Source organism: Aegilops tauschii, chromosome 6, assembly GCF_002575655.3.
Source record: "Aegilops tauschii subsp. strangulata cultivar AL8/78 chromosome 6, Aet v6.0, whole genome shotgun sequence".
NCBI lineage: Eukaryota > Viridiplantae > Streptophyta > Magnoliopsida > Poales > Poaceae > Aegilops > Aegilops tauschii.
In genome coordinates, this window is record NC_053040.3 from 493,703,056 (window position 1) to 493,775,144 (window position 72,089).

Consider the following 72,089-nt stretch of genomic DNA (forward strand, 5'->3'; position numbering starts at 1 on the left):
GTTCCCCTTCTTCCCTTTGCCTTTTTCTTGAAACTAGTGGTCTTGTTAACCATCAACACTTGAGGCTCCTTCTTGATTTCTACCTCCGCAGCCTTTAGCATTGCGAAGAGCTCGGGAATAGTCTTTTCCATCCCTTGCATATTATAGTTCATCATGAAGCCTTTATAGCTTGGTGGCAGTGTTTGAAGAACTCTATCAGTGACACTATCATCAGGAAGATTAACTCCCAGCTGAGTCAAGTGGTTATGGTACCCAGATATTCCGAGTATGTGTTCACTGACAGAACTATTCTCTTCCATCTTGCAGCTATAGAACTTGTTGGAGACTTCATATCTCTCAACTCGGGCATTTGCTTGAAATATTAACTTCAACTCTGGAACATCTCATATGCTCCATGACGTTCAAAATGTCTTTGAATTCCCAATTTTAAGCCGTAAAGCATGGCACACTGAACTATCGAGTAGTCATCAACACGCGACTGCCAGGCATTCACAATGTCTGCAGTTGCTGGAGCAGGTGGTACACCTAACGGTGCTTCAAGGACGTAATTCTTCTGTGCAGCAATGAGGATAATCCTCAAGTTATGGACCTAGTCCGTGTAATTGCTACCATCATCTTTCAACTTAGCTTTCTCTAGGAACGCAAAATTGAAGGGAACGGTAGCACAAGCCATTGATCTACAACAACATAGATATGCAAAAAACTATTAGGAGTAAGTTCATGATAAATTAAAGTTCAATTAATCATATTACTAAAGAACTCCCACTTAGATAGACATCCCTCTAGTCATCTAAATGATCACGTGATCCATATCAACTAAACCATGTCCGATCATCACGTGAGATGGAGTAGTTTTCAATGGTGAACATCTCTATGTTGATCATATCTACTATATGATTCACGTCCGACCTTTCGGTCTCAGTGTTCTGATGCCATATCTGCATATGCTAGGCTCGTCAAGTTTAACCCGAATATTCTGCACGTGCAAAACTGGCTTGCATCCATTGTATGTGAACGTAGAGCTTATCACACCCGATCATCACATGGTGTCTCGGCTTGACGAACTGTAGCAATGGTGCATACTCAGGGAGAACATTTATACCTTGAAATTTAGTGAGGGATCATCTTATAATGCTACCCCCGTACTAAGCAAAATAAGATGCATAAAAGATAAAACATCACATGAAATAAAAATATGTGACATGATATGGCGATTATTATCTTGTGCCTTTGATCTCCATCTCCAAAGCACCGTCATGATCTCCATCGTCACCGGCTTGACACCTTGATATCCATCGCAGCATCGTTGTCGTCTCGCCAACTATTGCTACTACGACTATCGCTACCGCTTAGTGATAAAGTAAACCAATTACATGGTGATTGCATTTCATACAATAAAGAGACAACCATATGGCTCCTGCCAGTTGCCGATAACTCTGTTACAAAACATGATCATCTCATACAACAATTTATATCTCATCATGTCTTGACCATATCACATCGCCACAAGCCCTGCAAAAACAAGTTAGACGTCCTCTACTTTGTTGTTGCAAGTATTACGTGGCTGCTACGGGCTTCTAGCAAGAACTGTTCTTACCTATGCATCAAAACCACAACGATTTTTCGTCAAGTGTGCTGTTTTAACCTTCAACAAGGACTGGCCGTAGTCAAACTCGATTCAACTAAAGTTGGAGAAACAGACACCCGCTAGCCACCTATGTGCAAAGCACGTCGGTAGAACTAGTCTCATGAACGCGGTCATGTAATGTCGGTCCAGGCCGCTTCATCCAACCATACCGCCGAATCAAAGTAAGACGTTGGTGGTAAGCAGTATGACTATTATCGCCCACAACTCTTTGTGTTCTACTCGTGCATATCATCTACGCATAGACCTGGCTTTGATACCACTATTGGGGAACGTAACATGCAACTTCGAAAAAATTCCTACGATCACGCAAGATCTATCTAGGAGATGCATAGCAACGAGAGGGGGAGAGTGTGTCCACGTACCCTCATAGACCGAAAGCGGAAGCGTTAGTTAACGCAGTTGATGTAGTCGAACGTCTTCACGATCCAACCGATCCAAGTACCGAACGTACGGCACCTTCGTGTTCAGCACACGTTCAGCTCGATGATGTCCCTGGAACTCTTGATCCAGTAGAGGGTCGAGGGAGAGTTCCGTCAGCACCACGGCATGGTGACGGTGTTGATGATGTTATGACCGAAGGAGTAAACTGTGGAAGGGGGCACCGCACACGGCTAAGAGAAATCTTGGTGTTACTTTGGGGTGCCCCCTGGCCACGTATATAAAGGAGGGGGAGGAGGAGGCCGGCGGCCAAGGAGGGCGCGCCAAAGGGGGAATCCTACTTGGACTCCCAATCCAAGTAGGATTCGGCCCCCCTCCTTCCAATCAACGGAGAGGGGAAAGGGGAAGGGAGAGAGGGAGAAGCAAAGAGGCGAGCCACGCCCCCTCCCCTCGTCCAATTCGGATTGGGGCAATGGGGGGCGCGCGCCATTTCCCGTGGCCTGCCTCCTCTCCTCCACTATGGCCCAATAGGCCCAATAACTTTCTCGGGGGGTTCCGGTAACCTCCCGGTACTCCGAAAAATCCCCGATCTTCTTCGGAACCATTCCGGTGTCCGTATATAACCTTCTAATATATTAATCTTTACCTCTCGACCATTTCGAGACTCCTCGTCATGTACATGATCTCATCCGAGACTCCGAACAAACTTCAGTCATAAAAAACACATAACTCATAATACAAATCGTCATCGAACGTTAAGCATGCGGACCCTACGGGTTCGAGAACTATGTAGACATGATCGAGACACATCTACGATCAATAACCAATAGCGGAACCTGGATGCTCATATTGGCTCCTACATATTCTACGAAGATCTTTATCGGTGAAACCGCACAACAACATATGTTGTTCCCTTTGTCATCGGTATGTTACTTGCCCGAGATTCGATCGTCAGTATCAACATACCTAGTCCAATCTTGTTACCGGCAAGTCTCTTTACTCATTCCGTAATGCTTCATCCCATAACTAACTCATTAGTCACATTGCTTGCAAGGCTTATAGTGATGAGCATTACCGAGAGGGCCCAGAGATACCTCTCCGATACACGGAGTGACAAATCCTTATCTTGATCTATGCCAACCCAACAAACACCTTCGAAGACACTTGTAGAGCTTCTTTATAATCACCCAGTTACGTTGTGACATTTGATAGCACACAAGGTGTTCCTCCGGTATTCGGGAGTTCCATAATCTCATAGTCAGAGGAACATGTATAAGTCATGAAGAAAGAAGTAGCAATAAAACTGTAAGGATCATAATGCTAAGCTAACAGATGGGTCTTGTCCATCACATCATTCTCTAATGATGTGATCCCGTTTATCAAATGACAACACATGTCTATGGTTAGGAAACATAATGATCTTTGATTAACGAGGTAGTCAAGTAGAGGCATACTACGGACACTATGTATTGTCTATGTATTCACACATGTACTAAGTTTCGGGTTAATACAATTCTAGCTTGAATAATAAACATTTATCATGATATAAGGAAATATAAATAACAACTTTATTATTGCCTCTAGGGCATATTCCTTCAGAACCGCCACCTCCAAAACCAGGTCCGTGAGAGCCAGAACCTGAACCGCCATGCAGGCCATGATTGTTCTGGAAAAAAAATAGAGTTTCTGTACTCCCTCATGATGAAGCAATCTTTCCATAGATGACTGGCCGGCTTATCCTGGGTTCCGTGCTTTGGGCAAGGCTGATTCATCATGGCCTCAAGGTTAAACTTCAACCCTCCAAACTGGGGTGCTGGCGTTTCCCCCTTACGACGCTGGTTATTACTCTGCGTGTTGGTGTTAGCCACGAAGTCTAAACCGTCATCCGCCTTACGTTTACCATTGCCACCTTGACTCGCCGTGTTATGCTGTCCCTTTGCATTGCCACTCTTCTTCCCTTTCCCAGTCTTCTCCTCATCAGACTCAGGGTCTTTAGTGCTATCAGAGTCGGCATACCTGACGAGAGCCGCCGTGAGCTCCCCCATATCATTGCAATTACGCTTAATCCACCCCAATTTCTGCTTAAGGGGAAGAAAACGACAGTTCTTCTTCAACATCAGGAATGCTGAACCGGCATTGATACTGTCCGATGAGTGTATAACAGCTGAGATCCGGTGCACCCAATTTATTGTTGACTCACCTTCACCTTGGACGCAAGAGTCCAAATACAGAATCGACATAGGCTGCTGATGTCTACTACACAACCTTCTTCTTGTAGACGTTGTTGGGCCTCCAAGTGGAGAGGTTTGTAGGACAGTAGCAAATTCCCCTCAAGTGGATGACCTAAGGTTTATCAATCCGTGGGAGGCGTAGGATGAAGATGGTCTCTCTCAAACAACCGTGCAACCAAATAATAAAGAGTCTCTTGTGTCCCCAACACACCCAATACAATGGTAAATTGTATAGGTGCACTAGTTCAGCGAAGAGATGGTGATACAAGTGCAATATGGATAGTAGATATAGGTTTTTATAATCTGAAATTATAAAAATAGCAAGGTAGCAAGTAACAAAAGTGAGAAAAAACGGTATTGCAATGCTTCGAAACAAGGCCTAGGGTTCATACTTTCACTAGTGCAAGTTCTCTCAACAATAATAACATAATTACATCACATAACAATCCCTCAACATGCAACAAAGAGTCACTCCAAAGTCACTAATAGCGGAGAACAAACGAAGAGATTATTGTAGGGTACGAAACCACCTCAAAGTTATTCTTTCTGATCAATCCATTGGGCTATTCCTATAAGTGTCACAAACAGCCCTAGAGTTCATAGTAAAATAACACCTTAAGACACAAATCAACCAAAACCCTAATGTCACCTAGATACTCCAATGTCACCCCAAGTATCCACGGGTATGATTATACGATATGCATCACACAATCTCGGATTCATCTATGCAAACCAACACAAAGAACTTCAAAGAGTGCCCCAATGTTTCTACCGGAGAGTCAAGACGAAAACATGTGCCAACCCCTATGCATAGATTCCCAAGCTCACGGAACCCGCAAGTTGATCACCAAAACATACATCAAGTGAATCAATAGAATACCCCATTGTCACCACGGGTATCCCACGCAAGACATACATCAAGTGTTCTGAAATCCTTAAAGACTCAATCCGATAAGATAACTCCAAAGGGAAAACTCAATCCATTACAAGAGAGTAGAGGGGGAGAAACATCATAAGATCCAACTATAATAGCAAAGCTCGCGGTACATCAAGATCGTGCCAAATCAAGAACACGAGAGAGAGAGAGAGAGATCAAACACATAGCTACTGGTACATACCCTCAGCCCCGAGGGTGAACTACTCCCTCCTCGTCATGGAGAGCGCCGGGATGATGAAGATGGCCATCGGTGATGGATCCACCCTCCGGCAGGGTGCCGGAATAGGGTCCCGATTGGTTTTTGGTGGCTACAGAGGCTTGCGGCGGCGGAACTCCCGATCTAGGTTATTTTCTGGAGGTTTGGGGATTTATAGGAGAGGTTGGCGTCGAGAACAAGTCAGGGGGCCCCACGGGGAGTCCACGAGGCACAGGGGCGCGCCCCAGGGGAGTGGGCGCGCCCTCTACCATCATGGGGCCCACGGGACTCCCCTCCGGTAACTCTTTGTTCCAGTATTTTTTATATTTTCCAGAAAAAATCTCCGTTGATTTTCAGCGCATTCCGAGAACTTTTATTTCTGCACAAAAACAACACCACGGTAGTTCTGCTGAAAACAGCGTCAGACCGGGTTAGTTCTAATAAAATCATACCAAAATCATGTAGAAATATTATAAACATGGCATGAATACATCAAAAATTATAGATACATTGGAGACGTATCAGCTGCTTGCATGTATCTTTAAAATTTTGAATAAATCGCCTTTTCAACTCCGCCCATGACCCAATGGAATTAGCGGGCAGCCCTTTCAACCAAGTACGAGCCGGCCCATCCAACATCATGGTGAAATATTTAGCACAAGCAGCATCACTAACATCCAGCATCTCCGTAGCCATCTCATAGTTCTCAATCCAAGCCTCTGGGGGCTGATCCGCCGTGTAATTAGGCACCTTGCGAGGGCCTTTGAAATCCTTTGGCAAGCGCTCATTGCGTAGAGCCGGCACTAAACATGGCACATCCAAGGTTCTAGAGGTCACTCCTGCCTCGACAGACGCTGACGGATAAACTGGAGATTGCTGTTGAGCCGCTAGCTGAGCTGCCAACTCCACCTCACGCCGTGGTCTGCCCTGGTCCACCAAAGTCTGAGCATCATTACTAGCGCGCGGCGGGTCAGGCCGACGAGGTTGATTGCGGTGCCGCTCACTGCTCGATACGGCCGGCTCATCAATGTGCCTGCTATAGCTCCGGCTTGGACGTGGGGTTGAGTGAATCCGATCATGACTGTATGAATAAGCCGGCTGTTGAGCCACTTCTGCCAGAAGAAGTTCTCCGGCTCTCCGTATTTCCATCACCGCTGGCGACTCATCCTGAACCGGGAGAGCCGCCAATCGAGTAGCCGCAGCTATCATGTTATCCAAAGGATTAGAAAAATGACCCAGGGGCGTCGGAACGTGCTGAGGAGGGATCAAATTCAAACGTGGGGGGTCTGCAGCACGAGGCTGAACCGGTGCTCCAGCCGCCGGCGCCTCAACGGCCCGATCCACACCAGGCGGGCTACTGGTTCCTGCCCCAGGCGTGTTGAAAAGGTTCCTCGCATTGTAAACCAGAGGTAAACGGCTCACATGCCTTTTGTTAAAGATAGCGTTTGATGCGTCCCGGTCCAAGCTCAAGCGAAAATTCTCTACTTGAAGCCGTTCTGCCTCCCCAAGGCGGCTCGCTCTGTCGCCATCCGGGTGTTCTCAGCGTTTAGATCCTCTTTTGCTTGGGCTATCTCATCACGTACCTTTGCAATGTCCGCGTTATGTTGAGTTTGGTTCAACGGGGTCACCTCAGCTGTTAACAATGTTGCCAGAGCATCCAACAGTTCAGATAAAAATTGAGCCGGCAGGCGCACAGGGCCTCCTACCCCAGCTGCCGTTGTTGTCGCTGAACCGGAGATCATTGCTGCCGCAGTTGAAGAATTCTGCCCTGGCTGTGTACCGGCCATGAAGATTGTAACCCAGTTTGGCGGCTCGTAGGGGTCCGGAATACTATCACCATTGGAACAGCCCCCAAGCCCACTATCCTGAACCTGATACATGGAATTGGTCTCGCCGGTTGAGGACTCATCGCCTGAATAGATGGCCGTCTCACCACCGGATCCAGATCCTCCTTCCAGATCCGCTCCTTGAGTAAAGCCAACAAAGACATGCTTTAGGGCGGCTTGAACCTAGGCGGGTTGCGCACGCTGAGCCGTCTCGACGACGTCGGTGCAGGTGTCCGACTCAGCTTCCGACTCACCAATCTTGCCGATGAAGACATGAATTCCGCCGAAGGGGACCCGGTACCCGTACTCGATTGAGCCGGCCTTGGGGCCCCAGTCTGCGTCATCGATGTAGAGCTTGCCGCGACGACTCTTGGTCATCTGGCCCACAGTGTATCCCTTGGGCCTGTAGGGGAACGCAGCAGAAAACAAAAAAATTCCGACCTACGGACCAGCCCAGGACCACTATGGAGACTGCATACAAGGTTTGATCTTTTTCGTTACCGACTCGTAGCGCAGCGGGAAGTAGAGTCGATGACGATCGGTGGTGCAGATCCCCGCAGCTAGGATTTACAACCTCCCAACCGCGAGGATGTATACCCTCATCTGCCCCTCAGACAGCCCTCCAGGAGGCGGTCGAACAGCCCCCCGGACGGTGTCGCGGACAGCCCTTCGGGAGGACCTTCGAAACTCGAACGGTCACTCGGACAGCCCTTGGGGAGGACCTTCGAAACTCGGACGGTCACACGGACAACCCTTCGGGAGGCACTCACGAACTAAGACCGAAACTACGATCTCTCTACAGAGTTGCACACATACGGTGTCATCTATCCGGCAGGGCTTCGCCGTCCAGAACTAGTTCCTGCCGGAACCCAGACAGCCTTACGGCTCTACGAAACTCTTTTCATGGGAGGGAGAGAAGAAGCCAGATAATGCATGGCATGTGTATGAGAGCAAGGGATGAGTGTGGAGGGCTGCCCCTCCACCTCTATTTATAGGAAATCCCAACGGGGTAGGGTAGTTTCACAAAAAACCCAAAATGCACATGAATGAAGTCCTTCCACAAGGACCTAGGAGTGAAACCAAGGAACAAGAGGGTCCCCAAGGGGGGATACCCCATGTGGCCGGCCACACCCCCATGAGGGGCCCAAAAAATGGCTCCTATCCATCCATGTCATCCCCAAGATCTTTTGGAGCAAAGCCCCAAAAGGTGGCTTTCCATAAAGTAACCATAAAGCTGATTTTCACTATTCACGATGACATTTTTCAGCGTCTGATCGAACTGAAAATATTTATGTGGGCTAAGAACATTTCCAGTACCCACTAAAATGATTTTCAACGCGTTCCGAAACAATTCCGGTTTTAGTGATTTTCATCTGCGAAACGCATCTGAAGTGGCTCCGGCAGCTCCGGAACATTTCCGGTTTTTATCTCAGAAAATTCCAAAAAGCTTCCAGAATGATTCTGGCATCCTCCAAGAATTATCAGGCATGTGCCGAAACCAATTTGACTTAATGGTGTATCCCGAAACAACTTTTCGGTATCATCGAAACTTATCCGATGACCTCTCTCTGCGGTACGATTCCGCTGTCCGAAACTTTTCGCTGTCCGAAACTTTTTCGGTGATTTTCTCTCAGACTCCCTGTCTAGTATTCAGCAGATAGATGACCCTTAAGCGTGTGACCCTATAGGTTCGGTGAAGTATAGACATGACCCGGAACCCCTTCCGATCAATGATCAACATCGGAGCCGTGGACACCCATATTGACCCCTATACCCACACGAATAAATATTCGAGTGAACCTCCAGTTGCCGTGTGCTATTCCTGTTGCTTCGCGATATGTTACAAATACCCGAGGTGAGACATGTTGGCATTCCCGTGGATCAACAACTTGTCCACTATGCTAGTTACCTCGTTACCGGTATTGTTCTCTTTTCTCGTTATCGTGTTCCCGCATCCCCGTGATCAAATCACAAAGTGTCTGGCCAGACGATGATGGATACCGTAACACCGAGAGGGCCCAGAGATATCTCTCCATCGTCGGAGGAGCAAATCCCAATCTTGAGCTATCAAGTTACTTGACACACTTTTCCATGAACCCGTAAGCCGCCGTAATAGCCACCCATTTACGGATGACGTTTAACAAACCCCAAAGTTCATGAAGCAAGCATGAAGAAACTCGATACTCTCATGGTCTAAGGAATCATGCAAACGTTAACCATCTCTGTGTTATGTACCAATAAACTTGTGACGAATGAATCTCATAGCATAACATCATGCTGGGTCGATTCAACACAAATGTTCTCTTAACATTATGCCCTCAAGGTTGGTGACATAGACATGCCCATGATCAGGAAAACATAACCATCATGCAACACTTGAGCTAGTCTTAGAGGCCAGACTAGGAATACATTTTACCGTTTATTATTCCACACGTGCATATGAGTCTTCCTCCGAGCCTCGTGGTTATTGCAGACTCGAGAACCATAGCAGTTATAGCATGGAACATAAACATAATTATGAACTCGGAGATAAATAATATCATTTATTATTGCCTCTAGGGCATATCTCCTACAGACTCCCACTTGCACTAGAGTCAATAATCTAGTTAATGCTAATGCACTTTACACCTGTGGCACACCGGTGTAAATATGCTTCGCTTGTGGTATAGCCTGATGTCCAACGGGTCTGACGACTTCAGTTCCGAGTGTATCTTTGCATGTCCTCACGTTTTCGCGTTTTCACAAAATTCATATTTTGTGTGGACTTTGTTTTGTATGTATGTGAATCACAGGTCGAACCTGGATTCCTCAGACTGAGTTATGGAGCAACTACCTGCAGTAGTGTCCCATTGTCAAAAGCCATCTTGGAACTATAGTAAGTTCATGAATGAACTATATGATTCAACATCTTCTTTGTCGCTTCTAAGGCGTCAACATACTTAGCCCTTGTTATAGAATTCGCCACAATAACTAGTTTGAACAAATTCCAACTAACTGTGCCACCACATTGTGTGTTACACAAAAACCTTTAACTTAAATCGAAAATCGCACGGTGAAAAGATGAAGACTATCGATGTAACATTTTACAACGAACTCTTCATGATCTCCGCTTGCAAGAAAACATATCATCAGTACTTACTCTAGTACTCAATGACATCTTTCACTGTTGTCCCACGATCAGTACTTTCATCACTTTAGTATCCATACTCGCAACACCTTGGGAGTATCGGACATATCTGGTTGTTTTACATACCATGGAATACATGATTAATCCAAACATAAAAGTGTGTGGAATCTGCATTATGTATTTTACTCATCAGTGTTTTGGGACACCGAGTCTTGCAAAAACTCTTTCCATGTGACTTTGGCAAGAATCACTCCTTGGCGTTTTAAATGCTAAAAGGTTTTAGCATCTTGTCAATATGTATTCATTGCTTAGCCCCATTAGGTAAATCTATCTCCATAGATCATCATGCCTAATATTGAGGCTATTTAGCCTAAGCACTTCATCGAAAAACTATTTTCAAATGAAGTCCTAATTCGTGTCAAGAAATTTATTTCCAATTACCAATGTGACAAGCACATAAGGTTTTTAGAAATATTATTACGCTCCCACTTACTTTCTTGAATTACAAGCATCTTCGTTACCCATTGATGAAGTCAAAACCCCTTTGACCATTTCATCAAAACACGAAGATTCCAACTCCATTTTGCTCTCTTCTGTCCATTGCTAGAACTCTGAAGTTTGCATACCTACTAGCATCCTCTGGATCGACAAATTACTTTGGACTGTATCATATACAAGTCCTAGCTTTCATTTCCATCAGATGGAAATCCTTTTATCATCCATGTTTCATATCTCATGATTGAAATATGTATTAATTGCTAGTTCAACCCGAACCACCTTTAAGCATCGCTACGATGAAAACAACCTCATCGTAGTCAACTCTTGAACTTGTTATTTCAACAAGTGGAGCTTTATGGATAAAACATTTTTATCCGTATCAGTTTTAAGTTCCATAAATATTCGTTAGACTCTAAGTCTTCCGAAAGGTGTATCAAGGTTTAAATCTTGAATCACTTATATGGAAACTAATTCGGGTTGTATTGGCATTAAGCCAATTCCGGAGTCAGGGCCCATCAACGCTTCCTTGTGTATCGTAGGTATAATCTTGTCTAACAACAATATCTCGTTTGCGCACCTGAGAGGTTTGCACGAGCCTTGCCTACGTGGTTCAGCTGCAAGTTCGACCGAAGTTCATACATTTTATTGTAGAGACTTCCGTATCAGTCGCAGTAGGAAACTCTGGAATTACTTCCAAGGTCTCTTTCCTTTGATCTGATGACGTAGATACTGTTTATCTCGTAGAGTTGCACTATTCTCCCACTCACCTTTTTGAAAGAACCATTCTCTTTAAAAGCACACCATTTCGCGGCAAAACTATTTGCCTCGGTATAGTGAGGGAGGAATACCCAACATTTTGGTATAACCTACAAAGTAGCACTTGTCTGATTTGGAATAGGTTTGTAACCTTTTACACAAGCCCCATATTCCAAATGTTAAGAAAAGATATAACATGGTTGGGCGTACCATACCATGGCTTCATTTCAACAGACCCGATGTAGCTCTTTTCAGTGTAAAAGCCGCAGTCTTTAAAGCATCACTTTAAAAGGGATAATGGCAAATTTATTTATGTCATCTTTGACCTTACCATGTCATAAATGGTTTGATTAAATCTCCACAGACTTTCCACTTGCAGTGGTGTTCCGGGAGGTGCAAGTTATGAAACCCCTTTCACAACTCATCAGACATCCGCAAAACATGTAACTCAAATATTCCTTTGTGCAATCAAATTGCAGAAACATAATTTTCTTGTTACAATAACTTCTACTTCATTTTTGAAAACCTTTTGAATGATTTCAAAAGATCCAGACTTACGTCTCATCAAGTAAATATCCATATATCTACTTGAGTCATTTCTGAAGATAAATAAATCCACTACTAACAACACTTATCGGACTACACACATCAAATGTATGATCACTAATAAGTTTTTTGTTCGTTCCTTATGGCCTGTGAACGGTATTTTAGTCACTTCACTTTTCGGAGGAAAGTTGCAAGTGTCAGATGATTCAAAATCAAAAAGACTTCAAAATCCATCATAATGGAATTTTCCATGCGGGTTTCTCCAATGTGACCAAATGTAGTGCCACACTTGTGTGGTATTCTTTTAGTCTTGCGACATTTAGCGTCAGTGTTATGGATGTATCATATTTCCATCAATATTCATAACATACATGCCATCTTGGATGGAAGCATGGCCCTTCATGTTATTCATAATACTTAACAACAATTGTTGTTTTTATGAACAACTCTTTCGCAACAAACATTGTGCAATGGGCTAGCGTGTATGAAACTCTAAAATGAATTATGAAAGTAAACCCAGAGGTATTGTATTATTATCAATATTCATAACATACATCTCATTCATAATGAAAGTATGGCCCTTGTGTTATTCATAACATCGAACATAAAAAGTTCACTTATGAACAACCTTCTTGCAAGATACCTTATGCAATGGGATAGAGTTTGTAAAACTCTAAACGAATTATGAAAATAAATACAGACGACAATACACCGATGGAAGGTATAGTAACATTTACTATGTTCCCTGTGTATACCTTAACCTCATTTCTAGCTAGTCTTTCAGGCCATAGTAGTTCTTACATCGAGTTGCAACAGAATGCAATCGAGCGGGCAATTTTGTGATGAACTCACAATACCCAAGAATTAGTGATTAACATGTTTAACCATAATTCGCAAGAACTATATCTTTGACCAGCCTTCTATACATCAAAAACTTGTATGACATTCATACATGAGCTGGATATTCCAGTCTTCTTTCCTTTTGCCTTTATACTTCTAACAGTTTAACTTTTAGTATTTCTCCTACTCTCAGAAGAAGCACCCAACTTAAGAGTGGCATTAGCCCCGGACTTCCTAGGCGTGTAAGTCATACTAACACCCTTTGGACACTTCCTTTCTCTTTAAGTTGTTGTTTTATTCACCTTTCATTATATGACAGGCGTTCTTCTGGATCCCTTTCCCAACAGTCAAATGCATAGTAAACACTTTTACTAATACTTGCAAACAAACATTGCTTTGTTTGTATCTGAAAATAATTTTCAGTTCCATGAATATCATATAACTATCCCAACTTTCGAAGTTTGGGTTTCATGGAAGCAAACATATTCCACTTGACCGTAACAGAATCCTAGCTTTTGGATCGAAGGACGAGAGTCACATGATCCATAGCATTAGCGGGAGGATACGGAAAGCATGCGATAGGACAAAGTCCTTCTCGGCACTTTTGAGGACAATCCTCATATTACGTTACCAATCGTAAAGTTTTAACCAGATATTTAACAGCTATTCAATTTTAATAGGGAAGGTGGAAATGCGAGCCATTATTCTACAACTATTATGCAAGAAACACTTAGACAGTGTTCATAATTAATTGCACTGAGAATTAAACATGTTAATTCAATAGTGCGCTCCCACTCAAATCAATATCTCTCACAATTAATTTTGAGTGATACAAGATCCAGACTTCAATTCATCGCCATAGAATCATCATCTCATAACGGGAATTTTAATCGGTAGGCCAACTTGCCGATCACATCTCTATGTGACTCTTGCTCATCTTTCGATGCGTGTGTTCCGAGCTCAGGACGATCCTGCCATGAACGTCAAGACAACCAAGTGATCTTGCTGCGAGGTCTGACCTCACCCGCCTCACACTTCTCTAATCGTTCGTACCCATGCATCCATGGCGCACCCCGAAAAGATAGGTGCCGTGACGGTGCTACACTTGGGAGAACACTAACTACTTGATATTTTAAATGAGAGATCACCCTAATAAAAGCGACTACCGCGCAATCAAGAAGGGTGCATCATAAGGGATAAACATCTCAGGCAATTCATAATAGCATGATATGGTATAGCCCTTTCTGACGGAGAAGTATTTCATTTCTTCGTCTTCGGCATTCGAGTCGGTGGTCACCTTCACGAAGATTGCCACCACCTTGTCGATGCACCAGGTAATATTGCTATCTCTATAGCTAACAAAATAATGCATTACAACAAGGTTGACACGCAGGTCATTAAAATGCAATCATATGGCTCCAGCCATCATGCCGAATCATGACACGCTGGTCATGTTAATCAAATTACATCATATAGTCATCTCATACATAATCGAATTAGTATGAGCACTGCTATACCACATCACATGCACATCCTGCAAAACCAAGTTAGACGCCTCTAATCGGTTTATGCAAAAATTTATTTTACGTGGCTTCTAAGGTTTTGAATTAAACCGCAGCTACCAACGTTTTATCATCAAGTATGATTATTCAAGTTGCTAGATTAGCATCTCGGGGTGTATGAAACATGAGATAATTAAATCTCGAGCCCCATACTAAACTTTGTCATACGCATGACCCCCATGCAGATCATATCTGCAATGCCCTTTCATCTGCGAATTTCATCTTTCTTTTGACTACGGCAGAACCCAAAGAACTGATAGCACTTCCATGATCAATCAGGATCACGGATTGCCAGAACTTTGTCAAATTCCACCATGCTGTCTCGAGATTGAGCAAACGCAAATTCTAGGGAAGCAACAAGAACGTCGGGTAACAGATTTCATCTGTCACCCGCATAAATAATTTTCAGCAATAGATCTCATCTACTACCTAATTATATTATGCAATACCCATACATCTCTATGTATTCTAGATCGAAACCTGCATCTATGCATAGCACGGCTCATGATGCCACTGTAGGGGAACGCAGCAGAAAACAAAAAATTTCCGACCTACGCACCAGCCCAGGACCACTATGGAGACTGCATACAAGGTTTGATCTTTTTCGTTACCGACTCGTAGCGCAGCGGGAAGTAGAGTCGATGGCGATCGGTGGTGCAGATCCCCGCAGCTAGGATTTACAACCTCCCAACCGCGAGGATGTATACCCTCATCTGCCCCTCAGACAGCCCTCCGGGAGGCGGTCGAACAGCCCCCCGGACGGTGTCGCGGACAGCCCTTCGGGAGGACCTTCGAAACTCGAACGGTCACTCGGACAGCCCTTCGGGAGGACCTTCGAAACTCGGACGGTCACACGGACAGCCCTTCGGGAGGCACTCACGAACTAAGACCGAAACTACGATCTCTCTACAGAGTTGCACACATACGGTGTCATCTATCCGGCAGGGCTTCGCCGTCCAGAACTAGTTCCTGCCGGAACCCAGATAGCCTTACGGCTCTACGAAACTCTTTTCGTGGGAGGGAGAGAAGAAGCCAGATAATGCATGGCATGTGTATGAGAGCAAGGGATGAGTGTGGAGGGCTGCCCCTCCACCTCTATTTATAGGAAATCCCAAGGGGGTAGGGTAGTTTCACAAAAAACCCAAAATGCACATGAATGAAGTCCTTCCACAAGGACCTAGGAGTGAAACCAAGGAACAAGAGGGTCCCCAAGGGGGGATACCCCATGTGGCCGGCCACACCCCCATGAGGGGCCCAAAAAATGGCTCCTATCCATCCATGTCATCCCGAACATCTTTTGGAGCAAAGCCCCAAAAGGTGGCTTTCCATAAAGTAACCATAAAGCTGATTTTCACTATTCACGACGACATTTTTCAGCGTCTGATCGAACTGAAAATATTTATGTGGGCTAAGAACATTTCCAGTACCCACTAAAATGATTTTCAACGCGTTCCGAAACAATTCCGGTTTTAGTGATTTTCATCTGCGAAACGCATCTGAAGTGGCTCCGGCAGCTCCGGAACATTTCCGGTTTTTATCTCAGAAAATTCCAAAAAGCTTCCAGAATGATTCTGGCATCCTCCAAGAATTATCAGGCATGTGCCAAAACCAATTTGACTTAATGGTGTATCCCGAAACAACTTTTCGGTATCATCGAAACTTATCCGATGACCTCTCTCTGCGGTACGATTCCGCTGTCCGAAACTTTTCGGTGTCCGAAACTTTTTCGGTGATTTTCTCTCAGACTCCCTGTCTAGTATTCAGCAGATAGATGACCCTTAAGCGTGTGACCCTATAGGTTCGGTGAAGTATAGACATGACCCGGAACCCCTTCCGATCAATGATCAACATCGGAGCCGTGGACACCCATATTGACCCCTATACCCACACGAATAAATATTCGAGTGAACCTCCAGTTGCCGTGTGCTATTCCTGTTGCTTCGCGATATGTTACAAATACCCGAGGTGAGACATGTTGGCATTCCCGTGGATCAACAACTTGTCCACTATGCTAGTTACCTCGTTACCGGTATTGTTCTCTTTTCTCGTTATCGTGTTCCGGCATCCCCGTGATCAAATCACAAAGTGTCTGGCCAGACGATGATGGATACCGTAACACCGAGAGGGCCCAGAGATATCTCTCCATCGTCGGAGGAGCAAATCCCAATCTTGAGCTATCAAGTTACTTGACACACTTTTCCATGAACCCGTAAGCCGCCGTAATAGCCACCCATTTACGGATGACGTTTAACAAACCCCAAAGTTCATGAAGCAATCATGAAGAAACTCGATACTCTCATGGTCTAAGGAATCATGCAAACGTTAACCATCTCTGTGTTATGTACCAATAAACTTGTGACGAATGAATCTCATAGCATAACATCATGCCGGGTCGATTCAACACAAATGTTCTCTTAACATTATGCCCTCAAGGTTGGTGACATAGACATGCCCATGATCAGGAAAACATAACCATCATGCAACACTTGAGCTAGTCTTAGAGGCCAGACTAGGAATACATTTTACCGTTTATTATTACACACGTGCATATGAGTCTTCCTCCGAGCCTCGTGGTTATTGCAGACTCGAGAACCATAGCAGTTATAGCATGGAACATAAACATAATTATGAACTCGGAGATAAATAATATCATTTATTATTGCCTCTAGGGCATATCTCCTACAGGGCCCTGCGAAGCTGCCCTTCAAGAACTCAAAACCACCGTGCGCTGGCCCCACGGTGGGCGCCAACTGTCGTGGAATTCTCACGGCAGATGCCCTAGCATGAGGACTTAGGTGTGGAGCCATCACGACGTGATTAGCTTGAAAGGGTTAAAACAGGACAAGGGACACAAAGAGTTTTACCCAGGTTCGGTCCCTCGCAACGAGGTAAAGGCCTACTCCTGCTTTAGGTTGTATTGATTGGGTTTTGATTACCAGGGAGCGAATATGCTTGACCTAGCTCTCGACTTGTTGTTTCTTGCCTTAACCCGCCGCCGGGCCACCCCTTTATATACACAGGCTGATGCCCGGCGGCTTACAGAGTCCCGGCCGGCTCATACACAACGTGTCCAGCTCAGTGACAAAACTAAACTTTCCTTAACATACAAGTTAAACATATGGCGGTTTATACCCGTGGGCCTCAAGTCTCCTCCGGGTCTTGGGCCTTCAGTAAGCTTGCTTCATGAACCGCCATCTTTAACATCTTCTTGTGCCTTCTCATTATGAACCGCCAGTGGTATGACCCGGCCCCTCTTGGGCGGGTCATATCTAATAGCTATATTCCCAACAGTTTCCACATAAAAATCCGTGTCTCACGTGTCTCGTTTATTCCCGTTTTATCTAACACCACTGAGGTTCAAATGCCTAGCTAAATTGCCAACAATGCACCACTGAAATAGTAGTAACAATATCATCCCAAGTTGTACAGGGAAGCTTTGTGCCAGTGTTATGATCTCCTCAATAGAGGAACTGCGTGTACTGGAGTTGTTGATGCCAATAAGAGAACTGCAGCAGCATTTTGAGCCCATTCAACAAGAGATACTGCAAATAATTGGGAAAACTATAATTTAATTAATAGTTGGGACAACAAGCATATGTTACAGTGCAAAGTAAAACTATCATCATAACAAGTAGTAGAACCCAAAACTGTTGAGCAACAAAAATGAGAAAAGTATGAACTGTTCAGCTTAGAAAACAGCAATAATAATAGCGCGAGCGATCACTAAAAAGTACTACACCACAATGAAGAGAAGAGAGGTAACGTACGTATGTTTAGGCATGTTCTTAGTTCACCAAGAAGAGCCTCCAGGGAATCGATGGTTGTAAATTAGAGTAAGGTGGTTGTTGGGATGTGTGCGGACTGCTCTCTCCAGGGAAGCCTTTACGATGTCAACAGTGTTCACCTTGATATGCGAGCAACGCAAAACACATCTGAAAGTAACGAGGTTGGAGAGGTTTTCAACCCCGAAACGAAAATCATCCGGACTGCAGAGAGATTCATCATCTTCAAAAGCGCCATGGAAAATAATCTCAAGGTTTTCTAGCTTCGACATACATCCCGCTGTAAACATAAGATCCATCTTATCTCCCTGTGCCACATAAGTAAAAGTCTTCAGGCATCGGAACCCAGTTTCACTACCGACTGCCAACATTGTATCTTCAAAAGAAAATTGACCTTCCCTTCCTCGAAGAAAACTCAGGGTGACCAGAGCAGGCAAGGCTCCTAGGATGCAGAGATCTTCAGGCGAGATACTCTCCACTTCTAATCTTAGCTTCTGCAAGTTCACGAGTGGCCGTACCCAATCCGGAACTTTTGGAAGGATACAATCAGCGATCACAAGTTTTTGGAGGTTAAGCGGTGGAGAAGTACACCATCTGTTCAGTAAGATTTTGTGATCAATATTGCAAGCAGTTAGAGAACAAAGGTTATGTGCGCATAGCTTAACAAGAGAAGAAGCAACAATTTCATTGTGCTCATGCGCAAAATCCATATGACTAAGATGCAATTTCCTCATATTTTTTAGCTGCCCAAGCTCTTGGAGAAAGTTACGCGACTGCTTGTCGGCATACACCATTTTCAAACTCTCCAGTGCTCGCATCTTTGCAATTCCATCTAGAAACTTAATACCCGGGTTAACAAGTAAATGTGCCAATTTTCCGAGATCGACAATACCCACTGGTAAATCATATACCTCGGTGTGCCTTATGTTCAGTATCTCTAAGCACCTTAGATGTCTGATTTGTTCCGGGAGCTCACTTATCTTTGTCATACTAATGTTGAGGTACCTTAGTTGAAACAGATTCCCTACATTATCAAGATGGTGGTTTTCCAATTGACTACATCCTCCAAAGTCCACAACGCGCAAATGCTTGAACTCCACCAGTGAAGGGATTTTCACTATTTGTCCAAACACACTAAGTGATCGTGCATGTGACAATATCAAGCTCGTTGGCATAACAAAATTTCCTTTACCCTCTACCTGCATGGAGAGCCGGCGAACTCTCCTTTGTGTTTGGATAGTTAAATTGGGGATACCGATGAATGTAACAAAGTTCTCTTCAATGGACTTGGATAATATGAAGTCAAGAATTATGTCATGAACTCGACAATTAAGCACCTTATCATATCTATGAAGCTTCCCAGGTTGGACCAAACTCCTATTGACGAGCTCATTAAAATATCTCTCTCCTAACTCATATGCCGTATACATGCCTTCTTTGCAGACAAATCCTTCGGCAATCCACCTCCTGATTAGACCCTTCTTCTCAATAATAGAATCTTCTGGAAAGACACTTAGGTATAGGAGACAACCTTTTAAATGAGGAGGCAGATCAAAGTAGCTAAGTGACAATATTTGTATCATTCTATCGACACTAGGATCCCTTTTGAGTACACGGCCAATTGAATCTTTGACTTTGTTCCATATATCATTTGTTCTTCCTTTGTTAGCCAACAAACTAAATATAGCAATGATTGCCAAAGGCATGCCATCACATTTTTCCAATATTTGGTTAGAAACATTTTCAAGCGATGAAGGACAATCTTCTTCGGAGTTGAATAATCGTTGGTGAAATAGTTGTCTTGAGTGCACAATATTTAGAGGTCTAATAATGTAAACATGGCCACCAATTGATGCACGACACGAATATGCGACATCACTCATGCGAGTAGTGGTGATTATTATACTACCACATCTGGTCATGGGAAATGCGTACTTAATAACATCCCATGTTTCAATGTCCCATATATCGTCAATCACAATAAAATACCTGCACATGTTTTTATAAGTGATACTAGTTAATATGACGTGTTAAAATTAAGTGTAGAACAAAAGAAGGAATAGATACATGTACACACTAACAATATGAAAAGGTTAAATGGAAGAGCTTGGTGCAACTTAAACAAGGAGACCATGCAACTGAGCTCTACACATTTCAATGGATGTTTATGGAAGATTTCTATTTGGTAGGTCATATATGACCAACAGAGATCTAAGCATTTTGTAGTAGTACATATATGACCAACATGCTTCATAGAAGATCAATGCTAATTTTGTATTGCCGAAAAATTTGTCTTTCATATGCTTCAAAGAAGATCGATGCTGATTTTGAATTACCGAAAAGGTTGTCTTTCGGATGCATTGAGTTGCACACATAATGAAGACCTATGCTAATTATGCACTTATCTTTTACAGATGTCTTCATTTCCTCCAAACGCACCAACTTGGTTAACTAGTTAAGTACATGCAAAGATGCGCTGGTATATATTTGACCATTACTTTTTCTCGTAAAAACACATAAAAAGTATGGAACTATTTTGATGATAAATGGTAGTGCAAAAATCTTAATTTAACCTTTATGGGTGACAAGTGAATTAAAATGAATACAATATATAGTACCTTTTCTCCTCTATATGATTGTTAATCTTGTGTATGAGTTGTTGTATGCTCCCTGCTTCAGTGTGAGAATAATCTTGACAACTAACTTCACTAAGAATGGTTCTCAAGATATTCGTCATGTCTGGATTTCGTGACACTGATACGAAAGCCTTACACCGGAATTTCTCTTTGAGCTCTTGATACACTTGGTTTGCAAGGGTTGTCTTGCCCATACCCCCAGACCCAATGATGGAGACTATCTTCACTTTTTGACTTGAGATACATCCATTCTCTTTTGTTAACAATTTGATTATCTCAGCCTTCGGTGTATCAATTCCGACAAGCTTCGATGCATGCTCAAAAATAGTAAGAGCTCGAGAGTGAAGAACTGAATTACTTGTGTTGGAGAAGGGCTCACGGGTCTTGGAGAAGGCCTTAGGAGTCTTGTACCTTGCATTTCTCTCACCCACCTCAATAATATGTTTCTTCAAATCTTGGATCTCTTTAGCAATGCGGCGTTGAGCTTTCATCTTCCCTAGCCAGCTCTTGATCTTCTCAATGAAGCAATCTGGCTTAGTATCCTTGTCGTCAACCAACATGAAGTCGTCGATGGCATCCTCCATGTCGTATGACAACTCCCGCACCTCATTCATCCAAACCTTATCCTGCAAATCGGGATCCTGATCCCCCGCCATTTTTGCTAGAAAAGCATCCATGGCAGTGAGTTCATTAGTGAGGGATTTGATCTCCTTGCGCACGCCCTTGAAACGCTTATACTCATCGCCCAACAGAGTAGCCATCTTCTCCAAGACGGGTTTCAGGGCCCCCGTCACTGCGCTCAATAGAACCCTCTCCATGGTCTCGTATGGTGGTAATAGCTAGCTTAGTGCTCACAAAGCTAATTTTGTGTGGATGATTGGTAACAGTAGCAAGTATGTCGAATGGGTGCTCACAACCTCAACCTTATAGTTGCACACGCCAATCAGTTTTTCATCGTCGTTCCAGTTATATTACTAATCCCCGCCTGCTTAATACCGCCAAGACTGGCTTTTTAAATATCACCAGTTGTGCTTTTCTGTTGGCTAGTAGAATAAGATATAGGGCGTTAGAACTTAGCACTACAGATTAAAACTCTTGTTATTGACAAGAGGAAGAAACCAAAACTAGTTGCTTGGTTATTCTCAGCTCTAAATATGCATGCCAAAGGACGCTACACACATATATTTAAATTAGAGGAGGGTGCATCGTTAACATCGAAACATATATTTGAAGTAGGGCTCTTTTGGCTTCATTTGTTTACACGCCTGCAATCCGCTCACCGTGTGTGTTGTCGTACCTTTGTAAATCTTAGACTGATCCGCATGCTGTCATTAGCTATATATTCTGTTGCTATCATACAATGTAGTTTCCTGTGTTGTTCATGCAGAAGTACAAAATGATATCCTCGCACGTTACATCAGGCATCCTAGATGTGTTAAAGTTCTCCTCTTGTTTTCTACGCAAGAAGGCGAATGTTTCATGGACAAACTCCGTGTGCATCTCCGCCGAACGAGTCATGCATGCAGAATTGGTTTCTTGAGTCAATAAAAGTTTTGTGTTTAACCAGCTGCCACACAACTATATACGTAAACCAACTTCAGTTTTGCCCATATAACACGTTATCACGGTGACTCGAACACAAGACCATTTTAAATTAGGTACTGCATAAGTACTATATATTCATACCTTAATTCGTAGGTATGCTTTAGTTTTTATTTGACCCGAATTTCCTTCTTATATTGAATAAAATGTTCTGGCTGATATGAGACTATATTTTACCTAGATATGCGTCTATATGTTATGTACACATCAGAATTACTATGCATGCCATTTCGAGAAGAAAACTTCATCCGCTTAGGGCATCCCAACGCGGACCCCTAAAACAAATAATGTATTTGTCCGCGGAGAGTGATATGGGAGCCGGTTATCAAACCTTCCCAAATACATTTCAAACGGCATTTGAACAAACAAGACGAATTTCATGCAAACATGATGAAATTCACTTAAGTTCGCACATAATTTATATAAAACGAACAATATTTCGTTTGTTCAACAAAAACCTAAACTAGTTTATAGCGGACAGTGACCTCGTGCGTGTGGCCGGCTTGCCCAATGGTACCACCATCTTCATTGTCGTAGAGTAGTCCTTCCAGCGGTGGGAGGGCGGGCAAGCCGCCGCCTGGCGCTCGCGAAGGAGTCACTCCACTTCCTCGAGCACCGTGTGGAGGACCTACATGGCCGACTCCAACCCTGGTCGGGAAGCCTTGCCCTTGCCCCTCTCGGCAATGACGGCAACGTTGGTCTCGCTTTTGAGAGACCACTCCTTCTCAATCTTGTCAACCTCCCTGTCGAGATGGCGTAGCCGCCGCGGGCCCTCTCCATGGTGGTCACGACCGGTTGTAGGCCCAAGCCTCCGTGATGTCGAAGTCCATGCTGACCGAGGCTGGCACCTCGTCGAACTTGGCGAACCCCAAGCGGCGTGCGGCGTTGCGCCGCTCCTGCCATGTCGCCTGCCTGGCCGCTCTCTCCTCCTGTGTGACGATGCTTCGCGAGGACAAGGAGCCGCCCACCACCGAGTTTATGGAGGAGGCACTCCTGCGCCTTCGTGATTGCCGGCGGCACCAACTCCTTCACAGCCTTACCACACCAGTCGCAACGCAGCAGCGACGCCGGCGTGTTGATACTGTTGTACCGGCTATGCATTGGTGATGCCAGTTCCTCCTTCACGCGTGTCTGATTTGGACACTGTGGTTGCGGGGGCTGACGGCGGCTCTTCCTTCACGCGACGGGTCCTTCAAATTTTCATCAAGCATTTGAAAAATGTTAATCAAGTATCTGAGAAGGGTTAATCAAGCATCTGAAAAATGTTTCTCATGTATACGGATAATGTATACACCAAATATACAATGTGTATGAAAATGTTGATAATATATTTTAAAAATATTAATCAAGCATTTGAAGAAAATATTAATCAAGTATTAGAAAAATATTAATCAAGCATTTAAAAAATGTTAAAAAGGTGTATAGACAATATGTTTCTCATGTGTGCAAATAATGTGTGAAAAATACACAAGGTATACTAACGAATGCAAGTTAGTGGAGGAGGTGCCCCGGCACCTTAGCGATTGCCGACAGCATCACCTCCTTCATAGCCTTGCTGTGCCAGTCGCAGCGCGGCGCCGCCGCCGACTGGTTGATGCTGTTGTACCGGCTATGTCGTGGCGACACTAGCTCCACCTTCACGCGGCGTCTGATTTGGACACCGAGGTTTTTTTTTTGACCATTTACAGTAGGGAAAAATCCCTACTGTGATCTTTTTCATTAGTATATTAGGGGTTAAAAAGAGTTACAAGATGGCATGATCTCATGCTAGTTACAGTCAGTTAGTAAGGAGCATGATTACATAAAAAAATATTACACTATCTAGCTAGCCAAGAAATCATGCCCTCCTTGATACTGGGCCTAGCCCTAATCATTGTGTCTTTGAAGTGTCTTGTGAAGTTGATCTTGCATTGTAGTAAGGAAATCTTGTGTCTTCAAATTTTCATCATTTCTCTGGTTCCAAATGGCCCAGTATCTTGTGATAAGAACTTCCATGAAGAAGACCCATTTATATCTACTTTTTGCATCCATGATCAGTATATTAATGTTTAAATCAGTGTTCCACCCCACACCAATACTCCACCAGAAACCCTGGCTAAAGGGGCAGCTGAAAAGAAGATGAGTTATGTCCTCCATTGTGTGGTCTCTACATAATGCACATGTGGTGGTATCAAGTGAGAAATGTTAATAAAGCATTTGCAAAAATGTTAATAAAGCATTTGCAAAAAATGTTAATCAAAGTATTTATGAGTTAATCAAGCATTTGAAAAATTATTCTCATGTATACGAATAATGTATACACAAAATATACAATGTGTACGAAAATGCTGCCGAGTGTATGAAAAAATGTAGAACTTACACTTAATAAAAGTAGACATTAAAAACACATATATTTAAAAAAGTTAATTCTGCATTTAAAAAATGTTCCTGATGTATGCGAAAAATATACATTGTGTGTGAAAAATGTTTATTGCCTTTAAAAAAGTTCACCATGTATTTGAAAAATGTTGACCATGCATTCTAACAAGTGTTCAAAACTTCTATTTAAGAAAAAATAACATCGTGTATTCAAAAAATGCTTAATGTGTGTCAACAAAATATTTCACGTCTACACTAGAAAAATTTACATTGTGTAATTATAAAAAATAGTCATGTCTTGAATAAAAAAGCTACCGCTGAAAACCAACATAGAAAGAAAGAAAACAAAGAAAAGCAACAAAAAACAAAGGGAAAAGGAAAATATAAATTGAAGAGAAACCAATGCAAAAACAATGAAAATAGTGAAAACCTACAAAGAAAAGCAAAATAAATCAACAAAAATCAAAATTTAAGCTTAGAAAACCATTGCAAAGAATGTAGACTATGAAAAAGAATATCAAACAAAGAAAACAGATGAAAAACAAAACAAAAAATCAAAGAAAAAAGAAAGGAAAAAAGTCAGGGAAAACCAAGGAAAAAAGAATAAAAAGAAATGAAGAAACCAATGAAAACCAAGGAAGAAACGAGGAAAACTGACAGAAAACTAACAAAACCGAATAAAAACCTAAAAAACGGTGAATAAACAAAAAAAATCAAAAAATTAGCAGAAATAACATCCTGATAAAACCGGAGCAGCAAAACCAAGGAAAAAAGAATAAAAGAAACGAAGAAACCAATGAAAACCGTGGAAGAAATGAAGAAAACTGACGGAAAACTAACAAAACCGAATAAAAACCTAAAAAACCGGCCCATAACTGCGGATACTTCATGCGAGAACTTCTTCCATCTCGCTATAAGCAAGCAAGATATAGCTCTCGCGATAGCAAGTAACAAAGGAGCACTCCTTCGGGAGCCTCCCTAAGAGTCTGTTGGGGTGGGCGGTCGCCAGGCCAGGTGTCGCGCATTGGCAGCTTCCTTCGGATTTTTTTCGCACACGTTTTCGGCTTTTTAGATTTGTTATTTTTTGGCTTTTCGGTTTTTCACCGGTCTTCCTTAGCTTTTGGAAAAAAATAAGGGAAAGCACTTTTTGCAAGAAAAATGCGATTTTTTTGCTTCCGCAAAAGACATGGATTTGCTTTATCGACGGGCACAGATTTGCTGCTTCGTGCCTAAAAACAAAAAAATTGTGTTTTTTTACATCAACAAGAGGCACGAAATTGCATCTCTTGCGTGCATTCGCGAGAGACACGGCCGTGCCTCTCAGAAAACGTAAAAAAATCTTCCATGAGAGGCATGGATTTGCTTCTGCGAGAAGCACGGCCGAGACTCTCGAAAACGAAAAAAAAACATTTTTTGTTCCGTGAGAGGTACGGGTTTGCTTTCGCAAGAGGTACGAATTTGCTTCCGTTAGAGGCACGGCCCGTGCCTCTCGTAAACGAAAAAAACACGTTTTTTTTCCTTTAGAGACGCGGGTTTACTTCGTGCAGGCACAGATTTGCTTCCGCGAGAGGCACACCCATGCCTCTTTCGGAAAGATAAAGAAACGTGCTTCTGGTTTTGTTTTTTGTCCTGTTTTCTCGTCCGGTTTTTTTGTGAAAAACTAAAATTCGTCAAAACCTATCAACATGGGGTCTATTTTTGAAGATGTCGACGCAAAAAATCCAGCGGTGGAAACGGTTCAATAAAACATTTTGAAAAAATGAATCAATGAAAAAAAGAAAAACTCTTAGGTTGTGACAAGTGGCGCACTGCAGAGAGTGACCGTTGGAAAGGGTGATCCTTAATTACTGATTTCAACTATTGGCGCTTGCTTCCTCAAATTTCCATGCCATATCGTAGGAGTTGCGATTGAGCTAGCCCATTTCGTGACTCGGATTTTCTTCCTGGTTTTCTAGTGATAATTCTGTACTTATTAGTTGTTTTTTAGATTTGGTTTGCCAAACAACATAAATATATATTTATTTCAAGAAAACAAGACATCTTTTTAGAAATTATATTTTTTAGGAAAATTTGAACATCCTTGAAAAACATTGTGAATATATTTAAAAATAATAAACATTTTTTAAAACATAATATTTAATAAACCATTCGCGAATATTTTAGAAATTATGATTTTGTTCTGAATATTTTTTGAAAATATGTAACTTTTCCACAAAAATGTTACGATTGTTTTTGAAAAAGGAAACCATGAAAACTATAGAGAAAAGAAAAAATAGGAAAATTAAAACAGGAAAAGAAATAAGAGAAGCAGGCAACATAAATTGAAAAAGAAAACCATTAAAAGCCGAACATGAATATTCTATAAGGTTCATAAACCCGGCTAGTTGATGCTGATATACCGGCTATGCAGTGGCGACACTGACTCCTCCTTCAAGTGGCGTCTCATTTGGACATGGGGTTGCACATGGGTTAGCGGCGAGTCCGTAAAAATGTTAATAAAGCATTTGACAAATGTTAATCAAGTATTTTTGAAAGGATAATAAAAAATTTGAAAAAGTTTCTCATTTATATGAAAAATGTATACACAAAATATACAATGTGTATGATAATGTTGCTGAGTAAACGGAAAAACATATAGAACATACATTAAATCAAAGTAGACATCAAAAACACAAATATTTCAAAAAGTTAATTTTGTATTAAAAAGTGTTTCTAAAAAATATACATTGTCTTCAAATTTTTTATTACCATTAAAAAAATATCCACCATGTATGTGAACAATGTTGACCATATATTCAAAGAAGTGTTCAGAACTTCTACTTACGAAAAAATGTGCACCGTGTATTAAAGAAAAAATCAACGTGTGTCAACCAAATATTTCAGGAGTACACTAGAAAGTTTTACCTTCTGTACTGAGAAAAGTAGCCATTTGTTCGGTAAAAAAGCTACCATTGAAAATTGACAAAGAAAGAAACATAAACAAAGAAAACCACCGAAAGAAAGTAAAAAGAAGAAAAAAAACTAAAATAAATTAAAATATAAATAGAAGAAAAAGCAATGCCAAAAGAATAGAAATAATGAAAACCCACAAAAAAGAAACGAAGAAAACTACTATAAAGAACTTATAGAAGGACAATCAAACAAAGAAAATTGATGAAAAACAAGAAAGAAACAGAAAAAACCAAAGAAAAGCATAGAAAAATAAGTCACTGATAACCATGAAAGAAACAAAGAAAAAAGAAAGAAACGAAAAAACCCAATGAAAACTGAGGAAGAAACGAAGAAAATCAACGGAAAAATAAAACAGAAAAAAAAACAAAAATCCAGTGAAGAAACAAAGGAAATCATAAGAAAGAAGAAACAGAAAAAAAAACACCTGAGAAAACCGGACCAGTCCACGATCAAACGCAGCAACAGTGACAAAAAGAAAACAACTCGACAATGACGGCCGAACAAGTGTAAAAAGCGAGCTCTTAACTACGGACGCTACAGTACCTCAAAAAAAAAAACTACGGACGCTACAGTCGAGAACTCCTTCCGTGTCGCTATAAGCAAAGCAAGATATAGCTCTCACGATAGCAGCACTATTGACGCTTGCTTCCTCAAATCGCCAGTCCATGTCATCGGAGATGCCATTGGGCCGGCCCATTTGGTAAGTGGGACTCTTCGGTACTGAACGATGCAAATGCACCAATTTTCTTTTGTCTAAAAAAACAAACTTTCTTCCTGGTTTTCTAGTGCTAATTCTGTACTTATTAGTTGCTTCTTTTATTTGGTTGCCAAACAACATAAAATTTTAGTTATTTCAAGTAAAACAGATATCATTTCAGAAAATATATTTTTAGAAAAATGTGAACATACTTAAAAAAACTAATATATTTTTAAAACATTGAGCATTTTTATAAAATGAATATTTAATAAACCATTAGTGAATATTTTTAGAAATATGATTTTGTTTCTTAGATATATGAAAATTTGTAAAGAAAAACATGAATATTTTTTAGAAATATGTAATTTTTCGAACAAAATAATATCATTGTTTTTTTTAAATGAAACCATAAAAAAGAGAAAAATAAAACAGGAAAAACAAATTTAGAAAAACAGGCAATAGAAACTGAAAAAGAAAATCATTAAAACCGAACATGAATTTTCTACAAGGTTCATAATACCGGAAAAAATAGACCATATTTTTTTTTCTGGTGACCATAAACCTTCTAAACATGGAAAACCACACAGTACTAACTGGGTCGGCTCATTCGTATGCCCTTGTGTAAGAAGTCGAAATTTTGTCGCAATAAAAACCTTGCATTGCTCTGTTAGGATTCTGCTACTAATTCACTCTATTTAAGAATAATTCAGAGTATAGCTCGATTTACAGAGGAGAATCTCGAAGGAAGGAGATTCGAGGAGGAAGAAGACCCTCGGCTGAAAGCTATTTGCAGGTGCATGTCTCCCTGAGGTTTCTGAGTGGCCCAAGCCGAATAGCAACAATCCAGCCCAAGCGTTGAAGTAGTGCAGGTCGCTAACACAGTCTCACACTATCAACAAACCTGGGCCCGGAAAGCAAAGAGGCATTGGCATTAGCAAGTCTAAACAGATGTAGATGTTGGTAGGGATTACTCATAAGCACCTCAGAAACATGTATCCAGCTTTGTGTGCATGTGTTGTGGTGTCGCGTTGTATGGATCGGTTCAGACTTCACAGTGATGGTGCCGTGCTCTGTATTCGGTCAATGTACTCTCTGAACCGCAAATGAACACAGGATTACAGGTTCAGGTTTCTATCCTTCACTCAGTTTAACACGCGCCTTCCTTGATGCCAGTCTTACCGACGAACTTGCTCAAAAAACAACCAAGAAGCACCCAAGGGGGAGAAAGAAATGGTAACAAGCAAAAAACAAGAATAAGATAGATTTGAAGTAGCAACACACTGGCACGTGACATTTTTTTTTCCGAAAAGGGGACTCCCCGGCCTCTGCATCAGAACGATGCATACGGCCACATTTATAGATAAAAAAGGTTCAACAAGGTCTTAATGTCTTGCAAAAAAGTAAAAATGGAAAGCTCACACAGAGCCACAATGCCAAGAACTGAATGCCCAAAAGCCACAACCGGCTGGCACAAAAAGGATAGGTAAACTAATCGCCTATCCTATTACATGACCGCCATCCAAATCGGTTGAAGATATCCCACGCTACCATCTCCCACCGGACAGATCCAGTAACCAAATGCTCCCTGGCCTTCGTCGGAGTGAGTAAGGACCACATACGGATCAGCGCGGTAGCCCGGAATAAAACCTGCAAAAAAATGAATAGTTGTTGTTCTGTTAAAAACCAAATCATTTCGGCAGTTCCAAATTGCCCATAACAACACACATACTCCTACTCGAATGTGTCGAGCTGTTTCGGACTCTATCCCAGCAAGCCACGTTCCAAATAACGTAATGACCGAATTCGGAGGAGTAATGTTAAAGGCAATTTGCACGGTGCGCCACAAAACTCTCGCCAACGGGCAATCAAAGAAGAGGTGCTTGATAGTCTCATCCCGATCACAAAAACTACACCTAGTAGATCCTATCCAGTTGCGCTTAACCAAATTGTCCTTTGTTAAGATTACTTGTTTATGCACAAACCACATAAACACTTTAATCTTCAAAGGAACTTTGACTTTCCAAACATGTTTGGAACTAGAAATACTACTAGAGTTAATGATATCGATATACATCGATTTGACTGTAAACTCTCCAGACCTAGTAAGCTTCCAACACAACTGATCGGGCTGATGAGCTAGCTGAACCTCCATCAGTCTACTCACTAACTGAAGCCAAGCTTCCCACCGGTCGCCAACAAGCACCCTCCAAAACTGAATATTGAGGGGAATGGACTGCATAACCGTTGCAACAAGAGAATCACGACGCTGAACAATATGATACAGGGACGGATACTGGAGCGCCAACGGCGTTTCACCAAGCCAAGTATCCTCCCAGAAGCGAGTGGTGTTGCCATTACCGACAATAAACTTTGTCCTATTAAAGAAGGCGGCTTTGACTCTCATAAGCCCCTTCCAAAACGGCGAGTCAGTTGGTCTGACTGTCACCTGGGACAACGTCTTGGACTGCAAATACTTACTACGTAGAATCTGCGCCCAAGTTGGCTCAGTCTCATCTGACAACTTGTACAACCACTTACTGAGAAGGCATCTGTTCTTGACTTCAAGATTCTCGATACCAAGGCCCCCCTGGTCCTTTGGTCGACAGATGATATCCCATTTGGCTAGTCGGTATTTTCTCTTAAGTTCGTCACTCTGCCAGAAGAATCGGAGTCGATAGAAGTCCAGCCTCTTCCTAACCCCAACTGGGACTTCAAAGAAGGATAAAAGAAACATAGGCATACTCGTGAGCACCGAATTAATAAGAATCAATCGGCCTCCATATGACATGAGTTTTCCTTTCCAGCACCTCTGTTTCTTCTCAAACCGATCCTCGATGCACTTCCACTCTCTGTTTGTTAGCTTTCGATGGTGAATGGGTATACCTAGGTACGTGAAAGGTAAAGCCCCCAATTCACATCCAAATTATTGCCTATAAGCCTCTTGTTCGTCCTTGGCTGTACCAAAGCAGAACAACTCGCTTTTATGAAAATTAATCTTCAATCCAAACAATTGTTCAAATAAGCATAACACCAGCTTCATATTTCTCGCTTTAGCCACGTCGTGCTCCATGAAGATGATTGTATCATCAGCGTATTGCAGGATGGACACACCACCATCAACTAGATGAGGCACCAAGGCACCCACCTGACCGGCCTCCTTTGCCCTCCCTATCAGGATCGCCAACATATCAACGACAATGTTGAACAAGATAGGGGACATGGGATCACCTTGTCTCAGGCCCTTGTGTGTCTGGAAATAATGATCTATATCGTCATTCACTTTAATTCCAACACTCCCTTTTTGCGTGAAAGACTCTACCTGGCGTCGCCAAGCCTCATCGAAACCCTTCATGCGTAAGGCCTGTTGAAGGAACGGCCACTTGACTTTATCGTACGCCTTCTCAAAATCCACCTTGAAAATAACTCCATCAAGTTTTTTCGTGTGAATCTCATGGAGCGTTTCATGAAGGACCACAACCCCATCAAGGATGTTCCTATCCGGCATGAAAGCAGTTTGAGTAGGCTGCACAACAGCATGCGCAATCTGTGTGAGCCTAATCGTTCCAACCTTTGTAAAAAATTTGAAACTAACATTGAGAAGACATATGGGTCTGAATTGCTCGATTCTCACAGCCTCTGTTTTCTTAGGAAGGAGGGTTATCGTACCAAAATTTAGCTGAAAAAGCTGGAGCTGCCCCGAGAACAAATCATGGAACATCGGCAACAGGTCCCCTTTAATAATATGCCAACACTTCTTATAAACTCAGCTGGGAAACCATCTGGGCCAGGAGCTTTATTATTTTTCATCTGTGAGATGGCTTCGAAAACCTCCTTTTCAGAAAAAGGAGCTGCCAAGATATCATTCTCAACAACAGTGAGTTGAGGCAGATCCTCAACCCTAGACTCATCCAGAGACACACAGTTATCCTCTGGGGGTCCAAACAACTGCTTGTAATACTCTGTAATGTATGATTTTAGGTTGTCCTGACCGATAATCGTTTCTTCATCTTGTTCAAGCTGAAAGATCCTCTTCTTCCTGTGTTTGCTATTGGCGATCATGTGAAAGAATTGAGTGTTCGCATCCCCCTGGACAACTCTTTGGACCTTGGCCCGCAGCGCCCACTTTAATTCTTCTTCACGAAGAAGTTCTTTCAGCCTCATCTCTGCGTCCAGCTTGGCATGAAGCTCTGCGGCTGGCAGAATCGGGATTTCTGCTTTTATATCTAAGGACTGAATAAGGGTAAGGAGCCGTTCCTTTTCAACCTTATAAATTCCGCTTAGATGCTTAGCCCACCCACGTAGAAAACTTCTCAGGTGCCTAATTTTATTCTGTCAGCGCTCAAGCGTAGTCCTACCTCCTGCATCCTTAGCCCACTCTCTGGCTACGAGATCAAGGAAACCTTCTCTTTCAAACCAAGCAAGCTCGAATGAGAAGACATTTTTATTGCTCAGGTGAGAGGCCTCAGCAGAGTCAAGAAATAGAGGCGTGTGGTCACAAATACCACGAGAGAGTGCCTGAACTGTAACAAAGGGAAACTTTGTATGCAGGCACAATGTCTGATAAATTTGTATGCTTATGGTTCTGGCCACCCCATTTACTGGCTCCATGGCAACCACCAGATCCACGACCATGCATTCCCGTCGCTGTGGCCATCGTCGACGGACGTGCAAAAGAGGAAGGCATGCATCCTTGCCCTATCCCGTTCCCCTGCCTGTCCCGAATCCTCCTCGTCTCATCATTGCCGCCGGTATTAAGCCATCTTTAGGCCGCGCTTGGATTGAGTGTAATGTAATACGGGTGTATCAATTCTACAAGTGTATCTTACGGGATTAGACCGATTTCCGGCCGCAAACAATACAGACCTCTAGGTGCCTGTAATTTTTATAGGTGTATCTGAGGGAAATACGATAATCCAAGCGTCAATTTCGTTCAATTTCTTACACATACATACAGGTCTTGGATCAATCAGGGAGTAGTATATAACTAAGCATTGGTGCTTTCAAATTCATTCAAAAAAACAAATGGTTGGGAAAGCACATAAGCACATCTCACACAGATATATCAAGTGCATAGCTAATTACATAGTTTGCAGAGCACAGATTAAGATGGCTGGGACAGACCGTCACAACCAAAGACAACACCAAGGAAAATCGCCACATCGAAGGCACACATGAGGTCTCTGAGCTCCGATAGGTTGCCGCACGAAAAAAAAACTGAATCAAGGAGTGATCACGAGGATAGGATCATAGGACTGACTGACATACACAGAAATCTTGACGATTTCCTTGGTAAGGCCAACACACTAGCTACAACCTCTGTACAAATAACTGCAGACGATAGACAGGAAATTGTACAACCTTAAGTGGCTACTGTCCTCGACCTATCTATTTAGCTTAGCACCGACATGCAACTTTGCTGAGGTAGATTATTGGTCATTTGACTACCAGTACAATTCATGTACTGGGATTAATTCTTGAAATCAGCAACATAAGACTCTCAGGTAGATTATTGGTCTGACCAACGCAAGTCTTCTGTTGACACTGAAATACCCAATCCTATACCGATCGAAGCACTGCAAACGATTGGGGAAAGTCAGAATTTAACAGTGAGATATTGCAGCAGTGCCAATAACATGTCGTAGAACCCAACAAACTGTTGAGAAAATAACAAGACTGAGGAGAAGATATGCGTACATGTACACCTGGACTGGATTCAGCACTTCCGATCAGTGCCTTTCTTGAAGATCAGAGTAAGGTGTTTGTTGGGATGTGCACCGGCTGCTCTTTCCATGTAAGCCTTCACGGCGTCACCAGTGCCCTTCTTGGTATTCCAATCTAATTGACATTCGAATGTAACGAGGCTGGAGAGGTTTTCCAGCCCGAAATCCAAAGCACCAGGACTGCTGCTGAGAGTCTCCTTTTTAGAACAGTTGTAAAAGACAATCATCAGTTTCTCTAGCTTCCGCATACATCCTGCTGCAAACAAGAGATCCATCCCATCTCGCTGTGCGAAATAAGTAAACATGCTCAGGCATTTGAACCCAGTTTCACCACTGACTGTTAGCCTTCTGTCTTCCCAAGGGGTCTGATCTTCGTCTCCTTCGAGATCCAGCGTGAGCAGAGCGGGTAAGGCTCCAAGGATGCACAGATCTTCGTCCCTGATTCTCTCCAGTTGCAACTTTAACTTCTGCAGGTTGGCTAGTGATTTTACCCAACCTGGCACCTTTGGGAGGAAACAATAATCAGTCACAACGCTTTGGAGGTTAAGCGGTGGGGAAGTGCACCATGCTGTATCCAGTAAGGTGTTGTCGTCAAGATACTCCATTTTTAGAGAACTAAGGTTATGTGTGCCTAGGTTACGGAGAGAAGAAGCAGTGACTTCTAATTTCTGATCTTTTTCAACATCCATTTCCATAAAATAAAGGTGCAACTTCCTCAGATTCTGTAGCTTCCCAAGCCCTTCGATAAAATTACATGATTGTTCAGCGACACACACGCACTTCAACATCTCGAGTGCTTGCATCTTGGCAATTTCGTCAGGAAACGTAAGACCATTATTAACTAGCAAGTGTTTCAGTTTTCCAAGATTGATAATACTTGCCGGTAAAAGGTATACCATTGTCTTCCTTATGTCCAACACCTCTAAACACTGTAGATATCCGATTTCTTCCGGGAGCTCCCTTAGCCTGCCACTCATGGCAACGTTAAGGTACCTTAGCTGAAACAGCCTTCCTACATTTGCAAGATGGTGGTTGTCTAATTGTCTGCATCCCCAAATGCCCAATGGATGGCATCCTCCAAAGTCCATACTGCGCAAATGCTTGAACTCCACCATTGAAGGGATATTCACTGTATCCTCCTCAAACATACTAAGTGATCGGACATGAGATAATACCAGGCTTGTTGGCATGACATGATTTCTTTGCCCTTCAACCTGTATGGAGAGACGGCGGACTCTACTTTGTGTCCCAATAATTAAACTGGGAATACCAACGAAAGTAACAAAGTTCTCTTCAATGGACTTGGATACTATGAAATCAAGAATCGTGTCATGAACTCGACAAGAAAGCACCTGACCATATTTTCCTAGCTTCACAGGTTGGATCAAACTCCTATTGACGAGCTCATTAAAATACTTCTCTCCTAACTCATATGCCTTATATATGCTATCTTTGTAAACAAATCCTTCGGCAATCCATCTTCTTATCAAACCCTTCCTCTCAGTAATAGAATCCTCTGGGAATATACTCAGATACAACAGGCAAGTTTTCAGATGAGGAGGAAGATCGAAGTAACTAAGTGACAATATCTTTATCATTCCTTCGACACTGGGGTTCCTTTCGAGTGCACGACCAATTGAATCTTTCAGTTGGTTCCATCGATGCTCTGATCTTTATGTTAGCCAACAAACTAGATATAGCAATGATTGCCAGTGGCAAGCCATCACACTTTTCCAAGATTTGGTTAGAAACCATTTCAAGTGATGAAGGGCAATCTTCTTCAGAATTGAATAATCTTTTGTGAAACAGTTGTCTTGAGTGCACCATATTAAGAGGCCTTATATTGTAAATATGGCCACCGATTGATGAACGACAGAAGCATGCAACGTCACCCATACGAGTTGTGGTGATTATTACGCCACCATATTCAGTAATGGGGAATGCAAATTTGATAATATTCCACGCATCCACATCCCATATATCATCAATGACAACAAAATACCTGCACATGGATTCATAGGTGATACTGGTGTGATTTTAATATAAAGGGTGTATAACAAGATAGACAAATAAATACAAGAAACTTGAGCATAATGACAACAAAATAAGTACTCCTAGGTAAGAAAGATACACGTGTTAAAATCATTGTTTAAAAAGCATGCCAAAGCATGAGTACGTGCTAGGCAACAACAGATCGCCTAACGTGTAATCATGCTAGGACCATGCTTTGGGGAAAGAAAGCACTAGGCAGAGGCAAGTTTAGAAACTTTCAGCTAGAACTTTTTTGACCTAGTATATGCTACAAAGGAAATTCATTCATGTAATCAATCCTCACTAAACATTTTAATAGGTTTGGATGAATGGTGATGAAAACTATCGTGTGAGGTCGACAACAGCGGCTGAGACCTAATGATCTCATGATAGCTCAACTCTACAGATCAACATCTTTGCATCAGGTGGGCCGAATGAGAGAGGAGAGTGAGAAAGGAAAGCACATTCATTTGGAGGCATGGAGGATCTGGTCTCACGATGGAAGAGAGTTATAAAACGAGCAGGTGGAGGAATAGGATAGTGACATATATATGTAGCAGCCTACGTGTGAAAGGGTGTGTAGATGGTACCCTAGCAAACAACAATCAAACTATTACTTCCCAAAACTAACGATGGGGTATAACACTCCAAAAAAAATTGGTTTAGGGCATGGGAGATTGGGAGCCCAAAAGAATTAGGAAGAAACACAAGCCAAGTTGGCTGTATAGGGAGGAAAATGAACTTTCGCACCAAGGGCTACTCAATCAACTCCTTGCACTAGGTTATGTCATATACTCGATGGAGGCACTAGCCATTTCTTCAAGACGCTACAATATCAAAAGAAAAGAAAAATAACGTAATTCCCGAACGGATGTTCATAGTATAGGTCATTGTTGGTACTCTTTCCATTTCTTTTCACATGATGCCGACATGATCTTCACTACAAACATTTAACCATTACACTTGCTAACAACAAATGCGTAACTATGAACAAAAATTAAAGGGAATTGTGTGTTCTGCTTTACAAATTACTGGTAGTTTTTTTTTTATAAATTTCTAAATAACTTTCTTAGTTATATATATTGTACGATGACAAGTAGGCACGGAATAGAATGGTACCTTTTGTCTGCTAGGAAACAACTGATATTCATGATGACTTGCTGAATGCTCCCTGCCTCGGTGTCAGCAAAACGTAGACCGCTAACTTGACTATGAATAGTTCTCATGATATTCATCATATTTGGATTCCGCGACACAGATAAGAAGGCTCGACATTCAAATCTTTCTTTGAGGTGTTGGTACACTTGATTTGCAAGAGTTGTTTTGCCCATTCCTCCAGATCCTACGATGGAGACCAGCTTTAGTTGCCCACCTATTGATGCACCTTCAGTTAATAGTTTGATTACCTCTGACTTGGATTCATCAATTCCAACTAGTTTTGAGACATGCTCAAAGATAGCAAAAGCTCTAGGGTCAACGGTTGCATTTTTTGTGTTGGAGAAGGCCCGGCGTGTGTTGTACCGTGCATTCCTCTCGCTCGCTTCAATGACTTGTTTCTTAAAATCTTGGAATATCTTATGGTCAGCCTTCCTCTTCCCCAATTTCCCTAGGATGTGCTTGATCTTCCTTTGTTGGCTTCGTCTTGCATGAAGTCATCGATGGAGTCCTCTATATCATAGGAGAGCTCCCGTACCATGGACATCCATACCTTATCTTGCACGTCAGGATCCTCCTCGTCCGACACCTTCAGTAGAAAGGCGTGCATGGCGGTAAGCTCATCGGTCAGAGACTTGATCTCACGAGAACCCCCTCCATGGTTGTACTCGTTCACCAGCAGACTGCCCAACTTCTCCAGCACGGAGTTCAGGGCCCCCGCCGCTGCACTCACGAGAACCCCCTCCATGGTAGGATAGTGTGGTTCTGTTAGGTTTGCCTGGACGGGAGCGGTAGCAGGTCAAATGCAACAACAACAACAACAACAATAGGCAGCTAGATTTGTGTCGTCAATCTAGATGCTAAAAATAGAATTAATCAAAGTAAGCCACTAAGCCGAGGGAGGATGGACTCGCGTAGGAGGACGACGCTGTCGGGCGTCGTGGTGGCGTCGATGGCAGAGAGACCTGGCACGGTACATGCAATAGTACAACTCTGAAGATGGATTGGTGGCAGATGGCTGCGGCGGCCTCATACCCGGCAGGCGTCCTGGTTGAGGAGTGCGTCGGACTGGTAGGTGCCCCATACCCGGCAGGCGTCCTGGTTGGGACCTCAGGTCTTAGATGTTTAGGTTGGCTGCGATGTCTGTTTGGTATTAGGCCCAGACTATCTGCGCCCCTTTATTGATTGGATAGGTGTAGCGACAGTTGTTGCTTAGACGGTGGCTTTAGTCTTGCTGTTGTATGGCTTTGTACGGTCTTGTGAGAATAATTAATAAAGTGGCCGTATGCATCGCCCAAATGCAGAGGCCGGGAGTTATCCTCCTTTTCTAAAAAAAAGCCACTAAGCCGAGGCGCTCATCAAGCTACACACCAATTAAAATTAGATGCTGGCGGAAGACAAGCCTAGGCAGCGGTGTTGAAGAAGAAGGCTTGAGGAGACGAAACCATGATAAGAAAGGGGGAGATGGGGTCATACCTACTGGGATCGATCCAGCTGTTGAGGATGGCCGGCTCAGAACTGACTGTGGCGGGGGCAGAAGCAATCAGCTCGAATTACGGTTTTGCGGAGAGAGGAGGGAGGAGGGAGGATTTGGCGGTCGTACGAGGGCGGAGTGATGTAGGGTCGTCGCCGTTTGCCGTGCACATACTCAGGCCAATAGGCTGCTATTTAATTAGCAACAGCAATTTCCAGGAGCCACCATCCAAAAGTTGTTAACAGTTAATCAATCTTGGATGTATCGATGAATTGGGAAAAGGACGCCAAGTTGCATATGCGCTGTCTTCATGTAGTCGATAATGTAGTAACTAAGTTCAAAAGGGCATCGAAATGTGCATCCACGCGTACAGATACCAAAGCCATTTGCCGACACGAGCAGCCTAAGGCTGGTCATAATGGGGAGTATCATTCATAGTGCATAGTATCATATATTAGTATCATAGATGGTCTCATTTATTGTCATGCATGACACGTAGTAGCATAACATTTGTTATGTTACAGTATCTAACTATGTTGCTATAACCATCTCTCTTCTTTAATTGCCTGCCACATAAGCATGTTTGCGAGTCCTATATGCATGATAGTACTTATGTTACCCACTATAGCCAGCCTAACTGGAGGTTATTTGTACAACCAAGTGTTATTATTCGTGCCCTGGTTTCAAGCTTCAACAAAGTGTTATTTTTACAACCAAGGTAAGGGCTGTCTCAACATTAACTCCTCTACATCAGTGCATGCTAAAGTGCTTAATAATTATAATCGCAAGACTTCTATTTTTCTATTGATGTAAGCATGATACTCTATTGCTGAGGGAAACAGAAAGACTTTGCTGCGCATTTTTATTAATTTAAATAAATAATACAAAGTCCGAAAGAATGAACAGATGAAAACAAAGAAAGAAAGAAAAAGAACAAAAGAGAATAAAATCTATCTATCTATCATATACTAAAAGGAAAATACAGATAAAAAATAGAGGTATGATCTAGAAAATCCCACAATAATCTGAAACATCCGGCCGGCCCTTGATCTAATGGACCCTATTAAACAAATAAACCATGACCATTAGACTATGTAATTGTACTAATCTGCTTTATTTTAGAATCATTGTACCAATCTACTTGGTGGACATGTCACGCTACTTTTAATAATAACCCAGAAAATTATGTAGACCTAAAGCCTCAAGTCTAAAACCGGCAGAATATGCGCTCGCTAGGGTTTTCCGCCCGTGGCGAACTGGAGGCGACTGCCTCGCCGCCGCCACCGCCGGATGTCAATCCGGCCGTGTGTGGCCCCGTCTCCGCGTCTAAGCCCAGGCAGGGCGTCAGAGCTGCTGCGGCTGTGTCCGCTGTTCGATCGTCGGCCCCCATGGGTTGCTACGACGATCCTGCCGTATCCGATCTGGAGACCGCTGGAAGGAGTCCAGATGGATTGCTCGAGGACGGATCTGGGTGCCCTATCCCCTCCGGCCAGGAAACGGGGAATCCTGCTTACAAAAAGCCACCTAGGGCTACGGCTGGAGTGTACACACGACCATGGAAGCCGCCGGATCGCATCGTTCTCGCTGCTGCTCCAACGTTGTTGACAGGGATGGTGTCCTCTACGCACGAGGCAGACAAAGAGACGGCAGTGGCCGCGGTGAACCTGGAGGTCGGTGGGGGCACATACAGGGCTCCCTCTGTGGATGCTGCTTGCCCGAAGCCTTCCAATGGAGGATCCGTGGCTGCTAGCCGCAGCAACCCGCGAATGCAGACGCTGACTCTATGGAACCAGATGAAAACAGCGGGTACAGGGTCGCTGGACGGGCAGCAAACCCAGCTTGGTGGTGGATCGGGAGACCAGGACATGCACGAGGTGTCCAGCACTTTGGAGGCAGTCGGCCCGGGGGCCGCCGACAAACTGACGGGGCCGGCGAAGCCCCGTCAGGAGCAATGAATATCCTAAGTTGGAACTGCCGAGGGGGTGGGAACCCTCGGACAGTTCGAGATCTTGTGAGTCTAGTGCAGGCTCATTCCCCTAGTATCGTCTTTCTTTGTGAAACTAGGCAGACTAAGAATAAAATGCAGAGGTACCGTAATCGGTTAGGTTTAAGAGGTTTTGATGCTTTTGATTGTGCGGGTCGCAGTGGTGGTCTCGCTTTGTATTGGCATGAGTCCCTGAGTCTTGATGTAAAAGAAATTAATGAACGATATATTGATGCGTATGTGACTGTTGTGGCGGGTGAGCCACCATGGAGGCTTACCTGCGTCTACGGCGAGCCTCAGACGGAGGACCGCCATCGCATGTGGTCCCTCCTCCGGAATCTTCACCAACAGGCCGACATGCCATGGGTCGTGGTGGGAGATTTCAATGAGGCGATGTGGAGTTTCGAGCACTTCTCCGACACACCATGTTCGGCAGGTCAGATGATTGATTTTCGTGATGTTCTTGAAGTATGTGGCCTGGGCGATCTTGGTTTTGCAGGCCTCCCGTACACCTTTGATAACCGTCGTGGAGGTCGGGCGAATGTTAAGGTGCGCCTTGACCGGGCAGTCGCCAACAATGCCTGGGGTGACATCTTTGCTCACGCTAAGGTAGATCACCTGGTGTTGCCCAGTTCCGATCACCTGGCTATATTGCTCCGTTGCGAGCGGGAGGAGCCGCGTCCAATGCAGGGGAGGAGATGCGGGCAGTACGAGGTCATGTGGGAGAGGGAACCATCTCTCCCGGAGGTAATTATGAATGCATGGACTGAGCTGGGTTCTATGGTCCATCTTGGGGATATTACCTCAGGTTTGAGTACCTTGATGCACAAATTGCAAGAGTGGAGACGGATTTGGTAACGTTATTAAGGAAATTAATAAATCTCGCTCTCTCCTCGAGGAGCTTATGTCTATGAATGCAGATAGGAAGGAAATTCGGGAGGCAGCAGACCGGATGAACGAATTGCTTTATAGAGAGGAGATGATGTGGATGCAGAGATCCCGTATTGCTTGGCTGAAAGAGGGTGACCGTAATACTAAGTTTTTCCACCGGAAAGCGGTATGGCGTGCTCGTAAGAACTACATTAAATCCCTCATTGATGATACTGGGGTTGTGCACAAGGACCACCAGTCCATGGAGACCATGGCTACGGCTTATTTTTCTCGTTTGTTTACTGCTGATACAACTCTATGTGCGGATCCAGTGATTAATCTTATTAGACCTCGTGTGACTGACAGCATGAATGATGGCCTATGTGCAGATTTTTCAGACCAGGAGATAGCTAATGCTCTATTTCAGATTGGGCCACTCAAGGCGCCTGGTCCGGATGGTTTCCCCGCCCGTTTCTTCCAAAGGAATTGGGCGGTTATGAGGGAGCAGGTAATTGCAGGAGTGAAGGAGTTCTTCCGCATAGGGGTCATGCCTGAGGGAGTGAATAACACCTCCACTGTTCTCATCCCGAAGGTGGATAACCCGGAGAGGCTCACGGAGTTCCGGCCCATAAGTTTATGCAATGTCATTTATAAGGTGGTGGCAAAGTGCTTGGTGAATCGATTGAGGCCAATTTTGGATGAGATTATATCTCCAGAACAGAGTGCCTTTGTGCCTGGACGGTTAATTACAGACAATGCATTAATTGCTTTTGAGTGCATTCATTTTATTCAGCAGGAGAAAGACCCTAACAAAAGTTTTTGTGCATACAAGCTTGACTTATCTAAAGCTTATGACAGAGTGGACTGGATCTTCTTGGAGCGAATGATGCAAAAGTTGGGCTTCGCTCGCCGATGGGTGAACTGGATTATGGCTTACGTCACCTCGGTGAGGTATACAGTGAAATTTAATGGAACCCTCTTGGACTCGTTTGCACCGTCGTGTGGACTTCGGCAAGGTGATCCACTGTCCCCGTTCTTGTTCTTATTTGTGGCTGATGGTCTTTCTGCTCTGTTGAAAGATGGCGAGGAAAAAGGTGATTATACACCGCTGAAAATATGCCGTCGAGCTCCAGGTGTTTCGCATTTATTGTTCGCGGATGATACGCTTTTGTTCTTTAAGGCGGAGGAGGAACAAGCGAGGAAAGTCCAGAACGTGTTGAATACATATGAAAATGCCACGGGACAATGCATCAATCCGGCGATGTGTAGTGCCCTTTTTGGTAATGCATGCACTATGGATAAACAGGATGCGGTTAGATCAATTCTTTGCATTGGTACAGTAACCTTTGAGGAGAAGTACCTAGGGCTGCCAACGCCCGAGGGTCGCATGACGCGAGGTAAATTTCAGAATCTGCAATCACGGCTCTTGAAGAGAATTATAGCTTGGGGTGATACCCTCTCTCTGGCCGGTAAGGAGATCATGATTAAGGCGGTTGCTCAGGCTATCCCTACCTATATTATGGGTGTCTTCAAGCTCCCTATGTCAGTGTGTGATGACCTGAATAGAATGGTACGGAACTTCTGGTGGGGCTCAGTGGATGGTAAAAGGAAAACACACTGGTTAGCATGGCCAAAAATACAGGCTCATAAATCAAAGGGTGGCTTGGGATTCAGAGACTTCCGCATCTTCAACCAGGCCCTCCTCGCGAGACAGGCTTGGCGCTTGCTAACTAAGCCTAACAGTTTATGTGAGCAGGTGCTCAAGGCCCGTTATTATCCTGACGGACGACTTGAGGATACGGTCTTCTCGGGGAACGCCTCGCCGACTTGGCAGGCTATCCAATACGGCCTCGAGATCCTGAAAAGGGCATCATCTGGCGTGTCGGCGACGGGCAAAACATCCGCATATGGCGCGACCGGTGGATCCCGCGAGAGCCATCCTGCCAACCCATCACACAGCAGGGTACCTGCCGCATCAGAAGGGTGGCGGAGCTCCTAGATGAGAAGGGCTCCTGGCGGATGGGTCTCCTTCGGCGCTACTTCCTCCCGGCGGACGTTCATGCGATTACTAGCATCCGGACATCACCACGCGTCACGGACGATATCATCGCCTGGGCACCGGAGAAGAACGGCATCTTCACCGTTCGCTCCTCATACCGCCTTGCCATGGACGAGCGCGAGCGTCCATTGGCTACCGCCACGAGCAGGGCACCGGATGGTCGTCGCGCCATCTGGAAGATCATATGGGGGTGGCCTGCTCCCCCTAAGGTACGCGTCTTCGCATGGAGAGTTGTGACTAATTCACTTGCTACATGGCCCAACAAATTTTCTCGCCTCCTCGAGCTTACTGACTTATGTCCCCTCTGTGGCATGGAACGAGAGGACGGATTCCACGCATTCTGCAGGTGCCCACTAGCTAGCGAGCTATGGCGTGCCATGGCGGTGGACTGGAACATCCCCAAGCTGGAGTCCATCAGTAACCCCGGACCGGAGTGGCTCTTCACACTGTTGGAACCCCTAGATGACACGACAAGGATGGTGGTGCTTATGACCATGTGGCGGAGTTGGCATGTGCGCAACGAGATTACACATGACAAAATGCCTCCTCCGACTGAAGCCTCCTGACGCTTCCTCCACGGGTATATTACTTCGCTCCTGTGTATTAATCAACACCCTTCGGGAGACCATGTGAAAGGGAAGATGGTGGTCGTTGCTTCACCACCAGCAGCTCGGGTCATCTCTGGCCCCAAGATGCAGCCGAGATGGGTCCCCCCTGACACGGGCTGGACCAAGCTAAACACGGATGGGAGCTTTATTACTTCTACGGGTGCGGCTGGAGGAGGTATGATTCTCCGAGATGATAGAGGTGAGATCATCTATAGTGCATGTAGAGAACTCCGTGCATGTGAGAGTGCCTTGGAGGCGGAGCTAGCAGCGTGTCGAGAAGGACTGGAGTTGGCCTTGCACCGGACGAACCTTCCAATTATAGTTGAGCTAGACAGTGCGGAGGCGGTGACGTTGCTCACAACACGCACGAGAGATAGATCGAGGCACCACATTCTCATAGAGGAGATCCGAAGATTAGCTGATACCGATGATAGAGAGATTTTATTTGCTCGCTGTAGCCGCTCACAGAATAATATTAGTCATGAGTTGGCCGCTTACGGTCGTCGCACCCCTCGTACTGCGGTGTGGCTTTCTGCTGGGTTGGACTCTGTTGTAAACTTGGCTATGGCTAAGAAGCCTCCTTGAGTTATGAGATATTCTTTTCCCCGCAAAAAAAAAAAAAGCCTCAAGTCTAAAAGGAAGAAACGTGAACCTAAAAAAAACTGCGCATCTACTTGAGGAGACCCGTATCATTTTTTATAAGGAAAGGACGTCATACATATAGGCAGGAATCCGTAAGGTAAAACACATATAGGCAGGAGCGTTTTTAAATTGCTCGATCGTATTGCTTTTGCTAGATTATTAAGCCCTCTCAGTCGTTGGCGTTTTTCTGGTCGCCAACCCACAGATGACAATCGTTGGATATCTAAAATAGACCATGGACACTAAAGTTTGAAAGAATTACCTCCCCATGTCCTAGATTAATTGTCCTCGTATACCTTGGTTGACACGTCGTTACCCGTCGTCATGCACGGCTAGCTTCTTTGCGGCCTGTCGATCAGATCTTCACCACGTGGACATGATAATGGAACACATGTTTTGTACTTACTGCATGCATGTTGGCGCAAAACCATACCCCTGGCTCTCCTCTCTCTCTCACTCGGCTCTCTCTCTAGACGTCGTGGCTCAAACCAACAGAAGAGGAAGAAGACGATCAAAGGAGGAGGAAGAACAGGGACACGGCGAGGATTTTTTCCCGCGCACGAACGCCTTCACCTTGAGCACGAACTCAAAACCCCGCAGCTGTTACAACGGCCCTCGCGTGGCTTTATGCGCGAGCCAGCGCATCGGGCATAACCCACAACTTCGCTCCATCCTAATCGCTCGCGCTCCGCTCGCTTCGCTCGTGCCCGCGTCGCGCTCTGACACGCGCGCCCCACGGCGAGCTCCAACAGCCGCACCCTCGATCAGCCACGCGACTCGCCAACAGCCTCTCCTAAACACACGCACACGACGCACACTCGCACGGACACACCCGTGCTGCACCTGCACACACCCACACACACACTCCCCACCGCGGACCCAACACGCCCCCCGGCCATATACGCGCCCGACGCGATGAGCTCGTCGCCGCGGCTTATTACACCCAACACTCACGCCCTAAGCCGCGGCTCATAGCAGGCTTGGCTCCTCGACGACGTCGTCCACCAACAGAGCGTGCTCCGCCGCTGGCGCCTTCTTCCACTGCGGGCATTCCCGCTTGAAGTGCCCGCGGTCGCGGCACACGTGTAACAGCAACCGCGTCGGTTGCCGCCGAAGCCCGACGCCTCGCTGCGCACGTCGTCGTCGTCCCGCGCACCTTCCTGACGCCGCTCCCACGCCCGCCATTGCGCCGCCGTGTACATGAGCGCCGTCAGCTCGCTCGCCGCCCGCCTGCCCCCGTCGCCGCAGCCGCTCGTCGAATGCCTTCAGCCGCCCCAGCGCGTCCTCGAACGCCATCATGCCGACATCACAGAATTGCTCGATCCCGGCCACCGCCGCGTACAGGTTGTCCGGCACTGAGTCAAGCAACTTCTTGACGAGCGCTGCATCCTCCAGGGTCGAGCCGAGCGCCGCGTAGCGCGCCGCCATCCCTCCAAGCCTGCCGTCGAACGCGTCCAGGGACTCGGTCTCCACCATGCGCAGGAGCTCAAATTCCCCCCGGAGCGTGCCCAGCCACGCCGCCCCGCACGCTGTCCGCGCCGACGAATCTGGCCTTGAGGCTCGCCCACACCTCCGCCGATGTCTTCTTCGATGCCACCTGCAGCAACAAATCCTCGGCGAGCGCACTGAGCAGGTAAGCACGCGCTGGCTTGTCCTTCTTCGCGATCACCGCCACCGCGGCCTCCTCCGGCACCAGCACCACCTCCCACAGCCCGGCCGCGTTGAGTTCGCCTCGACCTTGATGGCCCATGTCGTGTAGTTGTCCCTGGTGAGCTGTGGCACCGGCTGCGGCAGCGCTCCGCTCGCTCTGCCGGTGTACGGGGCGACAGACATCGTCGGCAAGCTTCGGTCTTCACGTGGCTCTAATGCCAATTGTTGGCGCAAAACCCTAGCCCTATCTCTCCTCTCTCTCTCTCCGTCGCTTGGCGCGCTCTCTCTCTCTCTCTCTCTCTCCGCCGTGGCTCAAACCAATAGAAGAGGAATAAGACGATCAGAGGAGGATGAAGAACAGGGACACGGCGAGGATTTTTTCGGGCGCACGAACGCCTTCACCTTGAGCACGAACTCAAAACCCCGCAGCCGTTACAACGGCCCTCGCGTGGCTTTATACGCGAGCCAGTGCACCGGGCATAACCCATGCCTCCACTCCCTCCTGATCGCTCGCGCTCCTCTCGTGCCCGCGTCATGCTCCGACGCACGCGCCCCACGGCGAGCTCCAACGGCCGCGCCCTCGATCAGCCACGCGACTCGCCAACGGCCTCTCCTAAACACACGCACACGAGGCACACCCGCACGGACACACCCGTGCTGCGCCTGCACGCACACACACACTCCCCGCCGTGGACCCGGCGCGCCCATACACGCGCCCGATGCGATGAGCTCATCGCCGCGGCTTATTACACCCAACAGTGCAGGCATCCATTCATCTAGCAGCTATGGACATGATTGATGAAGACTAACTTCCCGTCCGTGTGTATTCTGCCGCCTACGTACCTACCGACTGGAAGTATGCTGCCGCTATGATTCGATTGGGTATCCACCATGTCCACATGAGGATCTCATGTTTCAAACTTACATTTTGCATGTTCTGTATCCGTTTGATGCTACATTTTAAGATAATAAAGTTGTCCTTTATCGAAAAAATATCAGCATACCATACATCGAGAAATACGTGATAGCAGGATGACTTTTGCCATTAGTGTGTGTAGGCCTCTGCCGCATTGAGCCAGCGACGTTTGCTCACACTGGTAAAAAAAAGGCCTTTAGTCCCGGCTGTGCAAACGGGACTAAATATGCGCGACTAAATACCCCCCCTTTAGTCGCGCCTCTTACGAATCGCGACTAAAGGCTTTAGTCCCGGTTCTCGTGGCTAACCGGGACTAAAGGCCTCCTCCGCAGGTTTAAACCTGGTTTTTTTGCGAATTTTTTTATTTTTTTTATTTTCAAATTTCTGAATTATTTTAACCTCTAATCTCTAATCACCACCCCTCATCACTGCTCAATTTATCCTCTAATCTCTAATCACCCCTCATCATTCCAAATCATCTAACTTCCCGGACGGTCACCCATCCTCTCACTACTCCAGCCTGAGCACGCTTAATTTCCGCGTTCTATTCTCCCTCGTTTCCAAGTCTGCACTTGTTGTTTTCCTGACAATAGTAGGATGTCAATTCTATTAACCCTCAGGAATTTAGCTTGAGCATCAAGTGACACATTTCACTGTTTGAGTTTGAAACTATTGTTTTAAAAAACAATAATTATTTAGTAACACTAATATTTCTGGAATAATTAGTTTGACCATTGTTTGACCACAGTTTGACCACAGTTTGACCACAGTTTGACCAGATTTGACCAAAATTTAAAAAAAACTGAAATAATTATTTAGTAACACTAATATTTTAGAATAATTAGTTTGACCATTGTTTGACCACAGTTTGACCATAATTTGAAATTTTTTGAATTTTTTTGCCTCTCCAGATCTTAAAAGCCCGTATCTTTTTTTCTGTTAGGTTTTTGAGGATTTTGAAAATGTTTAACGGGGTTCCCCTAGTTAAATTAGGATGTAACTTTTCGAGTAGATGATTTTTCATATAAAAAACTTTTTCATCCGAGTTCGTATGCAAAAGTTATGCCCATTTTAAGAAATTTCAGAGAGATTTTGCAAATAAAGTCGAAATTCATATTTGTTAATTTTCCCAACAACTAGACCACATATCACATGGGAAACTTATTTTATTTTATTTTTTTGACATTTGCATCATTTTCTTTAGTTTTTTCTAAAACTGAAAAGGCGATCCACGCGGGGGGGGGGGGGGGGGGGGGGGTAGAGTTTGAAAATGAGGCCTCAAATCCCTTTAGTCGCGGTTGGCCAGGCCAACCGGGACTAAAGCCCCTCCCGTCCGCCAGCTCGCGCTGGGCCCAGATAGTTGGTCGCGGGTCTCCTCTCGAACCGCGACTAAAGACCCCTTTGGTCGCGGTTCGATTATTTTAGGGACTAATGGGGGCATATGGAAGCCTCTTTTTCTACTAGTGTCAGTACCTACGGCCGGTCGATCGGGGCGTCCATAAAATGCACAAAAGGGACCCCAGGTTTCGAATTTGCATCATGCATGAATCCATACAACGAGGAGCAGCATGAGGACTTGCCTTGCTCTTCATGTGTCCGTACAGCAAGGACCTTGGTATGTAATGGAATGAGCCTTCCGTTCATGTGTACGTACACAGTCACTACAAGAGAGATCCTTGAACGTCCCTCATGCACACAGACGGCTCAAAGCTAGATACGTGACAGGTATATTTTGTTTTTGTACTGCTCCATCTGTCTATGCAAAACACAGCATAATATCAATAATTCAATTTGGTGTCTGGGCTCATCAACACTAGGTGAATAGTAAAATAAAAATAGCAGAAAACTAAAAAAATCCCTTTTTTTTTCTCATCCAAGGTGCTCAGATGTGTGATGTCCGTGCAATATTTCAGGGTGTTAGGACATTCGAGGAGTTTGTGGAAAAAAGATGAAATCGGGTCCGAACTGTGGTTTTCCAAATGTTCTTGAAACACCGAAATTTGTCATTTTTGCCACGGGCTCCATGAATGTCCAAACTTCACCTATTTTTTCACAGACATCACACACAAGAGCATCTTGCAGTCCAAAATAATCTGATTTTAATTAATTTCCTATTTATTGTGATTTTACTGTTCATCTCCAGGCCCTTCCGAGCCCTGGTGCACATTAGTTGCGTCCAATATCGATAATACCATTTCAGGCGCCTATCTATCATCAGTACGTATATATTGTATCATGCATGAAACATGTGCCGCATGCCACAGAGCTTCATTTGTTAGAGTACTAATTTTTTTTGGACAACTAAATAATGCTATGAGCAAATTCACTCAAATGTGCTTCTTTAGCATGAGCATGACACGGTAAGGATGGACCTTACTGTGGCCCAAATGTGCTAGCGAATATAACCAACAACCATATACTCAATTCAAAAGAACCTTCAAATTTCACATGAAGGAGTATAATTTTAGATGTTGAGTATAAGGATTATTAGGAAGTATAGGATAGACTAGGATTTGATCCTGCCTTGTTTTGTATTTCAAGTTGGTCTTTGTACTCCTATATATATGCCCACGAGGTTCAAGCAATACAACGAACTATTCCACCAATCCCTCGCTATCCCTTCTAACATGGTATCAGTTTCCGGGTTTTAAACCCTAGCCGCGCCGCTTCCGCACCCGCGCACCACCCCTGGGGCGGTCGGCTTCCATGACCGCCGCCAGGGGCCGCGCCGCCCGTAACTAGGGTTTGTCCGCCGGCCGTGTTGGCCAGCTGCCCTAGAGAGTCTTTTCCCCGAGCCCTTGCTCCGGGGTTTTCTCACTCCCGCCGGTCATCTTGATCGTCGGTTTTTTTGGTTTCCCGATCTAATCTTGATCGGTTTGCGTCGCCCACCACCGCCGTTGACCCCGTGCGCCTCTACTCCAACCCCGGCGCGATCGGCCGGCTTCTTCACCGACCCGGTGGCCTCGCGCGTCGTCCGCGCGTCTGCCCGCCGGTCGCCCCGACCCGGCGGCCTCGCGCGTCGTCCGCGCGTCTGCCCGCCGGTCGCTCCGACCCGGCGGCCTCGCGCGTCGTCCGCGCGTCTGCCCGCCGGTCGCCCCGACCCGGCGGCCTCGCGCGTCATCCGCGCGTCTGCCCGCCGGTTGCTTCGACCCGGCGGCTTCGCGTCATGCGGCGACCCTTCACCGCCGCCGTTCGCGCGCCGGCCCACCCGTCGATCTACACCGGCCATCACCGCCCTGCTCCGACCGGGACTCCTGCATCACCCGACCCGGCAGCCTCGCGCCATGCGGCGGCCAATCATAGCCGCCCTGCCGCCCGCCGTCGGCGGCTTCATCTCGGACTCCGCCGCCACCCCGTCTCCACCGAGCGGCGTCCCCGACCTCGCACGCGATCGGATTGATCACCCGCCCGCCGCCGCGATCCGCCTCATCTACGCCGTGCGGCCGACCTGGCCCGTCGGTTGCGGGCGCCTCCGCAGGTCCCGTGAAGATTGTCCCCGAGTTCAGCGCGTCCCTCCATCGATCGAGCAACGGGCTGCCGCTGCGTCGCCCCGTCGGGCCGCAGCGCCGCCGCCCCGTGGTTCTTCTCCTGGTTGCATCGACCCACGTCACCGCTGCATCGCCCCTTCGGGCCGTAGTGCCGCGGCCCGCGGTCCACCGCCGCCCCGAGGCCGTCCGCTCCTGGTCGTCCCCGTGGCCGCACCGACCCTCGCGCCGCCGCTGCGTCGCCCCGTCGGGCCGTAGCGAGTGTGGCACGCGGTCCACGCCGCCGTCCCGAGGCCGTCCCTGCGGTTGTACCGACCCACGCTCCTCTGCCGCGCCGCCCCTTCGGGCTGTCGTGCCGCGGCCCGCGGTCTCTGCCACCGCCCCGAGGTCTTCCCGCCGTCGCCCCGACCTGCCCGCTGCCGCTGCGTCGCCCCTTTGGGCCATAGCGCCGCGGCCCGCGGTCCACTCCGCCGTCACTGCGCATCGACCTCCAGTGGTATGCGCCGCGCCGTCTCCCTTGGCGCGGGAACGCCACCGTCCGTGTAGGTCTTCGTCATGTTGTCAGGGTTTTCCACCTACTTCGAGCACCGCCGCCGCGCTCCTAATTAAGCCGCCGCTGCCGTCAGGCCGCCGCCGCCACTACCCCGTAGCCGCCGCAGCCGCCGCAGCCGCCCGTCCACCTCCTTCGTCTTCATCCAGCACCAGCCCGTCGTCAGCGTCGTCGTCATCTACCCCGACTACTTCATCTACTCCGACCACCGTTGTTGACATTGGCCCCGTGCCGATGGACGCCGCAACCGTCGTCGAGTTCTTCTCTGCTGGCCCTCCGACTTCTTCGACATGGCGTACAGCTCGTGCAGGTCCTAGTCTCCGCATGCCCGGTGATGGCAACACCGCCGCGTGCCTTCGTCCACGACGTGTCCCCAGGCCTGGCAAGCCTGGTGCGGAGCTTCGTCAACTTCGTCTTCGTCTGTCTACGCATGCCCGGTGCTGGCAACACCGGTGCGTGCCTTCGTCTACGATGTGTCCCCGGGCTTGGCAAACCCCCCGCGACGCGTCGTCAACAACATCTCCTTTCCGACGCACCACTGCGCCCATGCTAACTCAGCGCACCCTTGCGGCCGCGGCTCCACGGCGACATCCTCTACACCGGCTCCCCGACTCGACCTCGACCACGACATTCTTCGCACGACTACCTCGACCACGGCTACACCACCCTCCGCTCTCGGCTACATCGACAAACGGCACAAAGGGCTACCGCCTTGCTTGAGCAACCTTGTCGGTCGCCACTCTAGCCACGACTCCGCGATGCGTCGACTGTTACGACTGTGGGGGGGGGGGGGGGGGTCTGTCGGCTTGCCTTCGGATTCTTCTCCAGTCTCACCGTCTGCGTCGCTACCGTTGTGACTGCGGGGGAATGTTGAGTATAAGGATTATTAGGAAGTATAGGATAGACTAGGATTTGGTTCTGCTTTGTCTTGTACTCCAAGTTGGTCTTTGTACTCCTATATATATGCCCACGAGGCTCAAGCAATACATGTAGGAGATATGCCCTAGAGGCAATAATAAATGATATTATTTATCTCCGAGTTCATAATTATGTTTATGTTCCATGCTATAACTGCAATGATTCTCGAGTCTGCAATATCCACGAGGCTCGGAGGAAGACTCAAATGCACGTGTGGAATAATAAACGGTAAAAAGTATTCCTAGTCTGGCCTCTAAGACTAGCTCAAGTGTTGCATGATGATTCTGTTTTCCTGGTCATGGGCATGTCTATGCCAGCAACTTTGAGGGCACAATGTTAAGAGAACATTTGTGTTGAATCGACCCGGATTGATGTTATGCTATGAGATTCATTCGTCACAAGTTTATTGGTACATAACACAGAGATGGTTAAAGTTTGCATGATTCCTTAGACCATGAGAGTATCGAGTTTCTTCATGCTTGCTTCATGAACTTTGGGGTTTGTTAAACGTCATCCGTAAATGGCTGGCTATTACGGCGGCTTACGGGTTCATGGAAAAGTGTGTCAAGTAACTTGATAGCTCAAGATTGGGATTTGCTCCTCCGACGATGGAGAGATATCTCTGGGCCCTCTCGGTGTTACGGTATCCATCATCGTCTGGCCAGACACTTTGTGATTTGATCACGGGGATGCCGGAACACGATAATGAGAAAAGAGAACAATACCGGTAACGAGGTAACTAGCATAGTGGACAAGTTGTTGATCCACAGGAATGCCAACATGTCTCACCTCGGGTATTTGTAACATATCGCGAAGCAACAGGAATAGCACACGGCAACTGGAGGTTCACTCGAATATTTATTCGTGTGGGTATAGGGGTCAATATGGGTGTCCACGGCTCCGATGTTGATCATTGATCGGAAGGGGTTCCGGGTCATGTCTATACTTCACCGAACCTATAGGGTCACACACTTAAGGGTCATCTATCTGCTGAATACTAGACAGGGAGTCTGAGAGAAAATCACCGAAAAAGTTTCGGACACCGAAAAGTTTCGGACAGCGGAATCGTACCGCAAAGAGAGGTCATCGGATAAGTTTCGATGATACCGAAAAGTTGTTTCGGGATACACCATTAAGTCAAATTGGTTTCGGCACTTGCCTGATAATTCTTGGAGGATGCCAGAATCATTCTGGAAGCTTTTTGGAATTTTCTGAGATAAAAACCGGAAATGTTCCGGAGCTGCTGGAGCCACTTCAGATGCGTTTCGCAGATGAAAATCACTAAAACCGGAATTGTTTCGGAACGCGTTGAAAATCATTTTAGTGGGTACTGGAAATGTTCTTAGCCCACATAAATATTTTCAGTTCGATCAGACGCTGAAAAATGTCGTCGTGAATAGTGAAAATCAGCTTTATGGTTACTTTATGGAAAGCCACCTTTTGGGGCTTTGCTCCAAAAGATCTTGGGGATGACATGGATGGATAGGACCCATTTTTTGGGCCCCTCATGGGGGTGTGGCCGGCCACATGAGGTATCCCCCCTTGGGGACCCTCTTGTTCCTTGGTTTCACTCCTAGGTCCTTGTGGAAGGACTTCATTCATGTGCATTTTGGGTTTTTTGTGAAACTACCCTACCCCCTTGGGATTTCCTATAAATAGAGGTGGAGGGGCAGCCCTCCACACTCATCCCTTGCTCTCATACACATGCCATGCATTATCTGGCTTCTTCTCTCCCTCCCACGAAAAGAGTTCCGTAGAGCCGTAAGGCTGTCTGGGTTCCGGCAGGAACTAGTTCTGGACGGCGAAGCCCTGCTGGATAGATGACACCGTATGTGTGCAACTCTGTAGAGAGATCGTAGTTTCGGTCTTAGTTCGTGAGTGCCTCCCGAAGGGCTGTCCGTGTGACCGTCCGAGTTTCGAAGGTCCTCCCGAAGGGCTGTCCGAGTGACCGTTCGAGTTTCGAAGGTCCTCCCGAAGGGCTGTCCGCGACACCGTCCGGGGGGCTGTTCGACCGCCTCCCGGAGGGCTGTCTGAGGAGCAGATGAGGGTATACATCCTCGCGGTTGGGAGGTTGTAAATCCTAGCTGCGGGGATCTGCACCGCCGATCATCATCGAGTCTACTTCCCGCTGCGCTACGAGTCGGTAACGAAAAAGATCAAACCATGTATGCAGTCTCCATAGTGGTCCTGGGCTGGTGCGTAGGTCGGTATTTTTTTTGTTTTCTGCTGCGTTCCCCTTCAGTGGCATCAAGAGCCGTGCTATGCGTAGATGCATGTTTCGATCTAGAATACATGGAGATGTATGGGTATTGCATAATATAATTAGGTAGTAGATGAGATCTATTGCTGAAAATTATTTATGCGGGTGACAGATGAAATCTGTTACCCGACGTTCTTGTTGCTTCCCTAGAATTTGCGTTTGCTCAATCTCGAGACAGCATGGTGGAATTTGACAAAGTTCTGGCAATCCGTGATCCTGATTGATCATGGAAGTGCTATCAGTTCTTTGGGTTCTGCCGTAGTCAAAAGAAAGATGAAATTCGCAGATGAAAGGGCATTGCAGATATTATCTGCACGGGGGTCATGCGTATGACGAAGTTTAGTATGGGGCTCGAGATTTATCTCGTGTTTCATACACCCCGAGATGTTAATGTAGCAACTTGAATAATCATACTTGATGATAAAATGTTGGTAGCTGCGGTTTAAGTCAAAACCTTACAAGCCACGTAAAATAAAATTTTGCATAAACCTATTAGAGGCGTCTAACTTGGTTTTGCAGGATGTGCATGTGATGTGGTATAGCAGTGCTCATACTAATTCGATTATGTATGAGATGACTATATGATGTAATTTGATTAACATGACCTGCGTGTCATGATTCGGCATGATGGCTGGAGCCATATGATTGCACTTTAATGACCTTCGTGTCAACCTTGTTGTAATGCATTATTTTGTTAGCTATAGAGATAGCAATATTATCTGGTGCATCGACAAGGTGGTGGCAATCTTTGCGAAGGTGAACACCGATGCGAATGCCGAAGACGAAGAAATAAAATACTTCTCCGTCAGAAAGGGCTATACCATATCATGCTATTATGAATTGCGTGAGATGTTTATCCCTTATGATGCACCCTTCTTGATTGCGCGGTAGTCGCTTTTATTAGGGTGATCTCTCACTTAAAATATCAAGTAGTTAGTGTTCTCCCAAGTGTAGCACCGTCACGGCACCTATCTTTTCGGGGTGCGCTATGGATGCATGGGTACGAACGATTAGAGAATTGTGAGGCGGGTGAGGTCAGACCTCGCAGCAAGATCACTTGGTTGCCTTGACGTTCATGGCAGGATCGTCCTGAGCTCGGAACACACGCATCGAAAGATGAGCAAGAGTCACATAGAGATGTGATCGGCAAGTTGGCCTACCGATTAAAATTCCCGTTATGAGATGATGATTCTATGGCGATGAATTGAAGTCTGGATCTTGTATCACTCAAAATTAATTGTGAGAGATATTGATTTGAGTGGGAGCGCACTGTTGAATTAACATGTTTAATTCTCAGTGCAATTAATTATGAACACTGTCTAAGTGTTTCTTGCATAATAGTTGTAGAATAATGGCTCGCATTCCACCTTCCCTATTAAAATTGAATAGCTGTTAAATATCTGGTTAAAACTTTACGATTGGTAACGTAATATGAGGATTGTCCTCAAAAGTGCCGAGAAGGACTTTGTCCTATCGCATGCTTTCCGTATCCTCCCGCTAATGCTATGGATCATGTGAATCTCGTCCTATTCATGCAAAAGCTAGAATTCTGTTACGGTCAAGTGGAATATGTTTGCTTCCATGAAACCCAAACTTCGAAAGTTGGGATAGTTATATGATATTCATGGAACTGAAAATTATTTTCAGATACAAACAAAGCAATGTTTGTTTGCAAGTATTAGTAAAAGTGTTTACTATGCATTTGACTGTTGGGAAAGGGATCCAGAAGAACGCCTGTCATATAATGAAAGGTGAATAAAACAACAACTTAAAGAGAAAGGAAGTGTCCAAAGGGTGTTAGTATGACTTACACGCCTAGGAAGTCCGGGGCTAATGCCACTCTTAAGTTGGGTGCTTATTCTGAGAGTAGGAGAAATACTAAAAGTTAAACTGCTAGAAGTATAAAGGCAAAAGGAAAGAAGACTGGAATATCCAGCTCATGTATGAATGTCATACAAGTTTTTGATGTATAGAAGGCTGGTCAAAGATATAGTTCTTGCGAATTATGGCTAAACATGTTAATCACTAATTCTTGGGTATTGTGAGTTCATCACAAAAATGCCCGCTCGATTGCATTCTGTTGCAACTCGATGTAAGAACTACTATGGCCTGAAAGACTAGCTAGAAATGAGGTTAAGGTATACACAGGGAACATAGTAAATGTTACTATACCTTCCATCGGTGTATTGCCGTCTGTATTTATTTTCATAATTCATTTAGAGTTTTACAAACTCTATCCATTGCATAAGGTATCTTGCAAGAAGGTTGTTCATAAGAGAACTTTTTATGTTCGATGTTATGAATAACACAAGGGCCATACTTTCATTAGAATGAGATATATGTTATGAATACTGATAATAATACAATACCTCTGGGTTTACTTTCATAATTTATTTTAGAGTTTCATACACTCTAGCCCATTGCACAATGTTTGTTGCAAAAGAGTTGTTCATAAAAACAACAATTGTTGTTAAGTATTATGAATAACATAAGGGCCATACTTCCATCATCGATGGGACGTATGTTATGAATATTGAGGGTAATATGATACATCCATAACACTGACGCTAAATGTCGCAAGACTAAAAGAATACCACACAAGTGTGGCACTACATTTGGTCACATTGGAGAAACCCGCATGGAAAATTCCATTATGATGGATTTTGAAGTCTTTTTGATTTTGAATCATCTGACACTTGCAACTTTCCTCCGAAAAGTGAAGTGACTAAAATACCGTTCACAGGCCATAAGGAACGAACAACAAACTTATTAGTGATCATACATTTGATGTTTGTAGTCCGATAAGTGTTGTTAGTGGTGGATTTATTTATCTTCAGAAATGACTCAAGTAGATATATGGATATTTACTTGATGAGACATAAGTCTGGATCTTTTGAAATCATTCGAAAGGTTCTCAAAAATGAAGTAGAAGTTATTGTAACAAGAAAATTATGTTTCTTCAATTTGATTGCACAAAGGAATATTTGAGTTACATGTTTAGCGAATGTTTGATGAGTTGTGAAAGGGGTTTCATAACTTGCACCTCCCGGAACACCACTGCAAGTGGAAAGTCCGTGGAGAAGTAATCAAACCATTTATGACATGGTAAGGTCAAAGATGACATAAATAAATTTGCCATTATCCCTTTTAAAGTGATGCTTTAGAGACTGCGGCTTTTACACTGAAAAGAGTTACATCGGCTCTGTTGAAATGAAGCCATGGTATGGTACGCCCAACCATGTTATATCTTTTCTTAACATTTGGAGTATGGGGCTTGTGTAAAAGGTTACAAACCTATTCCAAATCAGACAAGTGCTACTTTGTAGGTTATACCAAAATGTTGGGTATTCCTCCCTCACTATACCGAGGCAAATAGTTTTGCCGCGAAACGGTGTGATTTTAAAGAGAATGGTTCTTTCAAAAAGGTGAGTGGGAGAATAGTGCAACTCGACGAGATAAACAGTATCTACGTCATCAGATCAAAGGAAAGAGACCTTGGAAGTAATTCCAGAGTTTCCTACTGCGACTGATACGGAAGTCTCTACAATAAAATGTATGAACTTCGGTCGTACTTGCAGCTGAACCACGTAGGCAAGGCTCGTGCAAACCTCTCAGGTGCGCAAACGAGATATTGTTGTTAGACAACATTATACCTACGATACACAAGGAAGCGTTGATGGGCCCTGACTCCGGAATTGGCTAAATGCCAATACAACCCGAGTTAGTTTCCATATAACTGATTCAAGATTAAAACCTTGATACACCTTTCGGAAGACTTAGAGTCTAACGAATATTTATGGAACTTAAAACTGATACGGATAAAATCTTTTATCCATAAAGCTCGACTTGTTGAAATAACAAGTTCAAGAGTTGACTACGATGAGGTTGTTTTCATCGTAGCGATGCTTAAAGTCGGTTTGGTTGAACTAGCAATTATTACATATTTCAATCATGAGATATGAAACATGGATGATAAAAGCATTTCCATCTGATGGAAATGAAAGCTAGGACTTGTATATGATACAGTCCATAGTAATTTGTCGATCCAGAGGATGCTAGTAGGTATGCAAACTTCAGAGTTCCAGCAATGGACAGAAGAGAGCAAAATGGAGTTGGAATCTTCGTGTTTTGATGAAATGGTCAAAGGGGTTTTGACTTCATCAATGGATAACGAAGATGCTTGTAATTCAAGAAAGTAAGTGGGAGCGTAATAATATTTCTAAAAACCTTATGTGCTTGGCACTCCTTTTGCCGTTTTATTTTTATGTCTTGGCAGACAAGTTTTTGATTTCTTGTCCGGTAAGTATACGAATTAGAAACCGGGTCGGTTTGGGATTGTGGTCGCGACACAATACCGCCTCTGGTCCTAATATATATACAGCTACCGGCTGCGGCCAGAGACACACCGAAAAACACCTAGGGTTTTGCCTCATCTCACAACTTGCGCCGCCATCGTAGTCTACTCCATCCCAAACGCCGGCGTGCATCGGCGCGTGGGAGAGCAGGTCTCCGGAACCGTTCGTCTTTGCGATCCTGCACCGGGAGAGGACGAATTAGGTTTTTGGGAAGCGCTGTGCGCGACTGCTCAAATTCGTCATCACGGGTCGTCTTCCGTCCAAGTCGGGCGGTGCTACTCATCGTCGTATTCATCGCCGTCAGCAGCAGATCGTCGCCAACATCGTCATCAACACTGTCGCACCCATAATAGCTAACGATCAGTACGTCCAACATCCTCTGTTCATGTCTGTTTCTACAGCTATTGTTACGTGTTTGCTGTTGTTATGCATGTCTTGCTGTTCTTCTAGTTTGCTAGATTATTGCATGCTAGTATCTCTTCTAGTCATGAATTATTTACTGGAATTAATCATGAACTTGCCTAATATTCCAACAGTAAGCAAGTAGGAGGCAGATAACGTGAGATAAAGAAATACAAACAGAAACTGAGTCTTGAGTTTATATGTGGACTTCTCGCCGGTTGGAACTTATTGTTTGTGAATAACATCACTCATCATTTCTGAGGTCTGCAAAGAATGAACCCGGAACTAAACAATTGAATCACGATGTTCGAAGAAAATAACTGGGCAAGGAAAAAATATCGTGTGCATAGCCAAGCAGAACTACCACATCAAATCAATAGTCAAGGAGAATAGCATAGAAACCGTGTCATATCTAATACCCAACCAAACTTGGCATGGAGGCGAGAAAGATCAATTGAAGGAATATAAGATTTGGAAGCAGCAGTGTGAAATGGAAATAACTTATGCAGCAGTATGAGCCGTATGGAAGACGCCCACCGGTAGTGGAGGACGATGGGCACAAAATGAGCTGAGGCGAGGCACCAAAATTAAATTGGAACCCATCAGTTTCTATTGCTGATCGTGCGGGGAGAGGAAGTGGAACGTCATTTTGGGAAAGGGAGCGTCAAGTACCAATTACTCTGTACATGCAGCAAAGGTTTTTCTGTTTTTGTATTAAGGAAAAGCATGTGGTCAGATGGCAATGGGGAAGATAAACAGTGGTGTGGGCCAGGTGGGACAGTGAGCTTCATAGGAGCGGAAGCAAATGGGCTGTGTTGGTGTGATCTTTCTTTTTCATACCGCAGTTTCCAAAGTGAAAAAATACCGACGAACAACCTGTGGAGAGGAGCAGAGAACCTTCACGGCGATGCAGAATTAATATGTGACGTTGTTTGGGTTCTAGATGAGTGGGAACAGGGTCTGACGGAGGCGCTTGGCGAGCTCCACGAGCGTTGCGTCCTGCAACTGGAACGGGTCGTCACTCGCCACTGAAGATGACCGTGTCAACGCTGTCGCTGGGCAGGCATAACGCATCACGAACATATTGGCTACCTCCAGTAAGGCCTCGAATTGGGAGGGAAGCGACAGTGAATGCCTCGAGAGCCCTGCAATCACAGCGAGTGTGATGCTGGTGGCATGGCGAAGACGCGTCTATAGACACGTAATGCGCGTCGTCGACCTGGTGGTGCCGGTAGACTTCGCAGACTCAGGATCCAAGCCCACCGGCCGACGATAACAGGCAACCTCTGTTAATGTGGTGTTGATCTCCAAGCCTCGCCTCCGGCTTGGTGTGAGGCGCCATCAAGCAGAGATGGATCCCGCCACCGTGAGTGACGCCGGAGGCACGTTGTCCGGTAGGGAGACAGAAGGGACAGGAGTCCCAGTGAGCGGTGGAGGCGGCCGGACCGGCAGTTGTGCCGGAGGAACGCTAGATCCAGTGATGGAACCCCGCCGTCGTGCGCTTTTGTGGGAGAAATTGATGTACGAAGGAGTGCTCGAGGGGTTGACCTGTGAGTTGTGAGAGCGCCGCATCGATCCGTAGAACGCTTATGTGGAACATTCACTAGTAGAAAAAGGGCCTTTTGTCCCGGTTTAACTAAAGGGTCGTTACTAAAGCCTCCTCCTTTAGTCCCGGTTCTTATACGAACCGGGACTAAAGGCCGTCCACGTAAAAAAAATTGAATTTTTTTCTGATTTTCAATTTTTTGAATTATTTCAACCTCTAATCTCTAATCATCACCCCTCATCACTGCTCAATTTAACCTCTATCTCTAATCATCATCATTCCAAATCATCTAACTTCCCGAATGGTCACCCATCCTCTTACTACTCCAGCCTGAGCACGCTTAACTTTCGGGTTATATTCTCCCTCGTTTCCAAGTCTGCACTTGTTGTTTTCCTGACAATTTAGCTTTAGCATGAAGTCACACATTTCACTGTTTGAGTTTGAAACTATTGTTTTAAAAAACAATAATTATTTAGTAACACTAATATCTCTTGAATAAGTAGTTTGACCAGATTTGACCAAAATTCAAAAAAACTGAAATAATTATTTAGTAACACTAATATTTCTTGAATAAGTAGTTTGACCATTGCTTGACCACAGTTTGACCATGGTTTGACCATGGTTTGACCAGATTTGACCAAAATTCAAAAAAACTGAAATAATTATTTAGTAACACTAATATTCTTGAATAATTAGTTTGACCATTGTTTGACCACAGTTTGACCAGATTTGACCAAAATTCAAAAAAACTGAAATAATTATTTAGTAACACTAACATTCTTGAATAATTATTTAGTAACACTAATACTTCTTGAATAAGTAGTTTGACCATAGTTTGACCAGATTTAACAAAAATTCAAAAAAAAACTGAAATTTGAGCATAACTTTTTTTCCTTTTAGAATTTGAGGATTCTAAAAATAAAAAAAAATCAAAAAAATTGAAATTTGAGCATAACTTTTTTCCCTTTTAGAATTTGAGGATTCTAAAAATATGAACATTTTGATATATACGTTTTTTTCTGACATCATATGCAAAAGTTATAGCCGTTTTACATTTTCCCTACACTTTTGCAAAACATGTCCAAATTTAAGTTTTTAAATTTTTCTAACTAGTACATGTAGTAACATAACTACATCTGGAAGGATTTTAATTTTTGAAGTTTTTATCATTTTCTTTTGCTTTTTACAAAACTGAAAAGGCGATCGGGGGGGGGGGGGGGGGTAGAGTTTGAAAATGGGACCTTTAGTGCCGGTTCGTGCCATGAACCGGTACTAATGCCTCAAACCCCATTAGTACCGGTTGGTGGCTCGAACCGGGACTAAAGGTCTAACCTTTAGCACCGGTTGGTGCCACGAACCGGTATTAATGGGCATCGCACTCTTTAGTCCCGGTTCGTGTCTCAAATCGGGACTAAAGGGCTCAGGTGAAACGGGACTAATGCCTTAGCCGCACGAACCGTGACCAATGCTCACATTAGTCCCGGTTCGTGACTGAACCGGGACTAATGTGAATATTGCCCTGTGACCAAAGCCCTGTTTTCTACTAGTGATTCGCTGTAGTGGTCGGTCCCATCTGCAAGTGACTAACAAATCGTTGATGTGGCAGTGTTGCTGATGTGGATAGGCTGCATGTCAAGAGAAATAAGATAGTGGGGATGAACTATTTAGGTATTATAGATTTTGTAGAAGGGCGCAGATGGTCGTAGTGGTGATGACCATGAGGCTGAGATGGACACTGAGTAGACACAATACCAGCAACAGATGCTGGAGACACATTGGATGGTTATGGCTATGACTTTTCAGTCCCAAGGGGATGCGTACATATTCTACAACAAGCACGCCAAAAGGCGTGGGTTCAGTATCAGGAGAGAGAAGGTGAAACGAGGGAAAAGTCTATCATGAATATTCAAAAAAAAGTCTATCATGAATTATATGGTTCATGCGGTTTGCTCCAGAGAAAAAACAGAGCAAATTCATAACCATGGAGGGCCGCACCCGCAGACTAAGACCCGAGACTCATTGCGAGTGTGGTGCGCAGGTGGTGGTGAGGTTGGACAGATCACGTGGAATTTGGTTCGTCGCGTTATTCGTGGACGATCACAACCACATGCTGGTTCGACCCGACGAGGTCCCATTTCGACGAGGTCCCATTTCTTTGGTCACATAAATGGATAGAAGATCACCAGAGTGCAGAGATATTAGCACTGCAAGGGGCTGGGATCAGAAAGCATACAATGATCGAAAATTTCATCAGCAGATACGGTTCGTACGATAAGTGCGGAGTTATTAGACAGGACGTCTACAACTTGTGTTGCAGAAATAAAATGAAGCTCATTGCAAAGGTGATGCTGTGATGCTGAGACGGCAGTGGGCATTATTAGGAGTAGAAAGGCGAAGGACGCTGACTTCGTTGAGTACGTGCTTAATAAGGAAGGGCCTTTGTCGAAAATAAATAAATAAGGAAGGGCGGTTAAAGAGCATGTTCTAATGCGATTCATAGTCGTGAAGGGACTATCAAGACTAGGGGATGTCACTACTAGGAAAAACCTTATACACAGCATCTTAGCAGTAGCGCTGGACAAAACAGGGCGCTACTGCTACTTAGTAGTAGCGTTTTTAATTAGACCGCGCTACTGCTACTACTTTAGCAGTAGTGCGTTCTGCTAAAGCGCGCTGCTGCTATACTTGTACTGGGCGCAGATGGCTAGCCCCACTTAGCAGTAGCACGTATGCGTGACCAGCGCTACTGCTACGTCCCTTAGCAGTAGCGCGTATCCCTGAAACGCGCTACTACTTACTTACCTTATCCTGCAGCGGTTCTCACTGCACCCTCTCACTCACTCTTGCTCTCACTCGCTCTCGCCCGCGCCGAACTCGTCATCCGCCGTCGTCGTGCTGCTCCTCGCCGAGGTACTCCCTCCTCCCCCCTCCTCCTCTGGCCGCCTCCTCCCACCGCCCCTCCCTCCTCCTCCTCCGGCCGCCCCCTCCCTCTTCCATTTTCGGCCACCCCCTCCCCCTCCACCCCCCGCCCCTCCCTCCTCCTCCTCCGGCCGCCCCCTCCCCCTCCTCCCCCCGCCCCCTCCCTCCTCCGATCCCACCAGCCTCCTCCCCCTCCTCCTCTCTCCTTCCTCCTCCCTCCATCTCTTTTTTTTTTCTGTTTTTCACTGTAGTTTTTTACTATTGTATAATGTAGTTTTTTTTACTGTTTTTAGTAAGTGTTTAAAATAATTAGTAAGTGAATTAATAAACTAGTTGAACTAGTTTGGTTTTAGTAAGAACTAGTTGAATTAATAGAACTAATGTATTTTTAGTAAGAAAATTAATATAACTAGTTGAACTAGTTTATTTTTAGAAAGAACTAGTTTCTTTTTATTTATAGTAAGTTTATTTTAGTAAGAACTAGTTTAATTAATAGAACAGGTTCAACATGTCACATTTGTTGTAGGAAAATTTAATCTTTGTCATACATATTCAACTAGTTGAATTAATAGAATTAGTTTTTGTAGTACATATATTTAATTGTAGAACTTTAATCTTTGAATTATGAACATAGGCAATGTCGTCGGACGAAGAAGGTCCCGGGGAGTGCTCCTGGTGCGGCGACAACCGGGGTTTCTGCGACAGGCCTCACCTGGACGAAGGTCGGCGCTTCAGCATTAAGCTCGAGGAGGCCTTCGATTGTGAAACGGTACGCTACGACGCTAAGTGTTTTTTTTCGTAATTAAGCTCGACTTCTACTACTTCAACGTGTAATTTTTGTCTTATACAATTCGACTAGCTTATCCCATGCCATGCAAGACGCTATGTCTTGGAGAGGGTGGGTTTTGAAGATCATGAGAGGAATGAAACAAAGAAAATTAACCTAAGGAGCCATCATGGTATGGATTTTGAGGTAAATCTATACAATTCTAAGAGTGTCGTGGTTCTAAGTCTGACAGTAGAATGGGGGGGTAGGGATGTAGAGGCAAGATCCTAGCTATGGAGAAGCTGTACGCACGAGTTTTACGAGTTCAGACCCTTCTCGGAGGAAGTAACAGCCCTACGTCTGGGAGCCCGGAGGCGATCGACTGGATTATATGCGTGTGTGTTACAGGGGGTGCGAACCCTTGTCCCAGAGGAGGGGGGTGGCTTATATAGAGTGCGCCAGGACCCCGGCTCCCCTCCGTTACACAGGGTTCAATGTTCATAAAGAAGGAGCGTTACAAGTAACGTCCGTAGTAAAGTGCTATAAATGACTATTAAGTCTGAGGGTAAATGCCCGACCGTTGCTGCGCGGAGTGGCTTTAGGTCTTCTGCAAGTCGAGTGGTTTAGTGGTCGAGTGACCTAAATAAGGGAGGGTCTCCGAGTGAATGGTAGGTCGAGTGGATTGCACTCGACACCTTCGTTGGGTCCCCTCTATTTACTCCTGAACCTCTTTGCTTCTAGGACAAGGACCTTAAGTAGGAGGTATAGATCAGGCCTATTACCCTACCCCAGGTCTATGTCCTCATCATTAGCCCCCGAATGGATTGAGGTTCGAGTGAAAAGAAGGTTGAAGTTGACCTTGCTTTGACTCTTGTTTTCGTCTCCAAATGGATGCCAGTTGTTGGAACTTCGGCTTTGTTTCAGTCGCCTTGATCGATTCAGAAATGACCGACTGGTTTTTATAACGTCATCCGTCGGGTGTTATCCTTGACATGGAATCTTTGGCGTGATCGGTTGTAGAGGATCCCGGATTTCATGGGATTCAAAATTTTGGTGGAAGCGCGCCAGGCGGAGCGCGCGGTGGTAAGCGGAGTAGATAAGTAAGACGTTTTGATTTCTGCGCCACCTTTTTTGCCATGTATCCCGTGTGCGATTGTTAAGGGATTTGACAAGGCCGTCCGGGCCCACGCATCAGCCACTCGGAAGTAGGCCTTTAAAAGCGGCGAGGCCGAGGCGTCCGCACTGTGCGTGCCCATTCTCCTTCTTCTTCCTCTTGCTCCTTTACCTCGTTCAGCTTCTCCACTCTCGACGCCGCCATTCCGGCGCCATGGGGAAGGAGAAACGGCGGCGCTGGAATGCGCGAAGAAGGCGACAGGGGCGGCGAAAAGCAAGAAGACGAATCGGGGATCTTCATCGTGCTCGGGGCTGCCGTCGGGTTGGATCCAGGGAGAATGGATCCGATCCTCACTTCGGCAGGAAGACTTGGACGATATGGCCGAGTTAGGGCTGATCGTCCATGAGTCTGCGCGGCTGCCGGAGGGGGAAACGGAGCCACAGCCGCGACCGGGTGAGTGTGTTATGCTCGCCACTCATGTCGCCCGCGGTTTCTCGCTTCCTCCACACCCCTTCTTTCAAGCTTTCTTGAATTTCTTCGGGGCTCAACTCCATCATTTCACTCCCAACTGTTGGAAATATGCCCTAGAGGCAATAATAAAATGGTTATTATTATATTTCCTTGTTCATGATAATTGTCTATTGTTCATGCTATAATTGTGTTATCCAGAAATCGTAATACATGTGTGAATACATAGACCACAACATGTCCCTAGTGACCCTCTAGTTGACTAGCTCGTTGATCAACAGATAGTCATGGTTTCCTGACTATGGACATTGGATGTCATTGATAACGGGATCACATCATTAGGAGAATGATGTGATGGACAAGACCCAATCCTAAGCATAGCACAAGATCGTGTAGTTCGTTTGCTAGAGCTTTTCCAAATGTCAAGTATCATTTCCTTAGACCATGAGATTTTGCAACTCCCGGATACCATAGGAGTGCTTTGGGTGTGCCAAACGTCACAACGTAACTGGGTGGCTATAAAGCTTCACTATGGGTATCTCCGAAAGTGTCTGTTGGGTTGGCACGAATCGAGACTGGGATTTGTCACTCCGTATGACGGAGAGGTATCTCTGGGCCCACTCGGTAATGCATCATCATAATGAGCTCAATGTGACCAAGTGTTTGGTCACGGGATCATGCATTACGGTACGAGTAAAGTGACTTGCCGGTAACGAGATTGAACAAGGTATTGGGATACCGACGATCGAATCTCGGGCAAGTAACGTACCGATTGACAAAAGGAATTGTATACGGGATTGATTGAATCCTCGACATCGTGGTTCATCTGATGAGATCATCGTGGCACATGTGGGAGCCAACATGGGTATCCAGATCCCGCTGTTGGTTATTGACCGGAGAGTCGTCTCGGTCATGTCTGCATGTCTCCCGAACCCGTAGGGTCTACACACTTAAGGTTCGGTGATGCTAGGGTTGTAGAGATATTAGTATGCGGAAATACGAAAGTTGTTCGGAGCCCCGGTTGAGATCCCGGACGTCACGAGGAGTTCCGGAATGGTCCGGAGGTGAAGAATTGTATATAGGAAGTCCAGTTTCGGCCACCGGGAAAGTTTCGGGGGTTACCGGTATTGTACCGGGACCACCGGAAGGGTCCCGGGGGTCCACCGGGTGGGGCCACCTATCCCGGAGGGCCCCATGGGCTGAAGTGGGAAGGGAACCAGCCCCTGGTGGGCTGGTGCACCCCCCATGGGCCTCCCCCTGCGCCTAGGGTTGAAAACCCTGGGGGTGGGGGGCGCCCCACCTGACTTGGGGGGCAAGTCCCCCCTTGGCCGCCCCCCCCCTTGAGATGGGATCTCCAGGGGCCGGCGCCCCCAGGGCCCCTATATAAAGAGGGGGGAGGGAGGGCTGCGCACCCCAAGCCCTGACGCCTCCCTCTCCCTCCCGTGACACATCTCCCTCCTCCCGCGGCGCTTGGCGAAGCCCTGTCGGAATCCCGCTACTTCCACCACCACGCCGTCGTGCTGCTGGATCTCCATCAACCTCTCCTTTCCCCTTGCTGGATCAAGAAGGAGGAGATGTCGCTGCTCCGTACGTGTGTTGAACGCGGAGGTGCCGTCCGTTCGGCGCTAGGATCATCGGTGATTTGGATCACGACGAGTACGACTCCATCAACCCCGTTCTCTTGAACTCTTCCGCTCGCGATCTACAAGGGTATGTAGATGCACTCCTCTCTCTCGTTGCTAGATGACTCCATAGATTGATCTTGGTGATGCGTAGAAAATTTTAAATTTCTGCTACGATCTCCAACACCAACACCATCACATACCTTGCCGCATTCGTGTCCATGTGCGAGAATTTTCTGGGGTGTCGACCGTGCTGGGGTCTTTTCAAGCACATTTTCACCATCCGCTCCCAAACAGTGAAGAAAGCGAACTCGAATGACGAGAAAACCCGTGTTATCCAGATGTGTGGGGGTCCGGGTATTCAGAAGAGGAAGAGGAGTTCCTTCCCTTCGATGACTCTTCCTGAATCGGTCAGGGGCTGGTAGTCGACTTGGTTCTATTGCCAGGATAACGTGACCCCAGGCCAGTCGACTGGACTTCCCCCTTTCTCTTTTGATCATGTTCAAACTCCATCTTCGTTGAAAGTGACCGCCGCGGAGAAGGCGGAGCTGGGCATGCTGGTCGAGAGAGTAGTTCAACTGATCAACCAAGGTGTCAGCGGCATGGATCTGCTGGAGGTGTTCCTCAGTCGGCGCATTCAACCACTCCAAGCTCGTGACCACTCCATGTGGATGTACTCCGGGGCTGGTGATACCGTTCGGGTTCAAACAGTGGCCGAGTGGCTGAGGGGCATCCCCGGGAACAAGGACAACCCCAGGGGCGCCAGGAGAGTCAAACCTTTCAGCGACATCAACCAGCCAGACAAGGTTTGGCCACTACAACTGATTGAATTTGGATGTGTTTTCTGACTGTTTGTTGATCCAACTGATTTCCACTCGGCTCCTTGTTTTGCAGATTTATACAGAGATGTACTCAATGCCCAATGGCGAACAAGCTCTGGAGCAGGACCATGGAGGCGAGGACAGCGCGGAGGAGAGCAGCGAGTGGGAGTCACCAGCCGACGATGATGAAGATGAGAGTGATGAGTCGGACGACGAGGAGGTAGCCGACTCACCACCTCGTTCCGAACGTCGATCCAAGCAGCACCATGATCCCGCGAGCAGGCGCGGCAAGGCTGTGGCCTCGAGCGCTCCATCTCAAAAGCGCGCTCGGTCTTCGACTCCAGAATTGGCTGAGAAGGTCACCAAGCAGCCCAAGATCAATCCTTCGAAGACTCGGAAGACCTTGCCTAGAATCAAGATGGACGTTCCTATTGCTTCTAGGTAAATGTTCTCCCTGTATTTTCTTGTTCTGACTGATTCTCTTGTACTGACCGAGTGGATGATGAACCTTTACAGCCCGGCCTCGGCTGCAACTGATATGGATGTCGACAAGACCCCAGACGACGAGGAAACCAACGATGCAGCTACCTCCAAAGCTAGTAAGTCTGCCCGACTCGAATTTATTTGGACGATTGGATTGTTTGTCAGCTATCTCTTTGACTTCCTCTGTTTGTTGCAGCACCATGGGACGTTGTTGTGCTCCCGGACGATGAAGAAGAAGTACCGCTGAGGGGAAGGAGGAGGAGGGACAAGGAACTGAGCGGGAAAGCGCTTGAGGCCCAGATTCCTCAGTCGACTGAGATGCCTGGGTTGGCAGTCGAGCGATCGACAGATCCGGCACGTACCAATGTCACTTTCGCTATCCCGCTGTCGACTGATTGCCCATCAGGATCAGCTGCTCAGACTTCTGCTGCACCAATACAACTCCACGCATCAGACCTAGCGGTTGCTCCGACTGCTCTGCCATCATCGCTTTTCACTGCGTATCAAACCCCGGACGACCCACCGGCTGCCGCCAAGGAAGCTCTTCTTCAGTTGAACCTTGTGATGGGGCAAATGAAAGTGGTGCATGAGGCCAGTCAGGTGGCCTTCAACGCCGGAGCTGCTCTGCAGACCAATGTCCAGGTTAGTTGATTCTTGATTGATCATACTTCTCATCCGATCACCCACTGGGGTGTGACTGTTTTGAAGTTGTACGAGTCAATTTGAGTCGTCTTGAATTGAATCTTTGAACTAGTGGGGGCACTCTTAGTGCACCCACTGGGTGTAGTCCCCGAGACCATAGTTGACTGTGGGCAGTCGACTGTGGTCCAAGAATCTGAATTTTGTCGCTCGGTCTGGACGGACCAGGTCGAATGAAACCAGAACCAGTGGGGGCACGCTAAGTGCACCCACTGGGTGTAGTCCCCGAGACCGTGGTTGACTGCGGGCAGTCGACTATGGTCTGAGAACTGCTTTTTTTTACTCTCGCGCTGGGCAGGCCATGTCGAGTGTTTATTCAAACCAGTGGGGGCACGCTAAGTGCACCCACTAGGTGTAGTCCCCGAGACTGCCGTTGAATGTTTGATTTGGTGGTAGTCTTAGAGTAGCTATCACTGTGATGTCTTTTTATCTCAGTCAACTGATATGGCTTATACTGTAGAAATCTTGTGATCTTGGGGCTCACCTTTCTACAATGAACAAGCAGCAAATCAGCCTCAACCTTGATCTGGAATTGGCCAAGAAGAATCTCAAGACTGCTCGTGATGAAGTAGCTGCCATGGGAGGTAACTAATCATCAACTGTCTATCTCACTGCTGGCACTTTTCCTTTCCATTTTTTGAACCGAGTGACTCCACTCGAGCAGATGTATGTAGTGAAAACCATCAACTCCAAGCCCGTCTGAAGAATGTTGTTTCTTTAGAGAAAATGAAGCAGGCTTTGGAGAAGAAGGATCTGGATCTTGCTGCTGCACAGAAGGAAGCGCGAGAGAAAACGGCGCTTGCTGACAAGAAGCTTGCTTCAGTCGGCAAGTTAGAAGAAGAGAACTCCAAACTGAAGACTGTTGTTTCTGACGCCAAACGGGAGGTCGAGCGACTGAAGAAAGACAAGGACAAGCTGACTGACGAGCTTGGGAGCCTCAAGGCCAAGAAGGGCGAGTTGGAGTCTTATCTGGGCCAGCTTGCTGCAAAGCTGGTCCTAAAACTTGAAGGTATTGATGATTGACTGACTTATTGCGGTCGACTGTCAAGCCTGATCATATCGTCGACTCACCATTTACTCAACTGTGCAGAGCTTTGCCAAGACTTTGAAGCGGAAACTGGGCGGGTCGAGACGGGTCTCGATCCCATAAATTGTCCAGTCAAGGATGATGTTGCGATGAATGTGCTGCGGCTGGAATCTCGCATGGATAGCACGGTTGCTTATCTTGCCCACCTGAAGGCAGCGATGACTCGGGTTGATACTGAACTCTGGCCTCAGGCGGAACTATCTCAAGACCTCGAGTCTCTGATGGCTCGACTGAATCAAATACCTGACCGAGTGCAAGAATGGAAGAAATCGTCTGCTCGCTGTGGCGCTGATGTTGTGTTGTCCTTGGTCCGAGTGCACTGCAAAGACGTCAAAGAAGACAAGCTGGCGGAGCTCAAGGTTGCTAACACAAAGAGGCACACCTTACAATCCTTCATGGACACTTTCCTTAACGCCGCCACTCGCATTGTAGACAGCATAGACCTTGACAGTTTCTGCGACCCAGCCAGTCCTTCTCCTGACGCGTGATCGAGAAACATTATGCTCCACCTTTATTTGCCTTGGAATGCCGAGTGATTGTGTAATTGTTAAACTTCTTCGGTCCGTCGTCCGAAACTTTAGGATTTATCTGAACTTGGTTTATCTCTGAATATGCTTGTGTTTGCCTTTGAGTGGAATTTGCTCTTCAATTGGAATAATCTTTGAACTTGAGATGCAGCTATTGTACTTATGGCGCAGCTCCGAGGAGAAGGTTGCAGTCGACCTGCACCATGCCGTCCTTGCAGATAAGGATGGGGCGCACGTTGTACTTGTGGCACAGCTCCGAAGGAGAAGGTCGCAAGTCGACCTGCACCTCGTCGTCTTTGCGGGTAGCGAGGAAGCACACGTTGTACATGTGGCATAGCTCCGAAGGAGAAGGTTACAGTCGACCTGCACCTCGTCGTCCTTGCGGA

The 72,089-nt window shown here is 45.6% G+C and overlaps 1 protein-coding gene and 1 pseudogene across 1 annotated transcript; both read right to left on the reverse strand.

Moving 5' to 3' along the window:
- Positions 1-18,335: 18,335 nt before the first annotated feature.
- Positions 18,336-21,781, reverse strand: LOC109775908 (disease resistance protein RGA5-like). Its single transcript, XM_073502274.1, has 4 exons — positions 20,946-21,781; positions 20,263-20,316; positions 19,731-19,983; positions 18,336-19,502 (listed from the first exon to the last, which is right to left on the reverse strand). The coding sequence occupies exons 1-4, from the start codon at positions 21,779-21,781 to the stop codon at positions 18,336-18,338; spliced, it is 2,310 nt and encodes a 769-aa protein (XP_073358375.1).
- A 12,491-nt stretch (positions 21,782-34,272) lies between these two features.
- Positions 34,273-38,344, reverse strand: LOC109775907 (disease resistance protein RGA5-like; annotated as a pseudogene).
- Positions 38,345-72,089: the final 33,745 nt, after the last annotated feature.

Coding starts and splice junctions, on each gene's coding strand:
- LOC109775908 (XM_073502274.1), bottom strand. CDS start 21,781: ATGGAGAGGGTTCTATTGAGCGCAGTGACGGGGGCCCTGAAACCCGTC. Junction 20,317..20,945: donor AATCATATAGAGGAGAAAAG/GTACTATATATT, acceptor AAACATGTGCAG/GTATTTTATTGTGATTGACG. Junction 19,503..19,730: donor CGGCATATGAGTTAGGAGAG/AGATATTTTAAT, acceptor GGAAATTTTGTT/ATGCCAACGAGCTTGATATT.